Below are 72,089 nucleotides of genomic sequence, written 5' to 3'. Positions count from 1 at the left end.
ATGTACAAATCAAACGTTAAGTTTCAAAATGTAATTGACTAATTATTAACAAATTAACATAAACTATGAATATATAAGAGACATTTCAAAATCGCGTTAAAATCACTTTTATATATCCTATTCTAATCTAAATAATATTTAAAAGTGTAAAGGTAAATCCATAACTATATGATCTTGAATGATTATTAAATCTATGTTATTTAGAAATAAGTTTTGTATTAGAAAAAAGACGGTAGTAATCATTTTAAACCACTCTCGAAATCTTTTAATCAACTCTAAAATTTTTTATTTTATATCTAAATATTGTATATTTCAAAATGACTCCACCACATAATAACATTATTATTCTCATAATGACTAATAAGTAATTGGTTGATTAGATAAACTGACACTAATCACCATTTCAAATAACACAATTAAATATGGGTTTAATTATAGAAAAAATACCTCAAATTATTGATGAAGAGATTAAGAGAGGCATGATTATCTTTCTCAGTAGCCATACAACAATAATCAACATCATTAGAAACAAACCAATCTTCCAAACGGCGAACGAGGGCAGCCCCAATCCCACGGCGGCGATACGGCGGAGCCACTCTCAAACCAAGAATGTATCCCACTTTAACCACCAAACCGGGTGGCGGCGGTTTATGAGCAGCAAAAAAGACCGCTTTTATTGACCCTTGAATAACACCAACCACTTCCTTGTCACACTCAGCAACCTAAAAACAACAATTCAAGCAATTAAATTAATCCATAAACACACACACAATTAATTAAATTAAACAAGATTAAAATGAAATTACCAGCATTTTATACATAGGACTATTACGAATCCTACAAATGGGGTCACCCAAATGATCAGTGAAGAGAAACACACGTTTTGATTGCCCAATTTCACATCTTCTTTCAAGGTCTAAGACTTGAGCTTTATCAGAGAGTTGGCCTTCATCATTATCTTCGTAGCTTCGAATAATAAAGCCATTAAATTCCATTAATTAAGAGAAACTATATAATATAAGGTTTCAGGGGATATGATTAAAAAAAAAAAACAAATGGGAGGGGAAATAATTTAATATTTATATGAGAAGGAAAGGGGTTTAATTGTAAATATTGTAATGGATATATATATCAACATCAAAATGGTAGATAAATTTTTCTTTTTTCGAAAATTAATATGAGACAAAAAGTGATTAATGATAGAACGTGTTGTTTGTCTATGGTTTACCCTTGTTAACTTTTCTTTTACTTATTATAGGCAGACCATGTTAGGGTAACCTTATGGATCCATAAAGCTCTCTCTCTCTCTCTCTCTCTCTTCCCTTGTTTATTTAATTAGGTTTGGTTTAAATCGTGTTTTTAAATTGTGTTTGTTTTGATTCATGTACTATCAATTTGATTTGATTTAATCTTTCATCGAAGCCAATACGAGTTTAATTACCCCAACAGTACATTGGAACGACATTAATTCCATTCTAGTGGTATGGGAGCTTCAGAACACAGTTAGTGGTATTGATATAATCTCATTACCTAGACCAATGTAGGAGGTTCAATCTCCCACCTTACGGTTTTATTGTACTTAAAAACTTTTTTGAAAAAGAATGGGCTAAAATTTACAAATATGGAAACTAGATATTTGGACATTTGGAAGGTATAAGATAGAATTGAACATTTTGAATTAAAATAGGTTAAACCTGCAAATTTCTTCCCTAAGGTTAGTAGGAGAACCAATAACGAGACTAGAACCAATGAACTCGATGAAGCAACTTTTCCCGAGAGAAGAAAAATTACAACCAAAGTAACAAATTTCTTTATCTTTTTCTAAGTAGAACTTAGTTTCTTGTAATTTTAAAATTTTCTCATAACTATTTAGGAGACAACGGGTAAAGACTATTTATGAGATTTTATTAAACTATAAAAAAACAAATACTAACTTTTAAAACTACAACCACTAAATTCTAATCTCAATGATTAATTTTGTATTTTAACCATTAGAATACCATTTTAAATATTTTTATTTTGAGTTTCATCTCCTTTTAGTATATGTGAGGTGACACGAGAATTCTAATAGGTTCGACGAACATTTTGAAATCATAGAGAGCAAAGTAAAGTAAAGGAAATAAAAGAAAACAAAACAGATACTAAAGAACCTAATGAATCTGAGATAGAATGGAAATGGAAAAGGAAAAGAGACCAAGATTGAGTCGAGGGAGAGAATATATAAATGTTATATTACAAAGAAATAATGAGTACTTTATTTCGTTACAAGCTTTTCAAAAATGAGGAAAACTAGAAATTCTTACCTTAAAAAACTCCATATATAAAAATGGCAAAAAGACATTGATGACAACAAAGTTCCAATTTCATGGCAATCAATTTGTATTTTTATTTTATTTTTCAAAGCATTGATTGATTCACATTGCAATGGAAAAAGAAAGGGTTTAGTGGAAAATGAGTTTTAATTTATTTTGGGTTAATTTTGGGGTGGTCCATTCCATTGCCTTCTCTAATTTCTTAGCTTTTAAAAGACATTTATGTGATGTAAATTTACATATTCATATTGGCTAAGTGGGTGAAAGTGAAATGGCACTAAATGAAGTCCATATGTCTAATTGCATTTCTTATCACTACCTTTTGGTCTACTTTTATTAATTCTACTTCTTACTCTTTCACATTTTGTGAATTTAGTTCTCTTGCTTCTCTAATTTTGATTTTTCTTTTTTATTCCTCACAAAAAAGCCTAACAATTAAATTTTGAAATTTTGAAACTAAATTTTAACCAAACATAAGACTTACAAACTTAAACCTATAAAATCTTAAAATTTTGGATCAAATGAAAACTAAATCTTAAAATTAGGAATAAAAGATATATATATTTCATTTTTTTTCTACTGCTCTTTTTAGTATATACCAATTCAAAGTGTGTGCAATAGTCGGTCACAATTGATTTTCTAACTAAATTGTCATCGAACCATCTATGGTCAATTTAATAAGTGTTTAAATCGATCTAAAAAAGTTAAGGAATACTAATTATGGTCGATTACTCTTTGCAAATTTTTAAAAGATTGTCGGTTTGGATTTTTTTCCCTAACCAATGTCTATCTTACCCTTTGTTCCTCTTCTTCGACCAACCAACTTTAGTTAATTCGACTTTTATCGAACAACTTAATTATTTGGTCTACCATAGTAGATTTCACTGAGGAAGATTCATCTTGAACCCCTACACACACCAATAATCTACCTTTTATCCATTAGATGAGGAGCTATTTTTTGTAATGTAATGAATGGAAAAATGATGTTAAAAGGGGCCCTCCTCCTCCACACCATGTGTTTGGGGAAAACGTGTGGTTAGTGAATGATAAGAAAGGCAATATGTGCCCTATAAGAACTTTATGTCACTTTTGCATTTTTCCCCCCTCCTCTAGTACCATGGACGAATTTAATTTCAAGTGTCATTCAAGTATGGACTCTTGATTTGAATTATCATCCTTATCAATAAATTATTCAAGAGAGGAGGTCGGTGCAATATATACATCCATATATAGTTAAAAATGATTTTTAAGTATACTTTTATTTTCTTTTTCAAATTCAAAATTGGTTTAGTAATAATAATATGTATTTTTTTGTTTCAAGAAGACATTGAATACATTTTTTTTAAAAAAAAAAAAAAAGATAAAAATAAATCAAAATAGGGAAGTGTAGTAGGGCAATGTGGTAAGCTTCCCCTGGCCCCTTTTATTGGTGTGACCTTCCCATTCAAATTATTAATTATCTATGCCTATACTTATGTAAATAACATTTCCCTATACCTTTCCTAACCATTTTTAAGGCCTATACTTTTAAATGTAAAATTATCATACTCTTAATTATATTAAATACCCACTTTCGGTAGTAAAAATACATTTTAAAAAGAAAAAGTGAAACCTAATATTCTAGAATTAAAGCAACTTTTAACTTTTCAAAATAAAACATTTTAACCACATATTTAATCTCCACCATTCCTTAATCATTTAATTTTGGTTGTTTGTTTTTAAAATACATTTTTTTTTCATCTCAAATATTTTCCTTTGTTAACTAATTTTTTCCGATATTTTTGAAATTTAAAAACCTAAAAAAAAAAAAATAGTAGTTTTTCAAATTTAGCCAATCAACTTTTCTACATGAAATTAACGCTAATCATTGAAAATGAAAATAGAGTTATCTAACAAAAAGTTAAAAAAACTTCTTTTTAATACACACACATTTGAGCACTATTTGCATGGAGAGAAGGATTAATAGCATTTTTCTTTTTTTAATTCAAGGTTTGAAAATCAAAACATTGACCTTCAATATTATATCTAAAATCTTATTCACTAAACTACCCTGAAATACAAGTTTGAAGAGAGAGATTATGAATATATGATGAACTAAACTGTTGAGTAATGAACAATCTCAGAAAACAAAGGAACAAGAAAATGATTGATGTGGAGGTTGTAATAAGGTAGTTTTCATGAGAGGGTGAAAAATTGGCAGCCTGGCATTTTAAAGAAAAATAAAATGAAATGAAATGAAAAGAAGAAGAAGAAGAAGAAGAAGAAGAAGAAGAAGAAGAAGAAGAAGAAGAGAAAAAAATAAAATAAAAAATCCAAATGATTTATTTGGACCACTCCCTTTTCCCTCTCCCTATATGTTTTTAGAAATATTTACCTATAAGGAATCCAACCCTAATTTATTCTTCCATTTCTTATTATAACCCCCACCCTTTTTTTGCTCTCCATTCATATTTCATTATCATTATCATTATCATTATTATCTGTTTTTCTAAGTGAGGATAACCTTTTTTATTTTTTTTTTGTTATTTATTTTTATGTTCATTGGGCCCTATATATCTAACATAGAGAGAACAACTTTTTTCAAATATTTCTAAAATTATGATTGTTTTAGACCAAGTTAAATGTCTTTATAACACTATTTCATGATTATAGCCATTTTGTTTCATCACTCCATTTTTCAATATCTTTTACTTTTATTACTTTTTCTTAAAATGAATTTGTTTCTTTTTTTTTTTTTTTTTTTTTTTAATGCATTGGGAAAAAGTTTAAGTAGTTCATTCATTTCATTTCATTGTCAAATCATCTATATTTTATTTTGAAAAATATCGTTAAATATCCCATCCTAAGGACATATATCTTATCGATTTAAATATTGCTCATTTGAATGGGTAATGGGTAGAAATGTTCTTGTTATAAGCTAAAGCTTTCAATCAAACTACATAAAAAAAAAAAAAAAAAAAATCGTCTTTATGATGCTTTTTTAATGGTTTTTTTTTCTCTAAAAAGAAAATATCTGTTATATTTCATTTTTCTAAAAAGTTATTTGTAAATTATATTTGGTTAAGTTAAGTTATATATAGTTTAAATGTTTCTATTGTTTAAAAAATATTCGCAATCTTTGCAATATTAGTCATGCAATTTTCTAAGAGTATATATCTAAAAATCTTGACTGCAAATTGAGATATAGAATTATACAGTGGAGACCTAAATGGAGAATTTTGGATTATTCCCATTTTAGGTTATTGCTACCATTACACTATTTCAAATCTTCACTATCTTTTGGAACTTTAAAGGAATTTTATTTCCTATCTAGTTTTGAAACTTAATTTTGAAGCAAAGAACAAGTTTTTAGGGGTCTATTTTATGAGTGACATATTCAGTCCACCCTTTAGTTATAATTTGATTTTTACATTTTTAGATTTTGAAAACTAACCCTACAAACACTTCTACCTCTAAACTTCTTTTGCTTTCTTGATCTTTCCTTTTATTTGAATTAACAATGTTTTTAAAACCCAATTCGAAACTTAAAAAACTATATCTCATCTATTAACTTTTTTTATTTTTTTATTTTTTATTTTTTACATTTAAGTAAAATTTCTCTCATATTATTCTTACAATGGTATTCACCATCTTTAAATACAAGAATTGACATCTTAGCTAAATTCCAAAAACAAAAAACAACTTCTTAAAAGAACTCCTAAAAACAAAACTTGAAAACCCATTGTTCACACGAGATTTCCCAAGAAATTTGATTCGTGGAGTTGAACTTGTGTTAATGTTGTATTTATGTTGATTTGATGCGATGTGATCCGATATCTAGAATTTGATCCTCTGATTCTCTCTCGGTTAGATGGTTATGCTTGATTTGAGGAAGTAAAGCACGCGATATTCTTGGAGTTGGAGCCTTGGAAGAAAACTTGGATCTTCAAACGAGCTTCAATCTTTGAGGTTGTTTTTGAAGTTGGAGCCTTGGAAGAAAACTTGGATCTTCAAACGAGCTTCAATATTTAAGGGTGTTCTTGAAGTTGGAGAAAGAAGAGTTTTCTATTTTTGGGAGAATTCTCTGGACCTTTTGAAGACAAAAATTTTCCTTTATAGCTTTTGAAGTTCAAAATTCTCCTTTTCACAAATGGGGAGAACTCCTCTATTTATAGAGTTTCCTAGTGAGCTTTTATGGACTTGAGTCTGGTCAGGTCCATGGACCATACCCATGGGCTCAATTACATGGATTTAGGTCATATTTTATTTTGGGCTAAATTAAGCTTAATTTTTTATTCAATTGAATTTTAGCCAAGTAAATAATATTTAATTGAACCAAAATAATTAATTTATCAAATTATCATAGACACGTAACATCACTAGAATGGTCCAATTTTTCTTTAAATTTAATTGGGAACACATTCCAATTTTTAGTTAATCCCAAATACAATAAATTAGTTAATCCCAAATGCAATAAATGATGTGGCAATTTGTGATTGATTCCAAAATTTGTTATTAACACCCATGAATGAAAGTGAAATTTGTAGGTTTAATTTTAAAAAACAAATTACGAAACAAAGCGATAGTCTTTGGAATGTGTTAAGAATTCTACAAGAAAATATAAACTAGAAAATAAAAAAGGAAAACATTATAAAACAAAAGATAAGCATACGTTAACAACAACGCCCATGGGTTGGGCCCAATAAGAAAACGGGAAGAGGCACAACCCATGGACATCACCAAGAGCTTTATATCACATCAAATTCAAGCCGATGATCAGAAGGCTCAAGAGGCCCATGCTACATGTGGGCCAAGAGAGCCCAAAAAGGTGGGGCAAAGGCCCAAATAAAGAAATTGTCGTACGAGAAGAGAAGAGGACAGTTGGAATTGTACGACACCCTTTCTTTTTATCACAGACATTAAAGTTGTAACCGACCAACCGCTGTTTGTAATGACTGTTTGGAGGTCCCTTTCATCAACCACACTGACACAGCTTCAAATATTATTATTCCATCTTCCCTCTACCAATGTGAGTCTCTCTCCTACTCATTTTTACACCTCAATTTCAAATTTTAGGTTAATACCTTTCTAATTACTAACTATTCACTTCGTATACCTTTTACTATGGATCTAATTTTGTTGTTAATTATTGAAAATGAATTTAGAGACCAACGTGGCCACTAAAACCAAATGAATAATTGATAGCCACATAGAAATGACCTGATAGAGTAATAATTTCTCATTCACACACACTCTCTCTCTCCTTCTTCCTCCCATTGCCCTCTTCTTTTGTTATAATTTTGCTTTCATTTCACTCACGCTCTCACATCTTCCAACCAACACAACACTCCACCATTTTTCAAAATTAGAAAAAATAAAATAAAAATTTGTTTGGTGAGAAAAGGAGATGAAAAAGTGGAGTTCAAAAACCCGAATTAGGAGCGATGAATATGGAAGAAAAGGAGAAGACATAGATTGGGAGCTCCGACCAGGCGGAATGATTGTTCAGAAACGACGCAATGGGTCAGGTTTGAATCCGAATTCAGAGTGTTTCATTACGATCAACGTCTCTCATGGGTCTAACCGTCATCAAATCACCATTGATTCCCATTCCACATTTGGTACAATTTCAAATTGGGAGCATTTTTTGTTTTTTCTTTTTGAAATCTGAATTATTGTTAAAATTAATTTTGTTTTGTGAATTGAAGGGGATTTAAAGACGGTTTTACAACGACAGACAGGGTTGGAGCCGACGGCACAGAGGTTGTTGTTTAAAGGGAAAGAGAAAGAGAACGAGGAGTGGTTGCATATGGCTGGTGTGAACGACATGTCGAAACTTATACTTATGGAAGATCCTGCTACTAAAGAGAGGAAGATGGAAGAGATGAAGAAGAATAACTCTGTTGCCGCCGGTGAAGCGCTGGCCGAGATAGGAGTTGAGGTCGACAAACTCTCTGAAAAGGTTAGAATTTAACATTGTTGAAACGAAATGAATTGAGTGATAAATTTTTTTTTTTTTTATTATTATTATTATTATTTTTATAATAATTGGGTAATAGGTAAGTATATATACATAGGTTGCGGCGGTGGAAGGTGGCGTTAATGGAGGGAAGAGGGTGGAGGAGAAGGAACTAAATGTATTGATAGAGTTATTGATGATCCAACTGTTGAAGTTGGATGCAATTGAGATTCATGCTGATTCCAAAATTCATAGAAGAACTCAGGTATAATTATTCCTATTTTCCAAATATTACAATATTGTTTTTTAATTTTTATAAAATGTTTCAAAACTATCCAACTTATTCTTCATTCATTGAATTTATTTGAAAATGTGTATTTTTAATTAAAATCCAAACTATCAACTTACTTACTTTATTGATTTTACCAAATGTTTATGAGTAGGGATTACAATTTTTTTAACATCCATAATTAAAATTAACCTAAATCATATAAAAATCTAAATTCTAAATCATTAAGTTGAAACTTTTCAATTACGATAGGATTTGTTATCTATAAGAGAAATTTTAAAATATAGAGATTAAAATAAAAATAGATTAAATAAGATTTAAAGGTGTTAACAAGAAAGTTTTAAAGTTTTAATTTTTCAAATTGAGTTTTTATTTATAGTGAAAGAAAAAGAATAGGATAATGAATAAATACAGTGATGGGTTAGGTGGATATGGTGCTCCCCTAAGGTATCGAACTTTGAAATAATTAAAAATAATGAAAATCCCTTAAATTATAAGAAAATTTCAATGAATATAAAATGTGAAACGAGGAAATGATAAGGTGTATATGAGTATGAGTGATGAGTACAACAAAATTATTTCAATACACTTATGAGATCATTTATCAATTTATTTATTATTTGAATTTAATTAATGTTAGGTTTACAAATTTCTCTTTGAATAATTTTTGGAACAATTATTAATATATATAACAGGTTGTTAGGGTACAAAAATTAGTGGACAGACTTGACAATTTGAAGGCTACAATCTCAAATAATTGGATGAAAAGAGATTCAATAAGTGGAAGATCAGCCAAATGGGAAGAATTTGAATGTGGATTTGGGAGCCTCATTCCTCCAACTTCCAAACTCACCATCTCTTCTACAAAAATAACTCATGATTGGGAACTCTTTGACTAGTTCACTTCTTTCATATATATATATATATATTATTTTCTTTTATGCATATGTGATCTCCCCCTCCAACCCAATGGTATCCCATATATTGTTTTGACATTTTTGTACATATTCTTCCATTTCGCTTGTCCATTACATCTCCTAATAAGGTGTAGGTGTGTGTTTATAGTGTGATGTTTCTGTCTTTTTTATTTATCCTTTTTTTTTATTCACATTAACTTACATTTCTCGTTTCAATATTTACGTCGATTTTTTCAATTACTCGTTTCTTACTTTACCAACTCAACACAACTTTCTCTAATCAATCGTTCTTCTAAATTTTAAATTTAAAAGTATAGAAACTTAGATACATTTTTTTTAACTTTTTTTAGAGTGACACATCAGAAACAGTTAATCATTGTTTGTCTTTAATATTTTCATCTATATATAGGAAGTTGGTTCACAGATTACCTTTCTCAAACATCTTATTTATGGTAACTTCTTAGTTTTACCCCTCTTCCTCACTGTTTTTCTTTGCCTTTCCTTAAACCCATCTTCTAACTCTCAACATCATACTTATTCACTATTAAATTTTTAATTAAAGAACTAAATCGATCGCTTAAATTATATCTAATTAATAAGTTACTGTTTTCATTTTATTGATCTCTCGGTTCTAGAAGAAGAAAGACGTCAATAAATCTAACTGTATATTCGTTAAAGAAAACTATCGATTCAACGATTTATTATAAATAAAACAAGTACAAAATTAAACAAGGAATTAGATCGATACGATGATCAAGAAAATAATTAAGAATCTTTCTAAGGAATTAAATTTAGATATGTTTTAAGTATAAGAGTGGTCATGCTTTACATGGTATCAACTTTAATTCTCATGCAAATATTGCAACTCATGAGTGTACAAAGATAGATATAAAAAATCATATTAATCAATTTTTTCAAATTAGAAAACAAACTGTATTTCTTCAACTTTCATATAACCATAGTGGGTTTATAAAAAGGGCTAATTAGTCCCTACCCTTTTTCTTACTCAATTCATTCATTATTTCTTCCCTTTGGCTAAGGTGTCTACGTATATTTAACTATACAAAATGTTTTTGTTTTTCGAAAAAAAAGTTAAAAAACAATAACCTTGTTTCTTGGTGTTAGGTATCTTCTAATCAATCCCATGGAAGAAAGCTACAAAATGAGAATGAGTCAAGGCAGAGGAATTCCAAAGATGGCGGCGGCGCTGCCACCATTACCACCGTCTTGTTTAGGAAAACCAACAAGCAGCGGTGAGAAAAAGTTACCGTTCTTTCATTACAATACAAACTTAAACATATTCGGATCAAATGGCAAAAGTATCCTTTCTGAAGGAGAAGCCACCACGTCACTATCACCGAAGCAAGACAAATCACAACTTCCCGACTCCGACAAAGACCTCACTGTCGAAGCCAAACGACTAAGAAGGTTCTAATGGAGATATACATAACCATTTTCCAATCAAAAACTTGTTTGAAATTACTTTTTATTCATGCACGTACGTCCTCGTTCATATATACATATATTCATGGTTTTTTTTTTTTTTTTTGACCGATGAGTTAATTGTTTTTGTTTACTAGGGTGATGCAAAGTAGACAATACTCTCAAAAGTACCGACTCAAACAGCTTCATTATATTACACAACTTGAATCAGAACTCAAAGCCCTTCAAGTAATTAACTACAGAAATCAAATTAATTGATTAACCACTTCTTTCTTTCTTTCTTTCTTTCTTTCTTGTTTAAATGAATAAATTAAACAGGCAGAAGTAACAATTACCTCACCAAGGATAAAATTCATGGACCGGCAAAATTCACTGCTTCGAGCAGAAAATTACTCCATCAAAGAGAAATTATCTGCATACACAGGAGAACTGTTATTCAAAGAAGGTAAATTTAAATTACTTAAATCTCTTTTATATATATATATAAAAAAAAAACGGAATTTAATTTATGAATAATTTTGTGGAATGCAGCTCAATATGAAGAATTGAAAAGAGAAAGAAATATGCTGAAGGAAATTTACGAAGCATACCAAGTAAAATTGATGGAGACTTTGAAAAGCTGTAACAATAATAATATATCTGCTGCCAGTGGAAGCAATTTTCAATTGGTTGAAAATTACCCACAAATGGCTTCCAAGTCAAATCCATTTACCATGCTTGAAAATTAAAAAAAATCAAAATCTCTCTCACTTAATATTATATCTAATAATAAGACATTTTGATATTGATCAGTACCCTATAATGGATCGATGTAGGGTTTTGTGTGTTTTGAATTATGTTTTTCTATGTAATTTTGGAGGGAACTCTCCTTTTTGTTTTTGTAGTTTAATTTCTGTTTTTTTTCTTTCTATATTAAATTGTGTCGCATTTTAATGTTTAGGGCTGGCATGATGATGATGAAAGGCTATATCCTTCCATCAATATTTCTATAATGGAAAAATAATTATACCTAACAAATACTTATTTATTCATTTAAGCAATTTGTGATAGCATCTTTTTTTTGGTGTTGATCCACTACTAATTAAGCAACCAACCATCTCAATTGATCTTACGGAAAATATTGATTATAATTAACAATATCAAAAGAATTCTATGATCCAATCAAGAAGGTTATAAGCAATGCATTCCACTACACTCACAGTGTCAACTTGTTTGTAAAGCATCGTCCGTGTTTTTTCGTTTTTAGTTTTGATTTTGATTTATTATTGTATGTGTAATATCGTTAATTCATTTTGATTTATTTTCGGGAATAACGAGAGTAATTTGTATGATTTCTTTCAAAGATGTTTAAATTTTTATTTTAGTTTTTTTGTTTTTTGTAGAATAGGAAACTTATAATTAAGTGATGAAGTGTTAATTATGTGAATATTGTTATGTGAGTTATTTGTGTGTTTTCCTTGAAGCTTATTAGATGTGCATTAATTGTAGTCTTTACATGATCTGGTGCTTTTCTCGTTCAATTATAATAAGAGAATACAATTTCTTCCTTTCTAGTTAATGCCCCTCGGCCTCTCTTTCTTTCCATTTAGTTAATGGCGATCGGAGATGGTTTTCTTCCTCCTCTTCTCTTTCCCCTATCCCAACATACCATTTTTAATACTATTTTCCCACAAGTCACTGCCTCTCCTCCTATTTAAATCAATCTTCCCAAATCTCCCTCCATACTTTAAGCTCATAATTGTAAATTAAATTGTAATCAATTGTCATTGTTTTCTACCATATTTACCTCATTGTAATTGTATAAATAAGCAACATCTATCAATAAAAAAAAATCAAACAATTTAGTACAATTTATTGCACATTTCTTTCATGGTATCAGAGCTAGTCTCAAACTAAATTTTTTTTCATACCTCCTCTCAATGGCAACTTCCAGCTTCCAAAATGATCCAATCACCACTAAAATTCCCACCAATTTCATTCCCACAGAGTCATCACCACAAAATCAAACCGTTCCCACTTCCACCCTCTTCTTGCTATCCAATATTTGCAATCTCGTACCTCTTCGCCTGGACTCCACAAATTATGTTCTATGGAAATACCAAGTTTCTTCCATTCTCAAAGCTCATTCCCTTTTTGGCCACATTGACGATTCACTTCCATACCCTCCCAAATTCTACCTTCACCGACTACTGAAACTAATCCAGGATATCTTAAATGGCTCTCCTGTGACCAAGCGCTCATGATCACCCTCATCAACGCCATCTTATCACCCTCTACTTTTGCTCATGTCGTTGGATTAACATCTTCCAAATACTTATGGTTTTCTCTAGGAAAGAGATATTCTTCCAATACCCGAGCCAATATCTCGACCTCAGATCTGCCCTTTACACCATAAAAAAATTTGTCTGAAACGATTGAACAATATACCTCCAGAATCATAGCACTTGTTGACAAACTTGCCGCTACATTGTTTCTCTTGAAGAAGAAGAAGAAATCTTGGTTCATACCTTAAATGGTCTTCCTACTGCCTTTAATGTCTTCCATACATTATTCGAACTCGAAGCGGCACCATCTCTCCCTTGAAGAGCTTCACACCTTACTCATCTCAGAGAAATCAACCATAGAAAAATCTTTCGCAACCGAAGCTTCTCCCACCGCCTTTAATGTCGCCGCGCAGAATTTTCATGGAAGTCGTGGAAGAGGTCAAAAAAATAACCCTAATTTTTATTCCCCAAATAAACCTCAATTTCGTGGAAATCCAACTTATTCTTCTGGATCGCATGGAGCAAATTTCTCACAGCCCAAAAGCCCATTTTATCACTCTCAGCCCAATAATATCTTCAGCCCAAACAGCCGCCCAATCCATTTCTCTCCAGCCAACAATTTTTCTTCAGGCCACTCCCATCACAATGGGCTTATTGGGCCAGGTCCCACTTATAGGCCTATTTTCAATCATGAAAATAATTTTGGAGCAAGACACATTTTTTGTCAAATATGCCAAAAACAAGGACATGGAGCTCTTGATTGCTACAATCGCATGAATTTCTCACATCAAGGCCGACATCCACCCTCTCAACTAGTGGCAATGGCAGTAAATTCTATGAATTCTCAATCTTCTGAAAATACTAACAATTTCTGGCTATCTGAAAGTGGATGTAACGTTTATATGATGAATGAGTTGGCAAATCTCAACCTATCCAATAATTATAATGGTGAGGAATGGCCAATCTTTAAATATTTAAAATACCGGTTGTGGTAACCTCTCAACTCCTTCTTATACCTTTAATCTTTCCAAAATACTCCATGCTCCACAACTTGCTGCAAATCTCTTATTTGTTCATAAATTATGTCTTGATAATAATTGAATTTTTATTTTTTATGCTGACAGGTTCCTCATTCGGGATAAAGTCACTGGCCGAACTTTGCATACTGGTAAAAGCATCAATGGTTTCTACCCTATTCCCAGTATTTCTACTCTACCCACACCTACCATGCATTCAAAAATTTTAAATTTTCATGCAAAACAGGAGAATTCATCATTATGGCATTTTCGTTTGGGTCATCTTACTCCAAGGATTCTCAGTTCAATTTTTTCTCGCATTGGTTTATCTTTGTCTCATTCTCTTTCTACTTACAATTGCACTAGTTGTCTAAAAGCAAAAATAAAAAAAATTACCTTTTCCTATATCTTTATCTACTTCTTTTATACCACTTGCACTTGTTCAAAGTGATGTATGGGGACCATCTCCAATAATTTCTTCTAATGGAAATCGTTATTATGTCAGTTTCATCGACAATTTTAGCAAATTTACTTGGCTCTTTCCTATTGCTTATAAATCAAATGTTCCTTCTATTGTGTAAAAATTTGTTTCTTTTACTAAAACTCAACTATCTCAGAAAATGAAAGTTTTTCGATATGATGATGGTGGCGAATTTTGCGACAATTCTTTGCAATCCTTTTTTGAATCCAAAGGTATTTCTCACCAAAAATCATGTCCTTATACTCTCGAACAAAATGGCATTGCAGAACGTAAACATCGTCACATTGTTGAAACTGCAATTTCTTTAATTTTTCACTCATTTATTCCTCTTGAATTTTGGCCTTATGCCTTTTCTACTGCAGTTTTTCTTATTAATCGAATGCCCTCACCCTCTCTTCACACGTTGTCACCATTTGAAAACCTTTTTGGTAATACTCCTGATTTGCGTCATTTAAAAGTTTTTGAATGTGCATGTTATCCCCTTCAAAAACCCTACACCAAACACAAACTTGAACCCAAAATCACACAACACATATTTTTAGGCTATCCTCACAATTTTAAAGGTTATCTATGTTATAATCCATCAGTCAAACAAACCATTGTTTCACGACATGTTATCTTTCATGAAACAATTTTTCCCTTTGTCCAATCCTCTCCTTCTTCTCCATCTCACACTAAATCCATCTCTGATCCCAACCTACTACTCACCTTACTAAACCTTCCACAATCTTCAAACTCTACATCCTCACAATCTCCCACTTCTAACTCACCCACTGCTGACAATACTTGCTCACCTTTTATGGATACTAATGTCACTCATCAGTCTTTGAATGTTTCATCTATTGTTGATACAGGAAATGCGATTGATGTTTTCACCACCAATGCACCAACTCCTCGTAACACTCATGCCATGCAAACTCGGGAAAAATCAGGAATTTTTAAACCAAAGGCTTTCCATATCACAACTACAATTCCAACTCTCACATCCTACACTGAAACCTCCAAGTATCCTGAATGGCGAAACGCAATGTGTGAGGAATTTAATGCTCTTCAAGCACAAGGTACTTGGTCTTTAGTACCTCGACATCCATCCATGAATATTGTTGGCTATAAATGGGTTTTTCGTATCAAATATAATCCTGATGGCTCAGTTGCTCGTCACAAAGCCCGCCTAGTTGCAAAAGACTATCACCAAATACATAGTTTTGATTTTGATGAAACTTTTAGTCCTGTTGTCAAGAAGCCTACTATCCGAATTATTCTTTCTCTGGCTGCTCAATACAGTTGGTCCTTGACACAGTTAGATGTCAAAAATGCTTTTCTTCATAATATTCTTACGGAAACAGTATACATGTCTCAACCTACAGGTTTCCAAGAAAAAAATTGCCTAAACCACGTGTGTCTTCTCCACAAGGGTTTTTATGGTCTTAAACAAGCTCCTCATGCTTGGTTTAAACGCTTTACCTCTTATTTATTTACACTAGGATTTATTACCTCCAATGTTGATCCTTCTTTTTTTTCATTCGATCAGTTAGATCTTCTCTCACTTACTCTTGTATGTAGATGACATCATGGTCACTGGCTCCGACTCTTCCTATATCTCTCTCCTCAAAACTCAATTAGCACTTGAATTCCAAATATCTGATCTTGGTCCCTTAAAATACTTTCTTGGTCTCGAAATACATTCCCTCCATAATTGGCTACTTGTCAAGCAAGCCAAATATCTCAATGATCTTCTTCACACATCAGGAATGATCTCTGCAAAATCCTGTACCACACCAATGTCTCCTTCTCTTGACCTCTACACCACTGCACCACCTTTTAATGATTCATCTTTATATCGCAAACTAGTTGGTTCCTTACAATATCTTACATTTACTCCCCTCATATTGCCTTCTCCGTAAATCGTGTCAGCCAATTCATGCACAAACCGACTACCATTCACTTCTCGGCAGTCAAACGCATCCTCTGGTATTTATGTAGTACTCCAACTCTTGGAATAAATTTTTGCAAAGGTTCATTTTCTCTTCAAACCTTTTATGACTCTGATTGGGCAGGTGATACTTCTAACAGACGCTCTACCTCCGGATTCATTGCCTTCCTTGGCTCTAAACCAATCTCCTGGTCTTCTAAAAAGCAATCTACAATCTCTCGTTCTTCCACAGAAGCAGAATATCGTTTTTTCGCCACTACTACTGCTAATCTTTACTGGATACGACAACTTCTCTGTGATCTCCGTGTTCGAGAAAAACTTCACTAACACTATGGTGTGATAATGCTTCCGCTGTCTCTCTTGCTCATAATCTTGTTTTCCATGCAAGAACAAAACACATTGAGATTGATTATCACTTTGTTCGGAAAAAAGTTCTTCACAAAGATATCTCTGTTTGTCACATCTCCTCTGACATGCAACTTGCTGATATACTCACAAAGCCACTGTTGGCTCCAACCTTTCTTCATCTTCGCAACAAACTACTGACTCAACCTGAGTCATCCATTTGAGGGGGGATATTAGGAAATAAATCAATCTTCCCAAATCTCCCTCCATAATTTAAGCCCATAATTGTAAATTAAATTGTAATTAATTATCATTGTTTTCTACCATATATTTACCTCATTGTAATTGTATAAATAAGCAACATCTATCAATAAAAAAATCAAGCAATTCAGTGCAATTTGTTTCACATTTCTTTCACTCCTTAGACTCCCATATATATGGTTTATCGACATCAAAATATACTTTATACATACATATATATATACATGAAGGGATGAAAACCCTTTCCACAACGAAAGAATTAACAGAGACCATAACTCAATTTAATTGGAAAAAAAATACCAATACATTAGCAAATTAAATTACAAAATTCTATGGCTAAGCATGCTTTCAAGAAAAATACAAAGAAGAAGAACTTACGCTCGTTGACGACTCTGAATCTATCAATCACCAATTTGGGCACCATCACTTGGAAACCTTCTTATTCTCTAATTGAGATGGTTTGTGGGAACCAAAATTGGATTGAGGGAATTTTTCCATGAAGAACAATTCTTTTAGAGAGAATAGGAGGATCTCACAAATGGGAACGTGCGAAAACCACCCACGTTCTCTATATTAACTTAATAATTATTAAATTAATATATATTAAACTAATTAATTAATTAATTAATTAATTAAATCATATTTAATTAATATTTTCATTTAAATCATATTTAAATGAATATCTCTTGCATACCCTATAGTTTTAATTTAATTAATTTAATTAAATCAAATTAAACTAAACATTTAATTAATTCTCCAATTAATCAATTTCTAAATTAAATATCTTATATTTAATTTAATCCAAAATTTAAATCATATTCAAATATAAATTCTCTCATAACCTATAGTTTTAATATGTATCACATACAAATTAAATTTTAACCTATAGTTTTAATATGAATCTAATTCACATTAAATTAATATTTGAACTCATGCAAATATTTTATTCTATCATAATATAATTTTGAATCATATCCAAAATTAAATTTATATAATAAAGTCTAATTAAAATATAAACTTTATATTATAATGTATCAACATACATTATATTAATTCCTAAAGTAATTTGAACATTTCAAATTACAACCAATATAAATAAATCTTATTACTCTTTATGAGCTAAGAAGGGGACCTAATGGACCTACAGATCAGAAGCTACAACGATATGAGATTAATTGGCTAAACTCATTAACCACATTAATCAATATTCGTTAACTGTGTGTACACTCCACTAAATACTCACAGCTGAACTCTTCTCACTGCATATATGTTTCTGTATCCATGGATATAGACCAATACTAGTAAGTTAGTCATTCACAAGTGTTCGTAAAACCAACTGGGTCAAATTACCGTTTTACCCCTGGGTTACTTCTAGTCTTAAATATCAATGCTCCCCTAATGAACAACCTATTTATAGTCCAACCACTAAACAGAAACCTCTCTCGTGTCATAGAGAGGGTAGGGCCCTTTGTTCAAGTCTTGGAGACACCATTTAAGGGAACACTTATCTACTTACCCTAAAGGTGGGAAGGAGTGAATTCCATCTTATGTGATTATGTTCCCAGCTCCCCACTCGGTCTTGTCCCCAAAATGATAAGCATATTGAGTCAGAAACAGGAGTTCATAATACACTCAAGATTAAGACTAAGTTACCTAGGTCATCCTAATGAAATAGAAACTCAATTAGTTAACGGAGTTACATCTAGTGATTACTACTTTGTGGTCCGGTCTTATGAAAACTCATTGCATAGGATACCCTCACTTGCATGTTGCATACATGAATGCATTAGATCAATGTGTTTGTATCAAATACAAAGTGAGCCGTATCCATAATGTTAACAGGATAAGGTACACAACCTTAACCCTATACTATAGACTCTTTAAGCTGATCTTGAACTTTGATCCCTGTATGTCTCTACATACTGTTCAAGACTCATCAAACAACTTAGAATGTTAGTTTATTGGATTTAGGTTATTAAGACAACTAATAATATAACCAATAGCACTTATTGAAATTATAATAATAAAATACTTTATTAATAACGATCAATTGATTATATTTACTATCTACGGGTTTTAGGACGTAAAACCCAACAAAATATATATATATATATATATATATATATATATATATATATATATATATATATATATATATATATATATATATATAAAAGAGTTGTAGCATGGTTAAAAATTTTTTGTTAATGGCATAGACTTATGTCTCAAAGACTAGATAATAAATCTAATTCATTAGCAATTATTAGTAAAATGTTATTATTGTAATTTTTAATAAAGTATTATTAATTATTTTATTAGTTTTGTTTTGATAAACTAAATTTAATAAACTAACGTCGTAAACTACTTTATGAGACTTGAACTATATGTGAAGTCTAGAGACATACCTAAATCAACGTTCAAGATACAATTTAAAGGATATAGTATAGAGATAAGACTAGGTGTACCTTATGTTGGTAAAGCTAATGGATATGACGACCCACTTTGTTTTTATACAAACACAGGTAACATGTGAGTGAGAATATCCTATACAATGAGTTTGTATAAGACTGAACCACGAAATAGTAATCACCAGAGAATGAAGAATTAGGAAAGAAAAATAAACAAAAAGGAAAAATTGCACACGTCAACAATAGTATAGTAGTTATTTTTGTTTTGAAATCAAAACAATATTGACAATGTTTCCACCAACATTTGACCATGCAAAGCACAATGAGAAGGAAAGATTTAAAAAGCAAAACAAAAAGGAACCACTACAATTTCGTCATTGTCGACGCAGGAAAACGTGGGCCATTCTTATGAAAAACGTGGGCAAACTTCTACCAACGTTTTTTTGGTATGGACATGTTGCGTGGCCAAAACACCATCGTCTTTTCTTTTACCCATATTGTTGACGTTTTGTCGACTGAAATGCCCACACAAATTAAAATCGTGGGCAGAAAATATATTTCTAGTCGAAAAAAACGTCAGCAGAAAGGTATTTTTTCCCACGATTATCATCACGTCGGCAAAAATAGATTTTCTGGCCACGAAAAAATGTCGGCAAAAAGATATTTTTACCCACAATCATCACTATGTCGGTAAAAATAAACTTTCTAACCACGTTTGTTTCGTAGGTAGAAATTATTTCTTCCAATGAAAAGATTTTTGTCGGCAAAAAGAAAATTTCTCCCTACGCTAAATTTGTCGGCAGATACGTATTAAATACATTTTTTATATAGAAGTTTGATTGTTGGCCACAAATGATGCGTCGGTAGATAATAGTTGTATCTTTTTTGCCATGCACAAAACGTCGCCAGAAACAATTTTAATTTTTTTTTATATTTATTATTAATATGGTATGCTTCTAAATTAATTTTCAAATATAGAATGAATTTTCAGGCTATAACAAAATACATCGAACATCGTAACAACAAATTTAAAAATGAAAATATTTTCGACCTTTATTTTGGAGAGGAGATCGATGGCTAAAAAAACAGGAATCCCCTTCACACTAACTAGATACATACTAAAGACTAGAGGATCTTTCGTGAAAACTTATGATCGTACTTTAAAACAAATTTAGTAACAACTAACTATTAAATTCAAGGGTATAATAGTCATATATTTAAAATAGAGGGGCAAAATAGAAATTTTTGTTCTCATTTTGCTATTTTTATGTGTAGTAGTGATTTTTAAAAACTCAATCACTAGAAAAGTACATTTTAAAAATTTAAGGATCCAATAAATTTATTTTTATAAACTTGAGAGAAAAGGAAAATTTCTAAAAGACAAGAACCATTGGTATTTATTTATCAAAAACTTGGAGACCAAAAAGATTGTTTTCAAAAAAGAATTCAATATCAACCAACCATAAACATCGATTAGATTTATTGAAACGAAAATTAAAATGAAACAAGCCACACAATTTTTTTAAAAAAAGTAAAAATAAAAAATAAGAAAAAAAAAAGAGTATTTGGACCTTCAATTTTAACACACTTTCCCAATCAGAGAACCGTTGACACATCAGCAATCAAAACCAATTAATCGATGCTAATAAAGTAAAAATAACACCATACTAATTATAATGAATAATAATATTTAAATATACAACGATAGTAAAAAAGCTACAAATATAATCGACAAACTTTGATCGCTTATAAAGTAATACACCAATATTTACAATATGATTCATCAGTGATAGACTTCTATCATCATTAATAGACTTTTTGTTATATTTACCAAAAAAAGAATATTATTATATATATATATATATATATATATATATATATATATATATATATTTTTTTTGAATCTAATTTATATTCTTGTAACTATCCCTTATTTATTTATACATTCAAACAAAGTCAATCTTTTATTTTACTTACCAAAAATACTATACAACTATCCCAAAAAGAAAATTGTTACATGATAATTTTTAAATTTTTCTTTTATTATTTTTTTCATTTTTGAAAAATTATAAAGCCTACTGTGTAGATTGTACCTAATTAAAAGTGAAAAATTCTTGAAGACATTTTTTTCTTTGTCAACTACCCATTAATTTAAATTATTTTGGAGGGATGGTGGTCATATTTAGTTATTAACAAAACAAAGAGTAATTTCTTTATTATTGACTCCAAATTATGGTTTTTTTTTTCTCCATTTTACATTAAATCAAGGCATTAAATTTTTGTCAGCATCTCTTGTATTTCTATCAATATTTTACGCTACACCTAATCATAAATTTTACATTAGATGTAAGGTCAATGATACGAACTTATACCCATTAATTGAGTTATGTCTTTATGATAATTTTATTAATAATATCGACATAAAGTCATTAGACAAATCTATACTAATTGAACTATAATTATGTATTATGTACCATTTTTAAAAATTTCACTTCTCATAACTAGCATGCTTTCCAAAACTTCTTATATTAGTTAGCCAACATAAACCACCAAGATTTACTTTCAAAAATTAACTTTTTCATTTTATAAATTCTGTTGGGCTCTCCTTTGTGTAAATTAAGATTCTACCAACTTTTTCAAATATTATATTATTTAATCTTAACCAAATCATATCTTTACTTTTATATTTTATCATATTTTAGGTAATTGCAATGTGATTTTTAATTTCTTTTTTTTTTTTGGGAAAAAATCAAAATTTGCTAAAGAGAAAAATGAATATAAGTTTTGGAAAATAGCCGGATAGAATTTTGGTGTTAATCTCAGTAAGATTTCGATCATAATCAAGATTATACTCATAAACTCCAAGTATATAAAATATTGATCGACGTTAATTTTCTAGGACGAACATCAAGTTCCATGCTTGTAATGTTTTCAAATATTATACCATCTTTTGTATTTTATATTAACTATATTACCTCTTCTCAAAGTTTCTCGAAAAATAATTTTAAAATTTTGGGAAAAAAGATTGAGTAAGATTTAGAAAAAATGGGTGGATTATAATTCTCAACCTAGTCAAGATTCATGACAAAAAGTCTAAAATAATTGATAGTTTAGATGTAGAAGGAAAAATTAATTGAAAATAAGAAAAGAGTGTGTTTACCAACGAGATGACTATGTTATCTACAATATTACAACATTCCATACACAACAATTATTATTGAAAATATAAAGTAATAAACGAACGACAAGGCTAGTGATTACCAAGTTTAGTATAAACCACCTATGTTGGGACAATTTGCTTGTGGAAAGATATATATGTTCACTAATATCAATGATAAACAATCACAACGTAGTACTTATATGTATGATTACATAATTATAATAACTCTCGAACAACTTTATCACTCAATCAATCACCTTAGAGACTCCCTCTCATGGTAACCTTGGGTTCTCCCTAAATTGTAATGGTCGGTAAAAAAAATGTCTTAGAGGCTCTTTTAAGATAGAGTCCCTCTTGCTCAAAGACTCCTCCTATATTTCCTAGTAAAAACAAAATCCACTTTTGAGAATCTCTATTCAAAAATGAATTACAATGTAGAAGAAGTAGTGGGATGCAGAGCTCTGTCTTTTTACAAAATAGGAACAAAGCAATTCCTTTTAAAAACAAACTATATAAAACAACCACACTCCGAAAAAGGAAAGGTATGGATACAATAAGAAAGAGGTGATTGACATTTGATGAGTAGAATATTATTTTCTTGAGAAACCTAAAATCTAAAATTAACTCGATGTATCTAAAATGGAGCTCTGTCAAAATGAAAAGGGACGAAGCTTAGTGAAAGTAGAAAAATTAATACAAACTGTGGTTGCCCACTTCATTTAATACCCTCTTCTCTCTTCTCTCCTCTCTTCTCTCTTCTCTACTCTCAAATCTCAATCTTCACAAAACTCCTACCCCCCCCCCCCCCCCCCTCTCCTTTCTGTCTCCTCAACCGTTTTTTCCATTTCCATGGCCGCCGCCTGTCCCACCGACTTCACTCACGACTCCGCCTGTCGCGACGGACGCGCCGCCGCCCACCTCAAACTTATCTCCATCTTCCTCATCTTCATCACCAGCGTCATCGGCGTCTCCTCCCCTGTTCTCCTCACTCGCTTCTTCCACGGCAAACCTCTCTACGACAAAGCTATCCTCACCGTCAAATCCTTCGCCGCCGGCGTTATTCTCTCCACCTCCCTCGTCCACGTACTCCCCGACGCCTTCGACGCTCTCTCCGACTGCCGCGTCGCCTCCCAGCACCCCTGGCGCGACTTCCCCTTCTCCGGCCTCGTCACCATGATCGGCGCTCTCGTGGCGCTGTTCGTGGACGTCACGGCCACATCACACGTGGAACACGACCAGTATAATCCGGTGGAGGTGAAGGGTGGGGAGGATTCGGGAGGGGAGATTGGGCTTCTGGTGGCGGGGGAGAGGAAATCGGAGGAAACAGGGGAAGGAATTGGGGAAGAGGAATTGGTGAAGATGAAACAGAAATTGGTATCGAAAGTATTGGAGATAGGGATAATATTTCATTCGGTGATAATTGGAGTAACGATGGGAATGTCTCAGAATCAGTGTACGATTAAACCGCTTGTTGCTGCTCTTGCTTTTCATCAAATCTTTGAAGGAATGGGGCTTGGTGGATGTATTGCTCAGGTCATCATATTTCTTTCTTATTATCTTTTCTAGTCCATTAACTTTTCTAAAATGTTATTTGATCAAGAACCTTAAGGGGGTTTTGGGGAAGACTTGAAGTCCTTAAGTCAAGCTTAATTATTTACTCTCATGGGGTCCATGGTAGTGTTAATGACACAAGAAATTTATGGCCAAACACCAACACATTTGGAAAATTCAAACTAGTTGCTGGTTTGAATATAATTGATGATGTTAAACTTAGCTATTGATTGAGTTATTGGTGTGGGTGCAGGCAGGATTCAGCTTCACAACGACAGCGTATATGTGTTTGATGTTCTCAGTGACAACGCCAATGGGTATAATATTAGGTATGATTCTGTTTTCATTAACAGGTTACGACGATAGCAACCCCAAAGCTTTGATAATGGAAGGTTTATTAGGATCATTTTCATCTGGGATTCTCATATACATGGCTTTAGTAGATTTAATAGCCCTTGATTTTTTTCACAACAAGTTGATGACCTCAAATCAATGGCTCAAAAAGATTTGTTTTATTGCCTTGTTGCTTGGCTCTACTTCCATGTCCATCTTGGCTTTGTGGGCTTGAAAATCTTAAAATCCCCCCTCTTTACATAAATTTTTGTTGTAAAGGTAATATCAATATCAACATGCATGGAGATCATCTCCCTTTTCATTAATTGGGTTTGATTGTTTCAAAAGTAATGCATTATCTTAGGTTACTGGTTTTCCATGTCATAAATCCAATTGGGTTTCATTAGTAAAGAGAAATTGTATATATATATATATATAATATAGGGAAGAAATTTTGGTGGGTGTGAAATAAAAAGTTTGGTTATATAAACATTACATGAAAGTGGGATGGAAAGTGTATATGTTAATGCGTCTTTTGTCACTTACCTTTTAATCTATAATACCTTTTTATTATTATTATTATTATTATCATTTTGAACTTTTATTTTGATTGTGAGGTTTTACTTTACTCCCCAAATTCTCTAGTTCGTTTTTTTGTTTTGTTTTTTTTTTTTATCCAAAACTTTTAAAATGTTTATTTTAATCTTCTTTATAATTTAATTTTTATAAAACATAGTTTGCAGGCGTAGTATAGTACAAAAGAATTTACGGTTATAACAATATTTAGATACAGATAAATGAGTACGTTAGTGTTAAACCATATTATTGGTCGAAGACAAACCATATTATTGGTAGAAGTCTCCTCTACAAATTTGTAACTATGTATTTAATTATTATATTCCTCAAAATGCTATATGTACATTTTCAAAGCTAAATTAAGTCAGAGATGAGTATTATTCAACTTTGTTTTATATTTAAAAGACTACGAAAGATATGTTTGTTTAAAACAATTTAGAACTTTATTTTAATTAATATTTATAAAAGAATTTAAATAGAAAAATAGTTTAAATAAAAGGATGACTCTTTCTTCAATACTTATTATTTTTAAAATTTTAGAAAAGGTTTTTAGGTCTTTCAATAGGATGATCCAAATACTGATCATCAAATAGGTTGGTCCAATTTAAAAAGGATGGATATATTAAAATTAAAATATTGAAAGTAGTGTTTGGATCGAGTTAGTCGCCTTAAATTGGATTTGGACCATTCTTTGGACTTTGGACTTTGAACTCGACCCATAAGGTTGACCTCTCTTTTAATTTCTTTCTCCCCTTTCTTAATTAAGAATGAGTAAATGAAAACAAGGTGGATTCAAATTAGATGAAAGAAATGAAAAACTAATTAACTAAGGTTGATACGGTGTTGTTGGTGTGTGTGTGTGTGTGAGGCTATGAAATTATTGCATACAATATTTTTCAATTGGACATTCCATCATGAAATCAAGTGAGTCAACAGTCAACAGTCAACTACGGCTTTTAATTTGTTTGAAAAGTTATAACCCAACAATACAATACAGTCGTAGAAGACTAAACTTTTCTCCTTACACCTCTTTACTATTTTGAATTATTCTTTTTTTGGAGCAAAAACCCAATGTTTCTGTACACCGAACCTCTTTATCTTTTCCCTTCACCATTTTTATCTCAACTCAATTAATTTTAAGCATTAATTAATAATACTTAATCCTTTTTCTAATTTGTATAATTCACGAAAGTATGAAAATACCCTCGCAATTCTCAAATATATATTTTACTGCCCTCTTGTCGACCAACTCCAATGGCCACCACCGATGACAACAATCCTTCGGCAGCCATTTTCGACAACTACCACTAGCTCACTCTATGTGGCCAACTCCAGACACTTTCGACTACAATTAACTATTAATTCTTCTAGCCAACCACTACTACTACGACCGACGGCAGTGTGATTTCTTAGAGGGCCTTTGTTTTTGAGAAACTAGCTCCTCTAAATTCTGTACACACGCTTGAAATTGTAGCTAGACGCCTGAAAATATAGATGCTAACATCATCTTCAGATACACAATTTCTTTTCAAGATAATTTGTAAAGATGTCTGGAAATATTTATTTAGGTAACCATGTTCGCAAGTTTCACTACATTTATGTACAGAGATGTGGAAATGGGTTATAATTAGAAAGCCATGAACTTGTTGAGGAACATTTGTGAGATGATGAAGAACAAAAAATAATATACAGATGAATATCAATTTCCTCTTAGTCTCTCATTCCAAAATAGCAGCTCCACCATTATTATTAATAACTATATCTGCAATTCATTTTCATTCAATTCCAAGTTGTTGCCAATTCCATTTCTCAAACTCTGATGAGTACGAACCACCGGAGCTCTACAAATCGGACAATTAGAATGAGAACTCAGCCACATATCGATGCACTCGACGTGAAATACATGCTTACACTTAGGCAAGCTCCTCCCGATCTCATTCTCTTCAAACAAGCTCAAGCAAATGACACACTCTAATCCAATCTTGCATTGGTTTTCCGACACGTAAATAAAAAGAGGGATTGCAGAAATCGCGGATGCATCGAGTCCTTTGGTGGGAGAACGGGCAGGAGGGGTGGTGTGATCAAACGATATGGAATGGAAATGGTGCAGACGAGGCTGGCCGAGCACTTGAGAGACGGCGATAGAGCTGCGACGCTGGTGACGGGCTTGGGTGAGGAACCATTTGGCATAGATGTGGAGGAGGAGAACAAAGACGGTGACAAGAAGCAAAGATATTAAGGCAGCTAGCATTAGTACACTTCCATTGTAAGAGATGATGCTCTTAAAGACATGACCAAATAATGGATCAAAAGATGGAAAATTCGGTGAAGATAGTGAGGAGTTGAACATAGTTTGAAGTAATGAGATGGGTTTGTTTGATTCAGAATGGATCTATCATATATAGCAACGAAAACAAAAGTGGTGACGCAAGTTGCACTCATCTTCTTCTTCATGCATCAATTTCGGTGATAGGTTTTTCAAATAGAAAAAATAAATAAATAAATAAAAAGGTTAAAATATCTTGTTAATTTAGTCCTCCACAATTGATTTTTACTAAAATTATATACGAATTTATTTTAAAGATTCAGGTAGAAATGTTACAAATATATGACAAAATAAACTAGCTAACAACAAATTTAAGATTTATTAAAAGTATATGAATTGAGTGGTGAGACTAAAAGGGGAAAGAAACACTGTTGCTGTGATTGATGTAATATACAATGAAAGAAGCGTATGGTAAGAGAGATGAGTTTTGTTGGGGGAAAGAAGCTGGGAAGAGGAGAGTAGACATTGATATTGCTGAATCACATGAGGAAAAGAAAACGTGAACGTGAAGAAAATTAGAATATGAAAAGAAGGAGGAGGGATTGGGATATGTGTGTGTAGAAGAAGAGAAAGAGAGAGAGAGCATAGTCATAATCCCAAGAAACGTAGAAATGGAGGCCTCGTGAAGCCGACGGAACCAAACTCAATCCACCGAATAAGCTCCATTAAATAACATTTTTATTTATTTATTTATTTATTTATTTATTTATTTATTTTCTACTGTCTTTTTTCTTTTACTCTAAAAACAAAACATGTTTGTTTTACTTCTTAAGGTTTAGGGTTTCTTTTTTTAAAAAAAAAAAAAGTTCTATAATTTCTATGTTTAATTTAAATGTTGATTTGATTCTTATATTTTTCTTTTAAACTATTCATTTTGATCTATTATTTTTTAATATTTAAATATTTATTTAAATTCTATACTTTTAATTATTATTTTTTTTACGTTTGAACTCTCAAAATGTGACCATGTTGATCTTTTAAAAATGAAGTAAAAATATCTAAATTTTTATAGAAATAATAATTTAGTTATTTAATTTATTTTCAATAGTGTAACAACTAAGTTCAGATTTAGAGAAACTCAAGTAAAATTTTAATAAGATTTATTACCTAAATAAATCAACAAAAGATTAGACAATAGAGTCTACACTACAAATCACAAAACCAAATTACCAAATTTATTAAATTGTTATGAATTTAAAAGTTCAATGCATTCTAAAATTTGAGGAAAAAATTAATACAAAATTAAAATGAAAAGTATAAGAACTATATAGTTAGTTTAAGGACTAAATTATTTCCTTTTAAGGACCAATCAAGTAATCATCCAAACATTAACTAAAACGTACATTTAACCAATTCATTGTAAATGAAGTCATATGACTTATAAAATTAACTTTCAAGCAGTGAGAGAGAGAGGGTCTAAGCATCGTCACACGACTATGTTGAATTTAAATTTACATTTTAAAATTACAAATTTAGTCTCTAAGTTTTAAAATTTTTAATATTTATATATCTACTAAACATAATTAAAAGACATAAAATTCAAGTTTATATCTAATATATCTAATAGAGCAATTAATTTAAAAAAGATCTTGAATTTGTATAGACAAAATTGAAAGTTTATGGAATCTATTAAACGGAAAAGTTGAAAGCTATGATACCTATAGGAGGACATCTTTTAAAAGTTCAATAAACTAAACTTGTAGTTTGACAATAATTTTAGTAGATTTTAAGTCAAATAAGAAAAGTTACCTCACCTTTTTAAGGAGTCAACAGAGAAGAAATGGTCCACAAGTCAAATTCTTTTGGTTCCAATAACCAAATTATGGAGGTGAATAGCCTTACTAGTCTTCTACAATGTCCCACCACATTCATCCACCTGATGAAGTTCATACAAATTAAAAACAAATCTCAAAGCCTATCAGAAGATTCCACCTGATGCAGAAAAATGCTTAGCGAAGTACCTGAAATACAAATGCATAAATTGAAAAAGAACATACCAAATTTGATTCTATCTCTAGGAGTGTGTTTCCTTCATGAAAATACTTTAATAGCCCCCATCTTGAATGGCATCATCATCAGAACAGTATGATAAAACAATATATAATTCTGCTACCACCTGTTAAATATTCATAATTAATCTTAATATCCAAAACTTTCTTGATTTCAATTAACTGAACACAGATGGAACTTTGAACTCCTCTGTGTCTTGTTTCAGATGGAAGAGGATTTTGTTTAACCATATTCCACCTTTCTCCCTGAGTATTAATTACATACATAGACATCACTGTTACATAAACGAATTCGAGTTCTCATCATTCACATTTGCGGAAGAGGTTAATGATAAGAGTGGCGCAATTTATGACACCAGCATCTTAGTAATGAATGGGAATTAAAAGAATGCAAAAGTAACTTCTCAAAGCACATGAGAGTAATAGATAGTGTCTGTTAATCCATAAGTTTGTATCTTTTTTCTTGCACACCCGTGACTCCCATTTGTATCTCAATGATTGTATGAAGAGGGACCTGCCAAAATAAACCAAAGCATTTTAAACCAATTCTAGTTGAGACCACTAGCATTCTCTCGCTCCTAAATGTTGGAACTGAAAATACAGAAACTGATCGTTAGTTAACTATCTACACAATTACCTCGATGTGAGGAATTTCTTTTAAAGGTCGATCAGCAAAATAAGCATATAGGGCTCTCAAGACCGCCTGCAAGACAAGAACAAGCTTTAGGAAAATTACCATATCTAAAAAATAGATGATGGAATGGTTAAAAAATAAGTCTACCTGATGAGAAATAACAACAACAGGCGCCCTTTGTCTTTCAAGCTCGATAATTACTGGTTCAAGCCTGTGTCATTACAATTAATGGCCTCAGAAGGTCGATAAAAGAATAGTATTAGTCATTAGTTGCTGAAAAGGACTGAAACTTTGGATTGGTTTAATTTTTTTGGATTGAAGTTTCTTCCTTGGAGTCTCGTGAGATTCCTTCTGTAGTATTGTTTTTTATATGCCCTTCTACGTTTTTTTCATTTTTCTTTCTGAAAATTTGGTCTTTAAAGAAAAAAAGAAGATTGCTTTTGGATAAAAATTAAAATATTGCATACCTTTGGATAACATCCAAATACGATTCTCCACGAGGATATCTATATCTCAATTTGTCCTTCTTACGTGCCCTGGCAATGAAAAATCCAAGGAATCTCAAATGAGAACAAAATGTAACATTTAATTGAGAAACAACTTCCACAACTAGCATGGAAGTTCACTGGATTATCAAGACCTATAGCTGATGAAAATAAAGAAGATTAGAGTTGCACATACTCGTATTCCTCTGGCATGTTTTTCTTTATCTCTTCATATGTCATTCCATCACAAACTCCAGCATATATCTCATCAAGTGCACGCCATTGAATCTGATACAAGGAAATAATCATAGAGCCTTTTATAATCGCCTACAAGTGAGGGTTGCAGCCAAGCATTAATTTTCAGGATAAAAAGCTAACCTTAGGGAATCCACCAATAGGACTTGCGGTCAAAATGGTTCGCTGAAGTGTGCTGGTCCAAATCTAGACCACAACAAAGTCATAAAAAGTTGTCATCGGCATTTTAAATAACCAGATTACATTAGATCCCATAGAAATTCTGGGCTTACAGAGGCAGCACGTTCGGACTTCAATCGCTTTTCAACAAAGTTAGCAAGCTTCTTAGAGTAAACTTCTCCAGCCTCACTGCCAATATAAGTAAATAAATCCCAGTTTAAATTTCTAATAAGAGCCCAGTCTTCAACTTGGGAAGAAAAAAAATAAGATTAAAATTGTGTTACAATATCCAAGAGAAAATACACAGGTTATAGCATCATCTAAAGAGGCCGATCTCCCTCCTACAAAAATAATCCCCAAAATTCCCACTCCCAAACCCCGATTCACGTTATTAATAACCATCCAACCCGACCAACTTCTCAGGTAATTACAGTTTTTCTAAACAATTCTCGTTATTTCACAATTAATGCTTCCAACTTATTCATAAGGCTGGTTTTCTATAATATATTATATTGAGTAAGAGGTACAAGCACTGTATTACCCTAGTTCATAAAGACCAACTTAGTAGCAGCAAGAATGGTCAAATATATGAAAAAAGTGGGAAAATTATTCAGGGCAAGAATTTAATCATCTTGTTTTACGCTGTCAACTTAGAAAATGAGATTTTGAAGTTAATTTCTTTAACTCTAAATATTAAATTCAGGTTTTCAATTCTCTGCACATTTGATTAATTATTTGTTTACAGTTCTATATAAAATTTATACATTGAGAACTTTTACAAAGTTTTCTAATAATTCATCCCCCCAATCACCTCTTGAAAGATTAAATTTGAGAAAGTTAACAATACATCGGTATGTCTATAGTTTAATTATGAGATATAGCAAACATGTTAGAACAAACAGAAAAGTAGTTAAAAGGGTTTAGCAAGAACCTATAGGACTGTTTCAGAAACATACAAACCCTTCTAAAGAAATGACGTACTGAATGATGTATTACGTAGCAAAGATTTTTAAATATTTTTCGTACAGACCAATAAAAGTTTCTTTGTATACGCTGCTTTAATTCAATTGGTCTTTTTGCCTTCATTAACACTGATATTATGTGCCAGTTAAGTGTAGAAAGATAATGGCAGATTCAACAGCCAAATCTCTCCTTGCATAGCTACATACACTAGATGCAATAAGTTACCTTCGAAATTTTGAATATAAGGACTTATATCTATGTTATTATGCATACCTTAATTCGGTGTCACCTCCAATCCTGCCTCTAACGTTATCCATACTCTCTCCATGCCTAGTAAGCAGTATCGGCCGTGGCGTGAGATGGGTATTCACCTGTACCAAGATAAATAAACTATTTGACGAGAGCACCAAGAAGTTTGTTAAGTACATAATAATAAAAATAAAAAATGAACTTTTCCTAGAACATGAAAATACAGAGAAAATCCTAAAACTTGTATGAAAGCAACAGTCATCAATCTCAACAGGCTCCACATATGGGAATTCTAGCAAATCACACACTCAAGATTCAAATTTTCAGATTTCACAATTCATAAAGTGACATCACCTTGAGCCCTCATTAAAATATAACAATTCATCAGGAGCATCACCTTGAGCCCTATTAGATCAAGTGGTTATAGAATTCCCTCTCCTTTATTTGTTATATAATATTTTAAAAGGAATATTGATTGCCCATTTTGTAAATATGCTAACACTCATTGGCAATTCAAAAGGCTTAGCTTTATCCCAATATAGAAGTCATGTAGGCGTGAGGGGTTTGGATTTATAACAAGAATAAATCCATTAAATTCAAGCTAGCATTTATGGAGCAGAAGTATGGAGAATGTCTACATTTTTTGTACAATAAATAAAAAAATATTGATCAAAGGAGATCATACCAAGAAAAAGACAATTCGCCCGGGGAGATAACCACTGATGTTATTGACCTGGATAAGAAAACATATACTTTCAGAATCCCATGATCAGGTGAAATAAATATTAACTGGGCTTCATCTAAAAAGAATAAAAAATGATAGTTTCGGAATTAGGACCACCCTGAAACATCAGAGGGGTTTTGTTTTTTATTTAGAAAAATATAGAAACAGCCTTACAAGGGCATACAAAAACCCCCACCAAAGTAAGGGGGCTCTAACTAAGTACAATGTTGCCAATAGAACAGTACAAAAAAATTGAAATCAAGCTCCTAAAAGATCAGAAATAGGAAAGGAAATAACAAATAAACTTTAGCAACCAACGAATTGAAAAATAACCACAGGAGCTAAACTTACTTGGATCTGTCCTCCATGGCCACTAACCATGTCAATCATTTTAATGTAAGACCCCTCTTCAACAGGTTCATAAACCTGGCATTAGGAACAAATTGAGATGTTTCAACGTTTAAACAAAATAGTATTATATCCATACATAATTATACCAGGAAAATACTAATATTTTAGAGAACTACCTTTTCATAGTTGTCTAGTCGAGCTTTGAAGTCTCGATATCCAGCCTCAAAATCTGGCCTGAAAGAAGGACAGGAAAAACCACTCACTATATGTCCTAAGGAAAAAGAAACACACACACCAGAATGAAATACGCTGCTTGGGAACATACTCTTCTGCATAATCGGGGCTTTGTTGTATTTTAAGACGTATATTCCTTTCAATGATGCGTTGATCATTGCATAGAGTTTCCAGAAAAATTATCTGCAGTTGAAAGATGAAGAATGAAATAACTAAATATTTCTGAAACTCTTTCTGCTATTTTCAATTATGATCCTTGTACCCGGCATTTTCCTTCAGCCAATTTCATCAACATATTTCTCCTTTTCCTGGTACTGTTTGTGGCATCAAATATTCCAACCTAAATTAATTTAGCATTAGCAAATAAAACAGTTAGTTTACGTAATAGATGCAACAGTTGAAGACCTTACCTGGCCACCTTCTTGCATCCAAGATATCATATCCTCCATAGCTAAAGCTGCTACCTAGTAGCAGGTGATATATTAAAACTATGTACACAGAGAAAAAATTAACATGGTGTTAACATTACCAATAATCCATGTTAGCCAGGTAAACTTAAAATTGCATTTATTCTCCTTATTGCAGCAGGAAAAGGAAGAGTTACTTAATCTCTTAAACTAATTGGCAACTTCCCTTTTGCTTTTTCTTTTTTTTTTTTTTTTGGGGGGGGGGGGGGGGGGGGGGGGGGGGGGGGGGTGGTTCGGGGGGTCCAAGGAGCCCCCAAATTAAATGTCAACTTGTAACATGTCATCAGTTTCTAGGACTCACCTCATTACGTGCTTCCATGCCTTCTGGATTGTCAGCTCGAAAAAAGTCAGCAGACTGCGTACACATTTTTTTTGGCATAACAGTATGTCAATAATAGCATACAACATCCTAGTGAGGACACCATAATCACCAAAAGACGAGTTAATAAAGCCATGAAATCCCTTGTTTCCTATAAAAGAAAATACTTAAGAAAACAAAACAAAACAAACTATGAAAGTGCCTCCATAAGTAACCTAGAGAGCCTAATGGCAGTCTTTGAAGAGAGCAATCCTAAAAATGTAGCCCTACCACAACAGTTTTTTGGGGGTGGCTCCTAAGAACCTTTTGATTCCTGTCATAGTCATAATTGATTGTGTTCCCACCCAAACATTATCAATTTTATATGGCATAAATTATAAAATACAAATTTTCAAATTTATGATAAATTACTATCACATTGAAGAATTGACAATACATCAAAATTGTACATCATATTTGAAAACATACCTGATTAGCTCCATGTTTAAGGCGGCGATACTGTTACAAAAAAGAAAACATATTTATATTGAAAACTGAAGTTCGTTCATCATAAAATGCAAGGCAGAAGAATGATAAGAAATCAAACCTTGCCAACATTGAAATGCTTTGTCTCATGACCTAACCAACGAAGATATCTCGTAAGCTTAGCAGCAGTAAAAGTTTTGCCTCGAGCTGGCAAACCAACCTAAACATATTAAAAATTCATGAGAGCACTTTCATTCTTGAAACCAGACTACTAATGGAAAAGTGAAATTCTGTCACCAAGAACTACTACAGGCTACAACTCTCTTAGTTTTTTTTTTATATCCGTGAGTGTCTGAGCCAGCTTACGGATACCTTGACTAATCTCAAAGACAACCCTTGACCCTACAACATTTGGGTGTCAAAGAAACTAGTAGGAAATTAATTCCTATGGGGGTGAATGTCTGTGTTCTTGGAAGAGAAGCACGAGACTGGATAGGTGGAAAAAGTTTCTTTTCTATTTTTTATTCATCTCTTTATTTAAAATGATAAGAATGGGTATTTATGTTAATACCCAAAAGTCAACAGTCAACAGACAGCTAATTTTACAGCTGTAAATGACTTTAATTACAGAAACAGAAGCATTAAAATATCAGTAGGCAAAAGGGCAGCAACTAATTAATAATATCAGCTAGCTATTTACATCACTATGTAGGTGGCCACCATGAATTGAAATATGAGTCTACAAACTCTTAGTTAGTTATTGAGACTATGTCTCTCTTTTTACCACTAGGCCAACCCAGAATGGTTAGCCAATTAGAATGAGCAAAGTCTACCTAACCTAACCATATCAACAAATCAATAATTAACGATATTTATTGTAGACCATTCAAAGAAAAGTACCAAGACAATTGCCAAATGCCTATCCTCCTTTGGTCCAAGCATTTGATCGGCAACAGCTGCAGCCGCAACAGCTCCAGCTGCTGCTGGCATTGAATTCTACATATTAACAAACAAGAAACACAAAATATAAATAATGTGACTTGTGATATTGAAAGATGAAAAAGGCAAAAAGAAACCTTGGACTCCGTATCCAATTTCAGATCCGAAAAGAAAGTGCTAGTACTAGCTGATTTAACAAGCCTAGGGGATCCAACACCGCGATCCACAAAAAGTCCCCTATGACTGTCTTGCTTTTGCAAATGTGAAAACGTCCCAACCGACTTTGATTCAACCATTCCAGAACCCATATACATCTTGGATGGATCAGGAACAATCACTGTCATATCCTAAATAAGCAACAACAAAATGTAAATTAAATTGAAGATGCCACCAAACGGAAGAAGAGTAAAAGTTTGATGAATGAAGAACAAAAATCAATATAGTTTCTATTAAGGATTAGGATATTGATTTTGTATTTCTAATAGGACAACAAGGATGGACAAAAAAAAAACTAGAAAAGCATAGCAATATTTTTCTAAGATTGAACTAAAAATTGCTTTCCATTGTTTTTCATTTTTAAGACCGTTTGAGAAGATGCTTTCGTATTCTTGTATTTCCATTTATTTCATCTCCGTATTGATTTTTCTGTCTCACACTCTGAGCCTATAAGAGAATTCAAATTTAATATTTACAAGCAAGAAAACACCTTTACAGTGGTTGGTCGATCCCCAGTAGTACCAATCTCCTTAGATGATGATGTGTTTCCCGATCCATCAGCATTTAGCTGAACCCCAAAACCAGTCAATGATCTAGGAGTCTCTGTCAAGTTAGCTGCATAAACTAGGCCTGAGTTTGAAGAAGGAGCTGGAACCACATAGTGTTCAAGATCGAGCTCCAAGCTAGCTGATGAGCTATTCTGAAAAGGCAATATAAAAGACAGAAGAAGAGGGCATGAAGAAAATAAAAATTACTAAAATTCTACTTCTGATACACCTGGAGAAATGCCATTTTCATTACTCATTTCCAATTGTATTTGAAATATAAATATCATAAACTAATGCAAAAATCTGAACTATCCAATTAGAATTTTAAATAAATGTATCTAGCATCTGTATGTTCAAGCTTTAAGACAATGACATGTTAGTCATGTTAGTTTCATATATTGTTTGTGCTATGTGTCATGTTCCTGCACTTTAGACAAAAGCATGGGATAAGCAATTCCTTTTGGAATTCCTAAAGTAACTTTACATTGTTACACATTACTGTACTAAACTAATCAAATACTAAACCAATGAAGTACAGAGTAGTACTGAACGAAGAACACAAATCAAAGTGCAAAAGTTTGCACAACTAATCAATTCTGATCTCCAAGGTTGATAGCGAGCAGAACATTACAGTAATACTATTCAATGGGATAGTTAAGGGCAAAGAAAAGATACCTCGGGACCCTCCGACACTGAATTTATGCTCACATCAGGAATTCCACGAACAGCTGAAGGACGAAGATTTTCTTGATATGCCCTCCAACTTGCGGCGAGATCAAAGGGTGAAACCCGGTCTGCTTTAATGAACACCCTGTACTCCAAAACTTCATCAGCACTCAACCTGAAAAGAGCCATCCTGGTATCCCCTTGCAACATTCCTCCAGAGAGTAGACGATTGGGACCCTCCTCAACTATACAAGGTGAATTGCTATACCTCGGCTTCAACAGGAACTTGAAATCCAGTGACTCTGAATTCAACAGTGTAACGACGAAATCAAAATGAAAACCTTTGCAATCCCATTCCCATTATAGAGGTCCACCAGAAAGGTTTTGCTTTTGTTGTTGTACAACCAAATCAAGTTCAAAAAACTACGTAGTAGTAAAGAGATTGAAAATCCTCATTTCTACACCCTAGTTCATTAAGAAAACGGACTAAACAAAATCTTCAGAATAGGAATCTCATCTCTATACTTTTTAATCATCAAAGTAACTCCCACCGTCCACCCCAATTCAACAATAGGAAATAGAATCATAGTTACCATGATTAGGAGGAACAACAAAGCTCAATTCCCACATTGAAGCTGATTCACGTTCCAAAGAGAGCTGTGACACCAACCCAATTAAATCAACACTAAAGATTGGCATAAACTAACCCAACCATAAAAAAGAACAACACAAAGAGAGTGATTACAGCTTTAGATGAATCCCAGGAACCAACAAGCGGGACAGAACCATAAATATGAGGAATGAGCTCGCCTTTGAGTTTAAAATTCTCCATCTTCAAGGAAATATAGAGCTGCCCACCAGCTTGGTCTAGGTTTTCCTCTCGCTCTTCATTCCCTTGAGACCCACCATCCGAATTCTTGGAAGCACCAGTACCCATTATCGTTCTTCACCTGTTTACAACGAATAGCTACGGCCGGAGAAGTTTGCAGTAGAGAAAAGTGAGAATTTTGGGGGAGAGAGAGAGAGAGAGATACTATCGCCAATCTAGGAAACGAGTTGAAGCCATGATGATTAAAAAGAGGGATAGGGTTCGATTTGGGTGTGTTGTGGAATCGGATAAAAGTGTGAGAGGGACGAGAGATGGAGAATAAAAGTGATGAAATGGTGAGTTTGGCGGATTAGTTGCGATCAGTTTTTCTTTTTTTTCTTTGGTATTTTTTTGTTATCGATAAGAACAGAATCAAAGAGAGAAAGACAGAGAAAGAAGTCGACGATGATGAAAGTTGAAATGGAAAATGGAAATACCCTTTCGCTGTTTTTGGTTGTGTGTTCGTTAAAAACGAAGGCCCAGTGCTGCCGCGACTGCCAATTTCTTGGTCTCTACTCCACTACACACCCCTGCATGTGTGGATACTAACATTGTAGCAATCGCACAACTATTTTATCTATAGAGATAAAAGTTATATTAATATCATGCATATCAAACTTTTTTTTCGTGGTGTCATTATAATGTAATTGTGATGCACAAATGAGGTTTATTTTTCCTCAACTTCTTAAAAATTTAATCTTTTACCTCTTACGATCACAAGGTAAAATTTACCAAATTAAAGGTGGTCTCCCTTGAGAATCTTTCCAGTCTCACAAAAAAAGCTTGAGAATCTTTCACTCATTCAACTTGTTTCCTTTATCTCACATCTCATTCTCCTTACCTTCTTCACAAAAAAAAAAAGTACTCCTTGATTCCTCTCTAAATTCTAGAAAATGAAGTTTGGGACTTATATGGAAAATTTTCCTTTTATATGGTAGTATGAAAAATTCTCAATACCATCCACTTATTATTTGTCGTGTAGATATGTTGTTAAGAATATGATAGGATCCATGGATAGTGATGTGGAGTTCACGTTCACAAATATTTATTAAAACAAATTTATAGTGTGAATAAAAGAGAGCACAACAATACAATATCACTAAAAGGAAATTTTGTTTGAGATTGTTGTTGGAAGAACCTAAAATGTTGTGTATTAAAAAAAGTTGAAAGGAAAATGGGAAGTTCAAAGCTTCAAGAATTTGCATATTAAATCGAGAGAAAGCATAAAGTAGAAATTAGAGGAAGTAATAAGAATGGAGAGGTGGAAGAGCATCACACATCCCACACATTCGATTTAATAACGATGTAAGCAAAAGACAAAAGACAAAAAGAAAAAAAAGACAAACGTTTAAGCATAAAAGATAGATGAGATAGTTACCAATATAGCAATTAGATTCAAGATAATTAAGTATATAACAACATTTTGAAAAAATTACAAATTTAGCAAAATTTGTCAAAATATATCAATGCTAAGAGTCTATCATTGATAAATCATGTAGTAAATATTGGTCTATCACTAATAAATCGTAAGAGTCTATCAACCATAAAATTTTATCACTGATAGACTTTTCTATATTTACAATTTCTTTAAAAAAAAATTACTACATACTTAATAAATAGGGGCGACAAGAAGAATAGCAAAATATAAAGTTTACTTTGGATAAATAGCAATTTTATTTTTGAATTGGCAAAATAGCAAAACAGTTAATTTTTAAATAATAAATGGGACAACTATGCCTTAAATGCCCCTACCTAATTGACAAATTAGATTTCTAAATACAATGGTAACAAAAACCACAAATACCTGTAATTAATACAAACTATGCACACTCTTAAATATTCTAATTTTCACCAGAAAAAAATAAATTATCTACTGCATGCGACCACTTCACTTCTCCAAGAAAACCTTAGAATTTTTTTAAAGCCTCTCTTTTCCTTTGAAAAATAAGATCGCTTTCTCCCTTCCTTTTTGAAACGCTTTCCACCGTCACTTAAGATATGCGCAGTCATCTCTGTTCTCTCATGTTGCGGTGACTTTTAGGATTCTTTTCACCGACCCTTTTAAGATCGCTCCACCCTTTCCTTTTAAGATCTCTTTCCACTGGCCTTCATTCGTTTATATCCTTCTATTCGTTTTCTGCAGGTAAATTGTCAACTATCGGTGAGTTGTTTCGTTTTCACACTCCTGTTCGTTCTTCAACCTTTGGATTTGTCCTCTATTCTCACATCTTCTGCAGGTAGATAAAAAATACCTGGTCCTCAAATTTTTAAACTGCTTTCCGCCATCTGTTTTCGATTTTGTTCTTGACTAGTGTTCTTCTATTTTAAAAATATAGTAATAACTTTTTTTTTTCCACTTAAATGTAAAATTTATAGATAGTTATATTTATATTTTATTTGTTTAATTTAATCTTCCTAAAATAAAGTGCATAAAATGTGATCATATATATCCTTTATTTTAGGAAGATTAATTGGGATTTGTTGTGTAGTTATAAATATATATTGTCCTTAACAATTTTTATAAATGGTAGAGATTATAAAGATGAAAAAGGGGAAGGGGAGGTCAAAACAAGAATAAGTGATCGGTTAAGAGCCGGCGATCACTGGTTCTAAGAAACGATTGTCAACTGGAATTCAAAGTTTGTCGAATTGTTGCAATCGGTCCAGTAAATGGTCAACCTAGAGATAGAAAGTTCTGAATTTGGAAAAAGTCTACGTTGGATGCAATTTACAAATTCTTGAAACAACGATGAAACTGAAACATATACATCAAGGATGCGAGTTAATATATTAGGAAGACTCAATCCATCTATCATCATATACAGTCTTCACTCGTTGTAAAGCCATCGAAAAAATGGGAACACGTTTATTGAGTAGTCCAAAAACTGGTAGATTCTGTATAAGAGGGATGTATATTAAATTAAATTATTGTTTCATATATTATACGAATTTCATGGGTTAAATAATGGGTATTTGTTTTTCTTTTTTACGTAGCCCTCACATTTTAGTTTGATGTAGTGGTCGGATATTAAGAAGATATGGTAGACTAGAACGAAGGAAGAAGATGTATATGGCATAATCTTATGAATCTAATCTTAGGAAGGCAAAATTAATAATTTTTCATAAATAATTTAGAAAATAAAAATGTCAAAGTTAAGAGAATGTAAACTTAATTTATTATGTGTGTTTTTTTGGTAAATAATTTAGAAAGCAAGAAATGATGTTGGTTCTTTCCTCAAATTTTCGTTTATGCAACCATCTGCGTTCTTTCCTTCATTCTGGTTGATTGTGAATATCGTTTTGCACACGTTGCTTCCCATCGAATCTTTTAATTTAGTTTCCTTTAATTCCATCATTTTTATCCTAGATAATTAATATTTGCATTGTATTTGCCATGATTTTAGGAAAGGATTTGTATCTAGGTGCGTAAAACTTTTGAATCTATTTTTCATTAATTTTTTAATGTTTATCCCAATAATTAATTATTGCATTATCTTTATCATGATTTTAGTAAGGAATTCAAAATATTCCAAAAAGGAAAAGATTGAATGTTTGAAATTCTTTTTCATTAATTTCTTAATTTTTATTCTAATAATTAATTATTGCATTGTATAATTTTGAATCTATAATTCGAAAAATAAAAAATTGAATATTTGAAGTTATTTTTCATTAATTTGTTGATTTTTATCGAGATAATTAGGGGATATTGAAACCAATTGAATATGTCTAGGGATCACTGAAATAATATAATAATTTTTTGATTTAGTTAATAATTATCATAAGTGTGTGTTTACAAATATATTGTATTTGTGATATATGATATTTTGTTTGATTTTTTGATCTCAACAAATACACGGTATTTGTATATGGACAATTTACATCTGTGGAGGGGTAATTTGGATCCAAAGAAGTTAAAAATATTTATGACATTTAGTTTTATCATAAATCATAAAAAAAACTATTTTTCTATTTTCTATTATCATATCTGCTATTTCTACGAATTCCTCTCATAAATATTCGAGGAATTGCTAGCCAGATAGGGGCATTGATATCGTTTTCGTTTGGACCTAAGCCCAATTCTTTGGACCGCCCGATCCCCACTTCAATGGGCTGAGATTGCTCCCAAATTCAATAATTTAGGGTTCTTTGACAAACCGATCACCATCAGCCCACTACCACCTATTATTTTACTCTAATTTTCCATATCAAAATTGGGACGGTTTATTTTATTTTATAGTTTTAGAAAAAATTGGAGAAACTATCCACAATGTTACACTGTTTATTTCCTTTTTTATTTTAGTTTTTTAAGAAAAAATCAAGAAGCATATCCTCAACTTTAATCACTAATAATTTATTCATCCAAACTTTCAAATAATAACAATTTAAATCTTGTTCCATAAGTATTTCGGTTTTATGTTTTTGTTAATTATACTTATTGTCTTATTTAGTAAGTATTTCGTTTTTTTTATTTTTTTCTTGAAGATTATGCTTATTTCTTTCTCACGTCTTACAATGATTTACAGTTTTCTTAAATACAATGGTTGAATTTTTAACCAAATTTCAAAAACAAAAAAAACATTTTAAAGTTACTTTTTTTTCCTTTCAAATTTTGACTTGATATTTTAAACTATCGATAATAAATAGATAACAAAGAAAGAAGTAGTATTTATAGGTTCAATTTTCAAAAACAAAATGGTTACCAAATAGGTTTTAATATTGAACTTTCTTAAAGAGCAATGATTAGGTTACACATATCCCCATATAATCTATCCGTTGTGGTAAAAAAATAATTAGTTAACTTTAAAGAATTAAAAACAAATTTGCTCACATGACATGTTTTAAGAGAGAATTTATTAAAATATGGTTGTTTTAAAACTTATTACGAAAACAATGTTGTTCTAAAACAATTTATTAAAATACTCCTATTCTTTTTTTTTTTAATCCCTTCTAGTAGGGCGAGTTCTCAAAACTCACCTAAGTTAATTAAAAAAAAACACACATATACACAAAACGAGATTTTAGTAGGATTTATTTTCATCATATCACAATTAATATATGAATTTCCTAACATCCAGTAGACAGTTGAAATTATCTTTACTTCGTGGCCTTATTTTCTCTCTCAACCATATTAATATTAATAGTAATTCTAAAACGTTTTTAAAAGAATTATTTAAAAACACATAATTAACATAAGGATAGAATGAAAAATATTTAAATAAAGTTTTTTTTAAATGATAGAAAATAGAAATATTTAAATATTTTTAAATGATAGAAAAGAAAAAAGGTTGTGAAGAGGGCGAGTCACCCATCTCTTCACCGTTTTGTGGGTGTGTGTGAGTTTTGAGAATTCGCCCTAGTGGAAGGGACTAAAAAAAGGAAAGAAAAAAAAAAGGAATAATAAATTGTTTTAGAACAACATTATTTTCATAATAAATTTTAAAAACAACCATATTTTAATAAATACATTGTTTTAAGTAGGTAACTAGTGAGCTACATGGAGATAGCCCAAGTATCTTTTTTTTCTTTAGTTTTTAACAATTTAGCCAATTTACATTACAATTTATCATATCCAATTTTAATCCTATTGTGAAAAATATTATTATTATTATTAGTTTTGTCAATATAAATTATCGAAATTTAAACCCATTAGATACATCTTAGTTATTAACGCATCTTTATGTCAGTTGAGTTATGTTTGTTTTTGTTACATATACTAAAAGAGTGTTTGGGGGTAATAGTGAGTAATTATAGTCCTAGATTATTTTAATTTGGATTTATAATAGTATGTGTTTGTAGTGTGTAGATTATTTTAGTTTGAGAAGAAAATATGAATAAAAAATGATGAATGTTAAATATTAGAAACTACAATAAAATAGTGAATATTATAGTAATTTGGAGGTTTTGAAATAGTGTCTGTTGTAACTAATTAAATATTTTTAAGTAGTAAATACGCAAGAGGTGATTATTATAGTTTTGCATAATCCACTGTAACGACTCAATTCCTTATACTAAGCCGAAGTCATTACTAATTTAAAAGATAAATAAATTCCATAAATTTAAAAATATAGAAAATAAAACAAAACCTCAAACACTCATTAAAATCATAAATAAATGTCTGTAAAGATAAAATTAAATAAAAAATCATAACTCGGGCCCTATATAGTTTTAAAGAAAAATAAATAAAATAAAATAAATTAGAAAATGCATCAGATCAAATGACATAAAGCGGAAGCAAAAAAATATCCCTATGGCCCGCCACAGTCACTTCTTGTCATTCGCCAACTTGCCTCTGCCCTTACCTCTACCTCTGCTTGAAAATTTAAACAACAAAGAGTGAGTATAAAAATATACTCAGTAAGGGACTCATTACTAGTCCCGGTAGGTGACTGTTAACTTTCTATTAGAGTCCTGTAAAGTGGTACCCCTAAACTAGCACGTTCCCAAAAACATGCAATCTGCGATTCCGTAAGAACATATCTGGTCTTCAGTGAACCCAAAGGAACACCTAGGACAACTGGTCTTTAGTGTACACGAAGGAAACACTAAGACGATCGGGCTATGAGTGACCCGTCGAATCACTCATAAACATGTCTATGTCTATATCATACTGGACTGGTGATCCCGTCGGACTATACAGTCATACAAGGTGGTGATCCCGAAGGACAACCATGTGGGTACGACTCTAATAGCTAAAGTTAACAGCATAACCTAACTATAACATGTAACATAACATACAATATCATAAGCATGACATAAATATCGATCATGTCATTTTTAATCAAATATTGTCATCAAAGACATAACATAGTCGTCATCCTCAAAATACTACCAATGACAAACATATTAACAACCATCGTCATCAATCACGCAGCATCATGACAGTCGTTATCAATAGCATCGAGTTATGCATTTTAGCTATCAATAATACATAACCATAAATACATGTGATCTCTTAAATTCAGTTTCGAGGGTCTAGTAGTAGAATCTCTTACCTGGAGATTAGCTCAACCCAAAATTATCCTAACACTCACGGTCAACCTTTGCAACAGTCAAGTCCTAAACAAAAAGGGCAATTTACTAAGTTCGATAACTTAACTCGCATTTGATTAAGGCTCCAGAAATTCAGTTAATTTAACTTACCTAAAGACGAGGTTGAAACCGACTTATCCTTGATTGGAAAATTCCACAGCACAACTCCCAACTAATCTAAAATAATTCAATCAAATCCGTAATTAAATTATTTAGGGTTTAACTGATTCTTTCTTGGGCATTAACCAAAACCCAACTCAACTTACCAAAAAAAATGAGTGAAAAGGACAAAAAATAGACTAAGTGGCTCAAATGGCTTGGTCAAAAGAAAAATGGCTAGGTGGCTCACTGAAGGAAGGAGTTGGCTTGGGTAGGGGGCGGAAACGGCTAGGCGCTGAAGGCGGCTCGAACCTGAGGCTGGAAACGGCTCAGGCGGCGCAGACCTGAAGGTAGCTTACGTGCGGCTACTCGGCTAAGCTTGACGACTTGCGCAAGTGTGCGCGGTTCAGTTACGCAACGATCTTCAACCGTTGATGGCTCGCCGATGGTACTGCTGCACGGCGGATGACGCGGCGAAAATCGACCAGCTGCGGCGCTCATGTTGGTTAGCAAATGATGGAGCAGAGACGAGACGAATCTGTCTTGATGACAACATGGAGACAGACGGCTTGAACGGCTCAACAGTGAAGTGGCTCAGTTGACGAATCGACACGATAGTGACGACGGGCGGCTAGGGCGGACACGATTGATCGACTACGAACGATGATGGCGGCGGCGGTTTGCGGTGGAGGAAGGTGACAGCTAAGGTTTGTGAAAAAGTTTAGGATTTTGTGAGGGAGATGATGAATAGTGGATTCTCATTGTTTTCAAGCGGCACTTTTAAAGAAAATTAATAATAGTATCAAATTATCATTAATTTTCTTTTCTTTTTCTTTATTCTTTTACAAATAAAAACTCATACCCTCTCTCTTTATTTAAACCCATAAAATCTCCTCTTTTTACTCAAATTTCCCTCTCTCTCCAATCTAATCATCTTTATCTTTCAAAAATAAATATCCTAACCTAATTATACTATCCCAAAGTATAATAACCCGAAATAATCACATTATCTTTATAATATAATTATTTTGTCCTCAAATCACTTAATTATAGCCTTAAATAATTATATTACCCTTATAAGGATAATATAATTATTTTAACTTCATAATCAATTAATTATAACATCAATGTACAATTAAACAAATTTCAACAAATACAACAATTAAATAACACCAAAAATTCAAAGATTAAACTTAGGATAAATACAAATAAATTATCTTAAATTTTGGGGCATTATATCAACGCTCTAAATCGTTCTCAAGTTGTAACTTGATAAAAGGAAAATTTTTATGATATAGGACTAATTAAAATTCAAATATTGACTACTTAAAAGGTGATCAATCTAAGAGAGATGAGAATATGTCTTCTTAGGGATGGAGGAGCTGATAAATTAGAATAATCAGTAAGGGTGTGTTTGGGCCTCGGTTTTAGAGGGAAAAGGAAATTGATTTTGGGCCAAACCTTGTTTGGCCCAAGTTTTTTGTTGAAAGGGGATTAGGGTTATCCTAATCCCCCTTTTAACCTACCTTCTCTACTTCGTTACCCGTCGTACGCGTCTCCTAACCCTACCATTTTCCGATCTGCTGCCGTACTTCTTCTCGCGATTTTCCTGACGTTTTCCCTTCATTATCTTCCCTTTTTTTCTCTGATTACTTCCCTTTTACCTCTCTTCTCTTTCCGTCTTCAAAATAATTTACATCTCCTTCGTTGAATTCGAAGGAGATGTCCGTGTTCTTCGTCCTCCATTTTTTGCCCTACTCTTCCCGAAACCCTTCTTAATCTCTCTGTTTCGTTGATCGGTTGCCACCAACGTGCGTGACCTCCGAAACATTTCTCATCCTCTCTTCATATTTCCATACGGTTTGTATGCCGAACAAACCCTTGCCGCTCCCCACTCTTGCCAGTCGTAGAACGAGTTTACTACACTTTTTTCATACCGAACAACCATTTATGGTAGATGCTACACTAAATCGGTGAAAGGAATTCGAGTACGGGCATGGCGGAGCACGGCAGGGGTCTTCGGTGTGCACCAAAGGTATGGTCAGCCGATGATGAGCATTGCGGTGGTTAATCTGATTACATTATGCAATTTCTTTCTTATTATCAGTCTAATATTTATTCCTGTTCGTGATCATGAGTTTAATTGAGGCCTTATGTTGAAATTTTGTTTACTGCCTTGTCTGTGAATTTCATTAATCATCCGTGCTCTCTGTTTTTCACATGTATTCCGAATTTCTTCTATCATCCGCACTCTCTGTTATTCATATGTATTTCATATGTTGTAATTCATATGTTCTTCTGCCTCCTAATGAGCTAAATTTTGTTGTAATATCCATGCTGTTGAACATGTTTTTATTTGTTTTGCCTACTGTTAAAAAAAATGTCATGGATACTGTGTGCTTCTGTTTAAAAAAAATACAGTACGTCCTTGAAGTTTGACTGAATTTGTGAAATCCCCTTTTTTATGGGATTCTTGTTGGGTCCCCTTTTTTATGGGATTCTTGTTGGGTTTCTTTACTGCTGGTTTATACTCCCTCTATATAATGGACCCTTCCTCCTTCCATTCCATATTCAACTAATTTTCCTTCTTGGTATACTTGCATTTGTCTTTGGTATGTTATTCAAATTCCATTGCTATACTTGCATTCGATTCTTTGTTATATGGTATGTTTATCATGTTTCGAACGACAATTAATATTTTTTCAACTATGCTAATTTTTTTTTTCAATTCAGCCCCTGCCCTGTGTTTCCCCTTCTTTGCCTTCTGCCCTGTGTTTCCCCTTCTTTGCCTTTGTCTGTATTTTACATAAGAGTGCTTTTGTAAATTTGTTTCCTTCTGCACTGTGACAAGTAATGCTTTGTTCCCTTCTGCACTGTCACAAGTAATGCTTGCTGTATTTTATGTCTCTATTTGGTTGCTTCTGTTTTACATATGATGATATGAACTCCACCGCAAAAAATGGTACCGTAACTGCGTTCTTCTTGAACGTCTTTGCGGTAATCAAATTAACTCTGAGGCTATGTTCTTTTACATACATTATGTACTCACACCTTGTTTGATTTTTTGACCCGTTCCATCGATTTGTGAAGTTTCGTTTCGGTTAAGGTATGTTTCATTTTCGTTTTGTCATTCATTTTTTTACAATACGTTATCCTTACCGGCACGCATATGTAATAACAAACTCATTTTTTGTCTATATCTTCAGGTTGTAAAGGTTGAAGCATTCGTAAACGAGGTACTACGGTTATAAAACTCCTTCTTTGACGAAGTCGATCTATATATTCCTGTACTTAGTTGTTTTATTACATTTTTGTTTCAGTTATAAATCCTCAGACGTTTACATTTGTTTATATTAATATGTAATAGCTTCAAATTTTTTCTTATATTTTTAAAATTTATATTTTGAGTATTGACATAATAGAGATGTACGAGTTCATAGGATGGGGTTGAAGATGAGTTTTCATTCCTATCCATCCCTTAATTTTATTAGGAATCAAGTTTCACACCAAGTGTTATTTCTCGTTTAACATTTTTTTAAAAAAGATAATTGAATTATGTTTTAAGAAAATTTCCGAAATTGAAACTTTCTTGTTTGGTAAATAAATTCTTAAAACCCTTGAATGAAACAAAATAAAATATCACATTTAATGAACCATATAAAATATATATGATGGTATTAATAATAATGGAATATCTACTTTTGCTTGTGAATTATATATATATATATATACACTTTCAACCACTGCATGTTTGTAAGTTTAAAATCATTTCTCATGTCTTAAAAATCACTACTTTTTAAATTTGTACTACAAATAAAATACATTTTAAATACTATAAATAAAATTGTTTTTAACTAATTAAAAAGCATTGCTCGAGTCTTTTTAAAAATTTTTTAAATCACAATCAACGTGCCCCTTCTTCATAAAGGATGAAGCAACCGGTAATAATTTCATTTTATTTAGGGTATGTTTCGACCAATAACAATTATTCTAAAAAAAATAAGAAACCAACCACATAAGTATTTTCCATTTCTTTGTAATATGTTTGTTTTTTTCCAACCTAAACTTGAAATTTTATTATTTTCGAAATAAAATATTAGTTTACTTTTGGAAAGAAAAAACTATTATTTGTACTAGTTGTAGTCACATATAATTTTGAGGTAGATTAAAATTTGCCTAATTTGACTAGTTTTCAATTTTGTGAATTTGTATAAAAAAAAATGTTATTTAATTACGTTTGTAATTTTGAATTATTTATTAAAGAATATAGAAACGTTCCAACAATGAGACGCTATAAAATACAAATTCAGTGGTCAAATTGGAGACATATGAGTGGATGATGCATAATAACGAGAATAAGGGAAAGTATAAAAAGAAAAAAGAATTGATTTCTTGAATCCTACTAATTTTAGAAGCCAGTTTCCTACAAGCAATATAATTTATATTAGGTGGAATTTTTTTTATATAAATGTCACGTAAGAAAAATTATATGGATGATACTATTTAGCAATATGTTTTATTTCGCAAACTAATTATCACGATAGATTTCAATTGATAATTAGCAATATGTTTTATTTCGCAAATTAAAATACGTATACTTCCATATATTCATAAATCAAAACATAAACATAAATGAAGTTTGCACAAAAACGTATTTTCAAAAAAGTAGTAGAAGTCAATTACTTAATTTGTAAACATATTAACTTAGTTTACCTTTGAAGATATTTCCAACATTTCAAAACCAACATTGGTATTATGTCATTAGGTTAACAACATTTGAAATTAACGCGTTGTTAGGATTATTTTCCAACAGGGTGTCAATCTATAATTTAGAATGGACGAACACGAGTTGGCGTCTATTGTAAATGCGTTCATAGCATCCCAACGACAGTTGTTACTAATGTTGGAGCTCTTGAAGAACGATACGAAGAGGATAACGCACATCCCGTATGAAACTAGGCATAGGATTAGACAGTTAGCTTACTTTCGCATGATTCATGGGTCAGACCTTGTCTGTCGCCAAAGTACGAGAATGGACCGAAGATGTTTCGCCATTCTGTGTCACCTACTGAGGACCATTGCTGGACTAACGTCGACGGAAGTCGTCGATGTTGAGGAGATGGTAGCAATGTTCCTCCACATTCTTGCGCAGGATGTGAAAAATCGTGTCATTCAACGAGAGTTCATGCGGTCGGGTGAGACAATTTCCCGCCATTTCAACATGGTCTTGTTGGCTGTCATTCGACTTCATGAGGAGCTATTGAAAAAACCACAACCAGTGCCTAATGAATGCACAGATCAAAGATGGAGGTGGTTTGAGGTACACATTTGTCTCGAACTACGTACTTCCAACACAACGACGTTAGTTCTTCTCAATAAATTTTAGTTATGCGATGCAGAATTGCCTAGGTGCATTAGATGGCACGTACATAAAAGTCAACGTTCCAGCAAGTGACCGGGCTAGGTATAGAACACGCAAGGGGGAGGTGGCCACAAATGTACTTGGCGTGTGTGACACGAAAGGAGATTTTGTTTACGTACTTGCCGGTTGGGAAGGATCAGCTGCGGACTCACGCATCCTCCGTGATGCCCTTTCAAGACCTAATAGGCTTAAGGTGCCCAAGGGTAAGTAACAAGGGCATTGTACCTATGAATGGAATTTTAGAAGTAACAACTGCGACATTTTAATCGTGCATTGTGATTACAGGCTATTACTACTTGGTTGATGCCGGGTACCCAAATGCGGAGGGTTTCCTGGCACCATACAGAGGCCAACGCTATCACTTACAAGAATGGCGTGGCCCTGAAAATGCACCTTCAACGTCGAAAGAGTTCTTCAATATGAAACATTCTTCTGCTCGTAATGTAATCGAAAGAGCATTCGGTGTCTTGAAGGGTCGATGGGCGATACTACGGGGAAAGTCATACTATCCTGTAGAAGTTCAATGTCGCACAATACTCGCATGTTGTCTCCTCCACAACCTTATCAATAGGGAGATGACGAACTTTGATATAGAAGACAACATAGATGAGGTTGATTCCACCCACGCGACTACTGCCGCGGATGACATACATTACATAGAGACGTCGAATGAGTGGAGTCAATGGAGGGACAACCTTGCAGAAGAAATGTTTACTGAATGGGAGTTGCGTAACCAATAGAAAAATTAAATGTTCCCCGTTCATTTTCATACTTAAGTAGTTCTGCCAATAAGTCTTATTTTGTCATAGTTTTTGTAACATGATTATTTTGAATGTATTGGTTAACCAATTAACTTACTGCCAAACTGTTTTTCAGCAGGAGTTCATTGTACTATGAAATTAATCGTATGTATGTTATCTAATCATACGGAACTTAATGAAACTAATATGTTTTGCGTTTTACGTCTAGCATGACAAGTTCATCGAGACTACCTAAACATACTTGGACTAAAGAGGAAGAGGCAGGCCTCGTGGAGTGCCTCTGGAGTTGGTCAATGCTGGTGGGTGGAGGTCCGACAATGGGACCTTTCGTCCCGGGTACTTAAATCAGCTGGCGAGAATGATGGCGTTCAAGATCCCAGGTTCTAATATCCATGCTTCAACCATCGATAGTCGAATCAAATTGATGAAGAGAATGTTTCACGCACTTGCGGAGATGCGTGGCCCAAACTGTAGTGGTTTTGGGTGGAATGATGAAAAAAAATGCATCGTCGCTGAGAAAGAAGTCTTTGACGATTGGGTAAAGGTGCGTTACTAGATATTTGAACACTTGTTTGATTATTTGAATACATGGACTAATAATTTATTATTGCACTTATACAGAGTCATCCGGCGGCGAAAGGCCTCCTTAATAAGTCGTTTGTCCACTATGACGAACTGTCGGTGTTTGGCAAAGATCGTGCAACAGGAGGTCGGGCTGAGAGTTTTGCGGACATTGGGTCAAACGATCCTCCTGGGTATGACGCAGAAGCTGCTGATGCTATGCCAGATACGGACTTTCCGCCAATGTACAGTCCGGGATTGAACATGTCGCCTGATGATTTGATGGAAACAAGAACCGCTAGGGTCAGTGAACGTAGAAATGTTTCAAGCGGGTCTAAGCGGAAACGTCCAGGACATGCCACAGATAGTGGGGACATAGTTCGTACTGCCATTGAGTATGGAAATGAACAACTTCATCGCATTGCTGAATGGCCTATCCTACAACGTCAAGATGCTACCCAAACACGTCAAGAGATTGTTCGACATTTGGAGGCCATCCCTGAGCTCACATTGATGGATAGGTGTCGCTTAATGCGTATACTTATGCGTAACGTCGATGACATGAAAGCTTTCCTTGAAGTTCCCGACCATATGAAGTACCCGTACTGCAGCCTCATTCTTCAAGAAAACCAATGACTAGTTAGTTTGTTTTATTTGTATTAATGAAACTTTTCTTACTTGGACTATATGTTATTATTCTAACTTGTTATGTCTTATTATATAACGAACTTTAAATTCTGTTGAAGTTAATTAGTTTGTAGTTTCGTTTCGCTTTAAAATGTAATGGTATGAATTGTTGTATTATCCTATTAATGTAGTGTTTTCGTTCAAGTTTTTTTTTTACAATATTTATAAGTTGGTAATACGTGGAAATAATTTGGTTTAAATACGCTAATGAATTTACGGATTTACGAATTAATTTTGGACGACATAACGTAAGAGAATTATATTTTCAAAACCTAGTTACAGAATTATGTTTAGATTATTCTAATTACATAATTGAATATTGATCATGAAAAAAAAAATTATATATTTTTTATTCTTATATTAACATTCCTTATTTAAAAAAAATAACATAAATCTAATTAACGTAATCTTTGCCCCAAACAAGTTTTATAATAATACTACAATCATAACTCTTCCTCCAAACACATTTTATAATAATACTATAATAATAATCTTTCCCCCAAACACATATTATAATAATACTACTATAATAATTCTTTCCCCAAACACATATTATTATAACACTACTATAATAATCCCTTTCCCAAACACATACTATTATAACACTACCAATAATAATTCTTCCCCCAAACACATATTATAATAACACTACCAATAATAATTCTTCCCCCAAACACATATTATCATAATACTAGGATTATCATAATCCTAGGATTATAATAATCCTTTTCCCCCATAACTCTTTCCCTCCCCCAAACACACCCTAAAAGATGTAAACACAGTCTCTCTTTTTTTGTTGTGAAAGAAAAATATAATATTATTTTATTATCAATTGCATTCTCACATTGATTAAATCTGAGTAAGGAAGTCCCTTTTTATGCTCATTGTTTGATTAATGGGTTTGCATTGGTGTGGCAAGGAAAGATAAAATAATATATATATATATATTCCTTTTACTACAATTTTCTTATGACTTTTCAAAACGTTTATTAACGTTTTACAATATTATTACTGTTTGACTTCCACAATTTTCTCCCCACGTCCACCCCTCATCTATCACTATATATATCCATAATATATATATATAAAAACATTCCTCTCATCTACCACTATGTATATATATCCATAATATAAAAAAAATTATTCCTCTCATCTGTGATATATTATCTGTGTTAAGCAAAAGTTCTCGAGTAGTGTCTTTTTATTACCAGTTGATTTCTGTACAAAATCAATTGAAGACGAGAGGATGTCTTATCTTAGAGACGATGAGACTATTATCTGTTTGCACAATTGAGAGCAGAGTTACGAAACGTTTTCAAGAGAGCGTGTTTCGCGACTCAGCAGTCTATTGACCTCATTTATGTTTTGCAGCTTCTGTTCTAGTACTAATTTGCTTTGCTGTTGCTGTTCTAATTCCTACATAACAGTTTGTCGAACTGACCAAGTCGTGAGTTGAAAACCGAAGTGCAACAACAAGTGCATATCTAAAGAAAATATTTGTTTTTCTCAGGTTTGGAGGTCTTCCGATTCTTTGACTCACAACTTAGCAACAAAGGCAAAAAAGAGTATTTGTGAGATTCTTCTTTCTTCTTATATTTGGTGCTGCTCTTTACAGTTTCTTTTGTCATCTTATCTAAAAAGAGAGCCATTATGATAAAAGATTTGTTACTAATTAACCCTCCACTAACCCTATATAACTAGAGATTGCATCATTCATTTCTACAAAATCATATAATCAACTTGAACATGGGAATCGTTTTCATTCCCCTTGTTTTTCCTCTATCATATCTTCAATCATATGATCTTTATTTTGCCATTTTTTCGATTGGTACGGTATGTTTAATTTTGAAATAAAATAGACTTCTTTTGTTCCTAGGTTTTAGGTCTAGTTTCAAATTCGACTATTCAATCTTAAAGTTTATAACGATTACTAACTTTATTCTTAAATTTTGAGTTTAAATTAAATTTCAACATTTTTTTTAGTATACCAACTCCCTTGCTGGATTCTCCATTCATTTGATCTTTTGGTTCAACAATTTTTATACAATTACTTTGAGTTTTCGTTAAGATCAATCACTTATAATTTTTTGTTGCTAATAAAATCATTATATTAAGGACACGTTTTAAATAATTTGCATATAGGGATGACAAAGTAGTGAAAAATAAAGATTTAATTCTTCAAAATTATTAATATGCATTAGCAACCCCGAAGATCGATAGTGAGTATCTAGTGAAAATCATAGATAAAAGTGTAAAAGTTGAAATTTAGAAAAACCAAAATTTTATCAAGTGAGTATTTAGTAAAAATCATGCATCGTAAAGTATCATGTTATTTAGAAAGAATTTTTTTTTTACATATATGAGTTTTTATATTGTTGTTTAATTGTCTTAGGGTAGAAGGTTCAAGGACGATGGCGAAGAAGATGGAAGTTACTAGTGCACTATCCAATCTACCAATACAAAATTGAAATATATTCTAAGATATATATGTTGAAAAGATAGTGGTTGATTGGTCTAGTCTTTTCTTTCAACTACCTCTTTAGTTCTTTTTGGTTTTAAGCCGAAAGAGTTATGTCTTGTGAGAAGATGCAATCGACTTTTGCAACATGCAAAAAGTGAAAACTTTATCAATGGCGACTTATGCAATTGATTTATTGTAGGCACTTACTCTCACTCTATATAATGATTTGAAGAAGGTTTTAAAGTACGTTTTGTAGATTCATCTCTTATATCCGTGGGCCATAGTACTCAAGAGATTAGAGCTCAAAACTTTTGTAGTAGATTAATGACTTCCAAACAAGATGAATTGATTATTGCTCCATATAATCAAGGACAGGTACAATTTTACTCAATTCAAACTTGCATTAGTAGCAAAATATTAATTATTTTCATATTTTATTTAGTGATTGCTGGTCATTAGTTGTGATTATTGCAGATGTTGATATGGTATACCATCTTGACTCATTGAGAATAAGTTCACTAGAAGATATCAAATACATAACGAATATATAAGTTAGCTAACTGTGTTTGTGTTTTTTTTTTAGTGCTAAAAAGCTTCCTCTGAATTATACTATAATTTTAGAAATGTAGAGTCTTAACGATTTTTCAACCTCAAAAGAATTTGAAAAAGACTAGAAAAACCACATTCTGAAAAGCAGTAAAGCGAAGTATATTTATAAGATATTTAAAATTTAATACAATGATGTAGAATTTAGTTTATAGTATAATATGCATTATTTGTTTTGTACTATAGTGCTTTTACAAGTGGAAACTATCAAATGTGGGTATTATGTAATGAGATACATGCGAGAAATCGTGACTCACAAGATAACCGATGCAGTAAAACGACTAATTTTTACTTTTAACTCACTACAACAAATTAACCTTTCAATAACATTTTTTAATAACATATTTATAAAATGTTATTAAAGAAAAGAAAATAGGCGTGCATGGGAATTAGAAAAAAGAAAAGAAAAGTGGGCGTAGGACTAAAACGTAATTTAAAGAAAAGAAAAGAAAAGTGGAACGCGTGACCTAATTGGGCAGAGGACCTCATCTTCTCCTTTGGATGATTCTTCTTCTCCTTCGACCTCCATCTTCGATCTCTCATCTTCTCTGATCACGCATCTTCTCCTTCTTTTGACTTTCATTCGTGAAACTTGGACCTCATCTTCTTTCATTTCCCTCTCAAATTTCAGAAACCCTCATTTCATTCCACTCCCCTCTCAAATTTCAAAAATCCGTTGTCATCTCTTTCAATCTCTCTATCGCTCTCTTCTGCTCACCATCTCTCTCTTTCGTCATCTATCACGCCACGATCGATAGACTGCATACTCGCACATTGATGGGGAACCTTTGTTATTGATACCCTTAGAATGCTATTGTCTAGCCACCTCCTTGCGTTGTTCAACTTGCCAAACGTCGATAGCACGCCACGCCACCAAGTCGAACCTAACGTCTATGGCGAAACTGAGCGTTTACTGCCGAAAGTTGAACACCAATGTCGAATCCCTCTCATGTTGAGATTTATCGTTGGTGAAGCTCGATATACGCCATTAAAGCTATTGTGGGTATGTTTTGGTGAGTATTTATGATTTTTTTGGAATTTTTTATACCAATAGGCTTTTAACTCAAATTAGTTGATAACTTTTCTCATTTCATTCTTCCCATTTCCGGTTAATCAAGAAATTTTCTCATTTCATTTTTTGTTTTGAATGGTGGCATTGTTTTTTTTTTTTTTTTTTGACAAAATTATATGTTAAAATCTTAATTGCTGAGATTCTATCAAGGAAAATCAATCAAAGAGTTCTTGATCCCAATCCATGTTTTTTCTGTTTCACCTATGGTCATACTAGCATTCGATGAGTATGTTACAACTACTATGTGAGAGAAGTATTGAATACAATCGACCACGTGGTTTTCCTTTAGTGTGCACAATGATAGCAAGCTTTGTTCCCTGCAATCGTATTGATTCTCTCTCTTGGATAGGAATATGAAGATAAAATGAAGGAGAAGGGTGAGGTCCCAATTATGTTCAGGTGTAAAAGACTCCTACTTATTATTGGTGTTATTGTTCTTCATGTAGTTAAATTATTTTTTCCATTCAGGAATATACCATAGTTTATAATTTATATTCAAGCACTTCTAATAAACACTATAAAAAGTAGGAAAAAAAGCAGAAAAGGAAAAACGTAAAAGCAAGATAAGATTATTTAAGTTTTGGTGGGATATTTGGATTTGATAAATCTGATAGGTATTTTGATTTTGACTTTAGTTCATGTAGGAGTTATTTCAATAACCATGATGGTTGATCTTGCTATAAAATGTTTTTCCATGTTCTTTTGATGCATGAAGTGGCTATTTAATATTATAAATGATTTGCCAATAGTATTTGAAGTGGTCACCAATATTGCAAAGAGACAAGTTAAGGAAAAATCATCAACCGCAAATGGTAGCAAATCCAAGTCAAGTTTTAAATCGGTATGTGTATCGTGATCTTCATTTTTTTAGTTGGTTAATTGATTTTACTTGTGGTACTCTATTTCTGAATGTAACATTTTTTTTTTATTTGATACCATTTGAGCTATCCTTTGTTTGGTGTCCTCTGTCGGATAGTCTCCAATTTTTTAGTTGGTTAACGATGTCTTTTTTCTTTTTATCTATTTTGCTAGAAATGGATTTATTTTTACTTCATGCCTGTTCCTGGGGCTTAACTAATTTCCCTCCCACCTATTTAATGAAGAAACTAAGCAAGGATAAGATAATACCCATTGCCGGTTACTTACTAAAGGCACTTGTTGATATGATGTAATTTACTGTGTTGATTACTCGGATTGATTACATATTCTATCTTTCAAGAATATTCAGAGTAAAGCTGAAATGCAAGGAATGTGCGCAAGGCAGTTGCAGGCAAGGGAAGAGGTAGAGACGTATGAAGAAAATGAAGACGAGCACGGTGACACCTTATGTAGGGCATGCCGTGAGAACTATGCTTCAGATGAATTTTGGATTTGTTGTGATATCTATGATAAATGGTTCCATGGGAAATTTGTTGTAGGAAGAAATGCTTTACTTTATCAGTTTTCTTGTGATGTATTGAGCTTTCTAAAACATGGTAGTAGTTTTTTGTTTAGGTTTGTTCTCAAAGGATTTTTTTTCCTTTATAAAGAAAATTGTAGTGCATAGAAGATAACATATATTATTCAATGAGATATTATATGTATAGTTCTATGATAATTCTTCTATTAATAATGTGATTATGAAATGTTAATGAGGCAAAATGGTTTTAAAACATACCTACCTTTTATATTGTTATTAATAGCTCTACAAAAACTGTTATAAAAAGTCAATGACTTTTTGCTATGACAACATTTATAAAACGCTATAAAAAAATTTTTATAGCGTTTATCCAATGTTATTGAAAATGCTATTGAAACATTTTATATCAATTTTCCAACACAATAAAAAACGTTATCAAAATGTTTCGATAGTGTTTTTTCTCACTTTATAAAAAGCATTTATAGCATCATATTTGTGCTATCGCTAGGGACATATTATAGCGTTTTGCATAATGACGAAAGAACGCTATGAAAAGTCATGGACTTTCAATAACATCGACTACGACAACATTTCGAAAACGCTACCGAAAGTCAACGATAGCGTTTTTTTGATGCTATTGTAACTGATATTTCTTGTAGTGACTTGAATTGAATGAAGTATGAGTAGAATGAACTGAATTTTTAGCTCGGTATATCTGATTGACACTTAGAATATTGTTCTTGTTATTTTTGTAAATGGCTAACATGGGAATGACCATAACCTTTTTTGTGTAAATGTTTTGTTCTTAATCATTAATGGAAATATTGTTGGTTGGAGAGTTTCTTTTTTTTTTAAAGGATTGGAGAGTTTATTTTGTTGATGAATCTGTCTTATTGAAATGAATGTAATGCAAGAAATGAGAAATGAAAATTCAATATATTTAAAATAATGTTAATAAAAGTTATAGTAATGATGCTAAAAACATGTCAAGAGTTAAATAATGTGTCCATTCTTTTGTGTCAAACAGGGGCATATTTATTAAGGGACCAATGGAGGTACGTGTCTTCCCTCCCATTATCAATTTTTGTATTTTAATATTAATTTTGAAGTTTCAGATTTCAGTATATACTAAATAATGCTTTATTTTAAATAAAATGTGACTATAGTGTAGTCGTTGTGCCCCCACTTTTACAACCAATAAGTTGTGTGTTTAAATTCTACATTTGCAAATTTTAATATTTGAATTTTTTTACGTGTGTTTATTATACATAGCCATATAACTAATATACATAAAATGCCAAGAGTAAGCAAATATGATCGGAGTCAATGTCAAAATTAAAATTCACCAATTTGACATGTAAAAAAAGTCAAGTACTATACTACACATTGAAATGTAAAAAGAGTCAAGCATCCTATTTTACTTTACACGAAAAATATATCAAAAAATATATAACTTGACGTTTTTTTTATGTCAAACGTTAAATATACGATTATTGACATGTGAAATAACCTGGTTTTTATAACAGTAAAATGAAAACAAATTTCAAAAATAAAAAATAAAAAATAATAAAATTTTAAAATTTTAAGTACGAAATGAAAAATAAATTATAAATTAAAGTATAAATAAGCATCATTTTCAAACTTCGAAATGTAATCAAAACATGAATTATAAAAGGAATATTTTTTTCCAGTTGTTGAAATGACAATTTAGATTGAAGGCAGAAACATATTTATTATTCTTGATAGTTGAATTTAGTTTCTATTTATTTTCTTTAGATACATTAGTTAATTTTTACATATATTATTTTATTGTATATTTGAGTAACCAGATATTGACATCCAATGAGTAAGACAAATTGAAATTTTCCTCTTAAATCAAACTAAGTTTGTGTTGAAATTTCTTACATGGTACCCTTCCTATTAAAGTCATTCAAAACTAATTTATCATTTCCGATTAAGGTACTGATTATTAGATAAGATTTACCATATTTCACTGGACATACACCACTTACAACTGAACATTAATTCTCCATTTTTAGATAAGATTCATTATTTTTCATTAGAAATGCACGTATGCAACCGATATCTCAAGATCATCAATAAATTTCAACGATAGAAAAAATAAATTAGCTTGAAAGATCTTCTCTCAAAATGACAACCAATTATTTAATGTCATCCAACCGTGTCTTTGCTTCAAAAAGAAATCTATGAGAAAAATCCTTTCATCAAATTGATTATTGCCAAACTTTGGAAAATGTTACCTTATACGATGACTCTCATGTTTGAATTTTCCAGCTATCAACTTATCTGTCTCAACCATACAGGGAAAGTGATGGAAAAGAAAATGTAAACAATTAGAATAGAAATAAAGTGACTAAAACTAAAAAGATGACATCCTTGGGAGGGGAAAGTCAAAACACAGCACCAGCAAAAATAAGTAGAATTAATACACGACCCATGAATGCTACTTAACTCACCAAAATGTCTACTTTTTCCCTTTCATGCAAGAACCAGAAAAGAAAATTATAATTCCTTTTAAAAGATATTTCTTTATTTGTTGCTTTTTTTAGTTGTTTTTGCTATCTACTTAAATTCTCTCTCTTTTCTTTCCCATTTTGTGGGGTTTAATATTTTAAATTATAATTTTTTCTAAAAAAAAATATTTATAAATATTGCAAAAATAGAATATTGCTTTAAATCTATTTGAAAAATGAAACTTATTATCTTATTTCAATCTTACATAAGAACTGAATTATTGCTCACATCTTTTCCTCATTGACAAAATCAGCTTGACAAAATCAGCTTAACGTGAACTATGAAATTTTTTTTTGCCAAATTTAGATTGAAATTGTTAGAAATTATAAATTATTAGCATTTTTTAAATATCAATTTTAAGCTCACACAAAATTCTAGCTATCTTAAAGGAAAGGGTTGAATCTGCCCAAAAAAAATCAAATCTAAAACAACCGGCCTTTAGCCAATAAATAAATAAAGAAATATATATATATATATATATATATATATATATATATATTTTAAATATTAAAAATTTGGATTCTATTAATAATAATCATTAATGAACTTCTATTATTGTTTTTAATACAACTGATTGAAGCATATCAGTATATATTAATGTATATCATTGATAGAATCTAGAATCTAAAATTTTGATATACGTTGTAAATATTTTGCCAAATTCGTCTTTTTTGACCATTTTCATTTATATATATATATATATATGATTAGAGATTAATTAGAACTTTTTTTTCCCTCAAATTTAGATTGAATAAGTTAGGCCCGCTTGGTTCGGGATTCATTTTCATTTTTACACTTTCAAAAACAAAAAATCCAAAAAAAATTAAATGTGTCTCATATACTTATTTTAAAAAATGATTTTAAAAGACAACCGAAATAGTCAATTTTCGAAAACAATAAAATGTCATCTTTTAAAAATCTTGTTTTAAAAAATCGTAAACATAAAATGTATTTTTAAATATAATAAAAAAGAAGAATGTGATTTTTTGTTTTTCAAAATAAAATAATTTTTGGAAATAAAATAATTTTCTAGAATACTAATTTGAAGCTCATACAAAATTCCAACTACATAAAAGAGATAAAAATAAAAAAATCCATTGAGGAAAAGTAAACCATATTGTAAAAAAATTGCCAAAACAAACCTAAAACCTAAAATCTTATAATAAATGGTGGGGTCTCCTTTGTTACAATGTAAGTCATCGGTGTAATTTTTCATCACATGCATCCCAATAAACTCAATAAAATGATTTGAATGTTGAGGTAATATGGTGGAGGTGAAGAAGGAGACATGCTATTATTTTTTGCAAAAAGACACAAATAACACAAACTTTCGTCTTTTACATACTCTCCATTATTCAATAAACTCAAAAAAATAAAGCCCTACTTTTACAAATACTTTTCAAATTTTTTACATAAAAAGACCTTTTAAGAAAACAAATTATGACAATCATATTATATTTTATTTTACGTACATATTTCATATTTATCCTTTGATTTTTATACTTTTAATTAGGGAAAGCCACATTTAAACACGTTTTTTTATTCCGAAAAACAAGTATGAATTTTGATGTAAATCTACTAACTTGAGAAAATGTACAAAGAAAGAAAAGTCTATCATTATCTAGTTAAGCTTAATCATAATTCATCCATTTTTCATTTAAAGATTAGGGGTCAGCATGGTAAATCGAAAAATAGAACCGACCAAATAAATCGAAGTCGATCTATAGATGTCGGTTTGAGAAAGTTTTAAATCGAGAAATTAAAAAAAAAAGATATTTAAAGAATTAAATCGACCGACCTGACCAGCCAACAAATCATTGACTGATTGACCGACATTTACTCACTACAAGGAGGAGAGGGTATGTCGGCGCAACTCTGCGTCGGCAAAATCCCAAAATGCGCCGGTAGAGGCTATGTCGACGTTGAAACCGATGTCAGCAAGGACGTTGTGAGAAAAGCGTCAGTGTTGTCTCTTCTAATGTGAGAACAGGACGGCGTCAACAAAGGTTACTGCTGACGCACTCTTCGTCAACATGGTCAATACGTAGGCAGTGCAAAACTACCAACGCATGTTAACAACGTCGCAAATACCTCACTACTGATGTCGCCGTGTGCATTGGCATCATCTAGTACACAACATCTGCAATCAGATTTAATTTTTTTTATTAATTAACATAAAACTAATAAAAAATTAATTTGCTTCTAACTTTTATTAATTAATGTAAACTTAATAAAATAATATTAAAATTCTAAATTTAATTAGAATTAACATAAAATTGAAAAAAATTACAAAAATACCAAATCGAATTTATTATTAAGTAAAATATTTAAAAAGTACACATTCTAGGTAGTTCAAATATGATCATAGGAACATGGACAGGATATGCAAAGAGGAAAATCAAACATTATTAGGAGTTATGTCGAGAGAAACACGAGGTTGCTTCAAACGGAAAGAACCCTTACTGTAACGCCCCAAATTTAAGGTAATTTATTTTTAATTATCTTAAGTTTAATCTTTGAATTTTTGGGTGTTATTTAATTGTTGAAATTTATTGGAACTTATTATATATTTTGGAAAAATATCCAATTGTTGTATTATTTGATTAATTTTACATTGACTGTATAATTAAGTGATTGTGAAGTTAAAATAATTATATTATAAGGATAGTATAAATATTTAAGGGTATCATTAAGTGATTTGATGATAAAATAATTATATTATAAAGATAATGTAATTAATTAGGGTTATTATATTTTGAGAAAATAAAGTGATGGGATTGGAAAGAGAGAGAATATTTGATTTAAAAAAGGGGATTTAATGGGTTTTAAATGAAGTGAGACAAGATTTGGTTGGTTATTTGGGGAAAGAAGAAAAAGAAAAAGGTTAAGTTAAAAAATAAAATAATAATAATAATAATATTTTGTTTAAATGTGTATGGGGAGTTATGTCATCTCCTTCATTGGAAAAAAAAGGAGGAAAACCCTAACCCTAAAAAAAAAGTCCTTGTGCCGCCTGTCGCTGCTTTTCTTTCGTAAGCCAGCCATCGTCGACTGAAACCGGAGCCGTCTCCGCCCCTGTCCGTCTTCGCCTCTATCTGTCTCCGCCTCTGTCTGTCTCCGTCGTCGTCGTTCAGTCTGTCCATCAGTCATCGAACGACAGTCGAATCACGCAAGCCGTCGCATCTGTCGATTGTCGTCTCTTTCCGTCACGATCCGTCTCAAACCCGGGCCGTCTTCGTCGGCCGTCGGTAGCCACTGTCTACCCGAACGTCTCCAACCGCTGAGCCACGCGTGTGCCAGCTCCAAGCCGTGCCAGCCACCCGCGTGAATTCGAGTCGCGCCCCAGCTGTCCGAGCTGTTTTCCCTACTGAGTTGAGTCGCCTGTTCTCCTTCAGCCGAGCCATTTTCCATACCGAGTCGAGCCGCCTGTTTTCCTTCAGCTGAGCCACCTTGCCAGTTTTTCCCCTAGCCAAGCCATATTAAGCCACCAAGCTTATTTTTGGCTTTTTACCTATTTTTGGTAAGTTTGAGTTAGGTTTTGGTTAGTGCCCAACAAATATTGATTTTTGGACTCTAATTAATAAAATTTTGAATGTTTGATAAAATTGGTTAGAGTTAACTGGAAACCGAGCTGGAAATTTATTGAACTAAGTGTAAATCGATTTCGACATCGATTTTGGGTAAGTTAAATCAACTGGATTTTTGGATCCTTAATCAACTGCAAGTTAAATTATTAAACTTAGTGATTTACCCTTATTGTTAAGGATTTTCCCTTGGGAACCTTGACCTTGCTGTTAGGATTACCTTCGGTTTTAACTAATCTCCAGGTAAAAGATTCTACTACTAAACCTTCGAACTGAATTTAAGAGACCGATTGTATTTATGGTTATGCATTAACAATAGCTAAAATGCATAAACTGATACTATTAATAATGACTGTCATTATACGGGTGATTGATGATGGTGGCTGATATTATATTTATAACTGGTAGTATATTGATGACGACTGTGTTATGTCTAGATGACATTTTGATTAAAAACATGTTTATGATGATGTATGTTATGTTATGGTTAGGTTGTGTTGTTAGCTTTAGCTATTAGAGTCGTATCCACATGGGTGTTCATCGGGATCACCACCTTTTATGACTGTGTAGTCCGACGGGATTACCGGTCTAGTATGACATAGACATAGACATGATTATGAGTGATTTGACGGGGTCACTCACAACCCAATTGTCTTAGTGTTTCCTTCGGATACATTAAAAACCAGTTTGTCCTAGGTGTTCCTTTGGATTCACCGAAGACCAAACATGATCCTACGAGATTACAGATTGCACGTGTTCGAGAACGTGCCAGTTTAGGGGTACCATTTTACAAGACTTTAATAGGAAGTTAACATGCACCTAGCGGGACTAGTAGTGGGTCCCTTACTGAGTATATTTTTATACTCACTCTGTCTTGTTTAATTTTACAGGTAAAGTAGAGGTAAGGGCAGAGGGAAGCTGAAGAATGACAATAAGTGACCTAGCGAGCCATCAGACCATTTTTGCTTCCACCTTATGTCATTTGATCTGATGCACTTTTTATTTTATTTTATTTATTTTCCTTGAAACTAAATAGGGCCCGAGTTAGGATTTTATTTAATTTTATCTTTACATACATTTGTTCATGATTTTTAATGAGTATTTGAGGTTTTGTTTTATTTTCTATTTTTAATTTAAGAAATTTTATTTATCTTTTAATTTGTAATGACTTCGACTTAGTATAAGGAGTTGGGTCGTTACACTTATTTTGGTGGTTCCAGAAAATTGAGTCGGAAGAGAGAAACAGAAAATGACAAGATCGAGAACTGAGTAGGTAAGTCATAGAAAGTTCCTTACGTGCATATTAGGCAATATGCCAGTGAGAAACTTTCTATGTGGCTTACCTGTTCGGTTCTCGATCTTGTCATTTTCTGTTTCTCTTCCTAATCAGTTTTTTGAACCACCAGAGTTATGGTTCTTTCTATTTCAAGCAAGCTTGTATTTCTCCGGACGTGACTCGTAATAATGTCCAACTACCCTCTTTACACATGTTGCCCATGTCTCTATGATCAAACTAGCTAAAATAATGTTCAACTTCCCTTCCTCTGTTTGAGTTCCTCCATTTCACATAATGCTGAAATATACAAGTTCGATATCAAAAATAGATACAATATACATACAATAGAACATACATTTGTAGGAAATAACAGAACAACCATTAATATACATTCAAAAGCATCAATATAAATACAACAGAACAACCATCAATGTACATTCAAAAGCATCAATCTACATTCAACAACATCAACATACATACAACAGAACCAAATGTCCAGATTTGCAATGTCCTTAACGTTCATATTTGAAATGTCCATACAACAGCATCTCATTGTCTTCCTTCTTTTTCTTTTCAGTTGAATGAATGACTAATGCCTATTTGTGACCTAATGAAACATAGTGTATTTACAACCTGTGCAAAATAAACGACTTATGGTTATATCCCTCGTTCTCTATTGAATATAAGTTGTAGATTTATCATTAGTTTGAAACTAAAATCTAAATGATTTGAAATTTACTGAAAATGGAAGAATGGCGGCGAAGGAGACGACGACAAGGGCAAGGCACGACGGGCGCAACAGACATCTTCTCCTCTCTTCTAAAACGTTGAAGCACGACGGATGGACGAGACCCACTGAAGACCGATCAAGACATGGATCTTTGACGACGATTGTGTGTAACGAAGACGACGAAACATGTGATACGGATCGTGAACAGAGAAAAACGGTTCGGATGGTTGTGCGATGCGCGAAGGTAGGCAACGTCGGCTAGATCGTTCACGAGGCTTGCTGGTCGGACAGAGTGAGATGAAGACAGTCTCTTCGAAATTTCAGTTGTCTTTTAAAGAACTAAAACGAAATATATAGGGTAACTCTCGACATCATTATCTATTCATCGAGAATAGTTAGATAAAGTCCCGACGAATCACTAATGTCGTTGGGAGTAAGTGAACTATTCCCGATACTCTATGCATGACGTCGGGGATCTTGCTCTGGCACATAATTAATGTTCGAGTTTATCCTGACGTCTCATGCAACCCGTTAGGAACTATATTCCTATTTTATGTCATGCATGGAGCGTCGGGGATCTTTCTTTCACACATAATAAATGTTCGAGTTTATTCCCACATCCCGTGTAACCCGTCGAAAATTGTATTCCTATTTCCGACGTCGTTTGATAAGTGTCAGGACTGGCTTATTTTTTCCCGATGTTCTTCATGACAAGTCGGACAAGGATGATATTAAAATAATGTTTTCGCTGTATTCTGACGTATGAATCACAACATCGGGAATAGCCGTTTGTCCCGACGTTCCGTTATCCAACGTCGTTTTTTGCACTGGGAAAACTTCGATTTCTTGTAGTGATTAAAACTACCATAATCAGTTCAATAGCAATTTTAAATAATTAATCATCCCTAAAAGATAATATTAAAAATTTCACTAAAAATGTCCCATTTTAATTTTCTTTTTCTTAAAAAATAAAAAAGAAAATAGATCGTAATTCTTCTAAAGAAGAAAGAAATGTTGTTTCATTTAAGAAAAAAATATGTAATCACACCCATCTAAATGATATTTTTGAATTAGTAAAAATAAAGGGTTGTTTTCAAATATAATAAAATATCATCATTTATTTGTAGTTGACTATGATAGATACAGAAATAGTAGTTTATCTCAAACTATGATACATAAACTTTGACATTTTACTATATTTGTAAACATGTTTGATAGTTTGACCATTTAAAATAATTTTTTGAAAACAAAATTGCATTTCATATATTTTCATATATGTATTTTAGTTTAAAATGTATTTGATAGTATAGTCGTAAGCTATAAAACTAATGATACTTATTCACTGCATTTAGTTTAATTATAAAGTGTTATTAATTATTTTCTTTAACATATTTTATTTTACAAAATTGATTGTATAATTATTATAAAGTTTGATATAATTAATAAATACATTACATGATAACATTTTAATTTCAAAGAAAAATAATTGAGCCTACAACCTGAAATATTAAATTTATTAAAGCTTTATTTTTGTCTTTATTAATCTAATTATACATTTTATATTTTCAAATTCAAAATGTAAATAAAGTAAAATATAAAGATGGTTTTTTTTAATAAAAATCGTAAATCAATCTTTCAAAACAATTTTAAAAAACAGAATCTGAAATATCTGCTATAATATTAATATATATTTGTTTATGTATTCAACTTCAACAATCCACAATCTTGAAAGTATAAAATAGAATCAAATTATGTACTAAACATATACTAAAATATTTATAGATGGATTTAACAAATATTTTGTTTTTTAAACAATAAAAAGTTTCATAATTTGTATTTAACAATACGAGATTACATCTCAAAACCAATTGACAACGAGAAGTAGTCAATCTATCTTATAAAGAATTTGAATCTTCTTTTAGTTCACTAATCTTGATAAGATTTTAATTTTATTTATTGGACAGGATATTCTTTAAGTCTTTATGAGCTCTAATACCATGTTCTATAGTATGAAATTTCATCTCAAAATCGATTCACCACCTATCTTATAAAAAGTTGGAGTTTTTTTATTATTTTTTTTTTAAAGGAGAAAATAACAAATTGTACGAAAAGTTAGTAAGTAAGCCACATGTGTTTTAAGAGAAATTATAATAATAATGCAAAAGAAATTTACATATTTACCCTGTAGGTATTTTTATTTTATTGAATGGAAATGGTCACGTTTTAATAAGGATTTATATTAGTGGCTATGAAGTATCAATTCAAGTGGACCTTTTGGATATTCGATCTCAATAATTCATATTTATTGTCCGTTCTCTATATTATTTTATTTTAGTACAATGATCACATGATGAGGATTAAACTTTTAGGTATGAAAGTTATTGAGCCTATGTTTATGTATGTATGGGTGCGTGCATTCAAAATTTGTTTGTAATTTATTGTAATTTGAAATATTTTGAATATGATATTTGACCGTTCGAACAAAAGGCAGATCTTAAGCTTTAGAAAAGTGTTTTATATAAACTTTTTAACACTATAGAAGTGTTTTTTATTTTTATTCTCTCCAACTAATAAATAAAGTATTTTCTTTCCACTCTTATACGTAACTAACACATTTGTTAGTATTCAATTAAAGCAATCACCTCAGTAAAATATTACGAGGTGCATTTGTTTTTTATGAGATGTAAATATTTTTTCAAATATTTTATTTTTTGACAATTTCTCCCTATATTCTTTCATTCAATTCGCACTTTTATGTACTTTATATGGTGCTTAGAATAATTTTTGGGAACTTTTATTTTTAAATAGTCTTTTTCTTTTAATTAGACAATATAGTTTTTTTCTCTTAAAATCAATCATAAAAAAGTAAAAATTTTAGGTTTTTATATTAAAAAAATATACTTTTTTTTTTAAAAAAAAATTTAAAAAATTGACAAATTATTTACGCTCCGTAGAATAAAACTATTAAAAGATAAAATTTATTACACTTGAATTTTCTATGGTGTAAATATTTGTTAAGTGTTCTAATTTTTGACAACTCCTTTATAGAAAAAGGGATTTTTTTTCGAGAATAATAAAAAGAATACAAACTATTTACACTAAAAAATCACTAAATAACAAAAAATCATTACACTTATTTGATCTATTTTGGTATTTTTGACATTTATCCTATAAATATTAAATATTATTAAATAATTTTTTAATAAAAAAGGTTAAATAGTTTTAAAATTAAAAAAGAAGAAGAATGAAGAATGTTTTTTTTTAAGGAAACAAAGGAAGAAGGTTATTGGGTGTTAGCCGTCAGAAAAATTGGTGGCGAACCACCATTCGTAGTGTCTTATCCAAACCCCCCTTTAGTTTTATTCTTATCTATTTTTGTATCCAAATTCTTTCTTTTTCATTTTATTTTTTCTTTCATTTTCTCTAAATAGAAAAAAAAAAGAGAGACAAAATAAAAGCAAGTTTTTTAAAATCAACGAAAACTTTCCTAAATATAAAAAGCACGTCTTAGACATTTTCTAAATATTCTAAGTTCGCCATTCTATCTTTTTCCTCTACTCGATCTTTTTATCGTCTTTCTCATGTACTTTTTTAGCTGCGATTTCTTTCATTTTTTTTTTGTTTTTAAATTTGGATAATCAAATCTATTTCTTTCTATCATATTTCTTGTTTTTCTATCTCTGTATAGGTGTTTGAATGTCTTTTTTCTTTTTTCTTTTTTCATTTACTGTATGTATTTTATCGTCTTCTTTTTTTACGTTGTTTAGATTAGGTAACCAGGATGGTACATAAAGAATCTTGAAAAAATTGGTTAGACATTTAAATTAGAGTAGTCAAATCTAAACGATCGCGTGGCCAAATCTAAAGGATCGTGTAACCAAATCTAAACGATCGTGTACCAAATCTAAACGATCGTATAACCCAATTAATTAAACGATCGTGTAACCAAATTAAACAATAGAATTGAAAAAAACAAATCTAAATGATCGTGTGCCAAATCGCGTTACCAAATATTTTACAGGCATTGTTGATGAGACATTTTTTGTATTTTACACGGTAGGTCTTTAGGTTTTTTCCATTTTCGAAATTGTTGTAAATACTTTGTCCTTTTTTTATATTTTTGAAAAAAACCCCTAAAATCAATGTAGCCTCGAGTACCTCAGTTTGTACGACTATAATATCCATTTCTTGTTACAATAAATTTTATTTATAGTCCCAAATTAACCATGAACAATACCTATTTCAAAATTCTTGCTGCCATCGTTTTTACTATTTTACATTCATTAAATTTTTATTATTTATTATAATATTTATTATTTTCTTTTCAAACTAAAATAGTTTACCTCTCAAATAATACTATTATAACTCAAATTAAAATAATTTAGGATTCAAACACAAATTATTATAATTTAATTATACAAATCTAAGATTACAATAATCTAACTCTATTTGCACCGAACGCCTTTTGAAATAATAACTAAATGATACTAAAAGTTATGTAAAGTAAATTAGATAAAAAAAAAGATTGTCGGTTGGTAAAATATTGAATGAATTTATGGATTGGTAAGAATGTTGAATGGCTTAAATATCGTTTCAGAATTGTTCAATGTTTCAGGTGTCGGTCGATGTATGTACTGGAGGTCATCCCATTATGAAATAAATGTGGCTGTTAGTAACTTTGGACTTACTAGAATTATTTGGATATCAAATTTCAATTATATTCGGTTTCTGAATCTTATTTTCATCTATATACTACTTCAACTTCAACTTCAAATGTTTGTTTTAAAAAGAGTTTACTTTAGTCATTATTATTTCTAACTAAGATTTCGTGGCCCTTTCGTATTTACATAAATTAGGTTCTAGAATTATCATATTAATTAAAATGACTCATTGTAACAACATTTGTATGCTATTTTGCAGATATGGAAAATTAGCAAAAGTAACATATTGTTTGTTTTACATTTTAAAAGTAATTTTAAAAGTAGCACACTTTTAAAAAAAAATTGCAAACATTTTACTTAGTCATTTTCGGCCAACCTCAACACCGAATTCTTCTCAAATTTTTAAAAATCGTTACAGCATCATTTCTCGGTCCATCTCGGCCGAAATTGGCACCTAGATTTTGGTTTTGTTTTAAACCCGATGCTCATTTCGGTCAAGAAAAAACATGTTTGCTCCCAAAATTAAAGAGTTTTGATTGATTTTTGTGAGATCAAATTTTAACACTACAAGAAATCGGGGTTCTCCCGACGCAGAGAAAGATGTCGGCAGAAGTTGTCGGGAATAGCTCGCTCTTCTGACGCTAAGATTAAGACGTCGAGAGCAAAAGCTTTTTTCGACGCATTATGCTAGGCGTCGGGAATAAGAAGCATTCACGACGCTATTATGGTGCGTCGGCAAAACCCCATCGTAAATTAGGGCAAATTAATTCTGGCGAGTATGTATCCCTGACGCTATGCTTTATGCATTGAGGACGGCGTCGGAAATAAGGACAATTCCCGACGCTATGGTACAGCATCGAAAAAGCCCGTTCGTAATTTATCGGGAATAAGTACCATTCCCGACACCGTTATGGTGCATTAGGAAAGGTTGCAAATTCCTGATGCCGCAAGTGGGATTTCCCGACGTTTTCGTGATGCGTCTGGAGATCCACTATAAATTCATTTCAGTTCTGTGAATAGCAGAACCAAAACGAACGAAAGAATAAGAAAGGGACGAACCACCTGTGTCGTTGCCCTCGCCGCCGTGCATTAAGGTAAGTTT

The 72,089-nt window shown here is 31.9% G+C and overlaps 4 protein-coding genes across 4 annotated transcripts in view; 2 read left to right on the top strand and 2 right to left on the bottom strand.

The window, feature by feature from the left end:
• LOC103502932 (probable N-acetyltransferase HLS1-like) overlaps positions 1-1,042 on the bottom strand; it is a 2,123-nt gene extending 1,081 nt beyond the window's left edge. The window contains exons 1-2 of the mRNA XM_008467054.3: positions 807-1,042; positions 448-722 (exon numbers count right to left, since the gene is read on the bottom strand). Coding sequence (XP_008465276.1) covers positions 448-722; positions 807-995 — 464 coding nt within the window. The 5' untranslated portion in view covers positions 996-1,042. The remainder of the gene's footprint in view (positions 1-447; positions 723-806) is intronic.
• A 6,496-nt stretch (positions 1,043-7,538) lies between these two features.
• LOC103502922 (BAG family molecular chaperone regulator 4-like) lies at positions 7,539-9,540 on the top strand. Its single transcript, XM_051091694.1, has 4 exons — positions 7,539-7,912; positions 8,000-8,253; positions 8,369-8,515; positions 9,235-9,540. The coding sequence occupies exons 1-4, from the start codon at positions 7,699-7,701 to the stop codon at positions 9,436-9,438; spliced, it is 819 nt and encodes a 272-aa protein (XP_050947651.1). The 5' UTR covers positions 7,539-7,698; the 3' UTR covers positions 9,439-9,540.
• A 13,634-nt stretch (positions 9,541-23,174) lies between these two features.
• Positions 23,175-24,977, top strand: LOC103502921 (zinc transporter 6, chloroplastic). The gene is made up of 2 exons (XM_017047870.2): positions 23,175-24,300; positions 24,572-24,977. Exons 1-2 carry the CDS (start codon positions 23,617-23,619, stop codon positions 24,884-24,886), a joined length of 999 nt encoding a protein of 332 aa, XP_016903359.1. The 5' UTR covers positions 23,175-23,616; the 3' UTR covers positions 24,887-24,977.
• A 4,709-nt stretch (positions 24,978-29,686) lies between these two features.
• LOC103502919 (6-phosphofructo-2-kinase/fructose-2,6-bisphosphatase) lies at positions 29,687-38,654 on the bottom strand. The gene is made up of 23 exons (XM_008467041.3): positions 37,982-38,654; positions 37,830-37,893; positions 37,246-37,538; positions 36,513-36,722; positions 35,944-36,153; positions 35,768-35,863; positions 34,989-35,087; positions 34,871-34,900; positions 34,385-34,438; positions 34,027-34,080; positions 33,879-33,956; positions 33,708-33,799; positions 33,559-33,616; positions 33,383-33,457; positions 32,993-33,040; positions 32,332-32,429; positions 31,209-31,284; positions 31,060-31,122; positions 30,878-30,969; positions 30,664-30,732; positions 30,344-30,407; positions 30,200-30,265; positions 29,687-30,076 (listed from the first exon to the last, which is right to left on the bottom strand). Exons 1-23 carry the CDS (start codon positions 38,171-38,173, stop codon positions 29,999-30,001), a joined length of 2,259 nt encoding a protein of 752 aa, XP_008465263.1. The 5' UTR covers positions 38,174-38,654; the 3' UTR covers positions 29,687-29,998.
• Between the last annotated feature and the right edge of the window lie 33,435 nt (positions 38,655-72,089).

Source organism: Cucumis melo, chromosome 11 (genome assembly GCF_025177605.1).
Source record: "Cucumis melo cultivar AY chromosome 11, USDA_Cmelo_AY_1.0, whole genome shotgun sequence".
NCBI classification, from domain to species: Eukaryota; Viridiplantae; Streptophyta; class Magnoliopsida; order Cucurbitales; family Cucurbitaceae; genus Cucumis; species Cucumis melo.
Note: the sequence above shows the minus strand (reverse complement) of the source record. Positions and strands in the feature narration are given on the sequence as shown.

Excerpts from the sequence above, each read along its gene's own strand:
- LOC103502922 (XM_051091694.1), top strand. The coding sequence starts at position 7,699 with ATGAAAAAGTGGAGTTCAAAAACCCGAATTAGGAGCGATGAATATGGA. Across the intron at positions 8,254-8,368 it reads TCGACAAACTCTCTGAAAAG|GTTGCGGCGGTGGAAGGTGG; the intron begins GTTAGAATTTAA and ends ATATATACATAG. Across the intron at positions 8,516-9,234 it reads AAATTCATAGAAGAACTCAG|GTTGTTAGGGTACAAAAATT; the intron begins GTATAATTATTC and ends TATATATAACAG.
- LOC103502921 (XM_017047870.2), top strand. The coding sequence starts at position 23,617 with ATGGCCGCCGCCTGTCCCACCGACTTCACTCACGACTCCGCCTGTCGC. Across the intron at positions 24,301-24,571 it reads TTGGTGGATGTATTGCTCAG|GCAGGATTCAGCTTCACAAC; the intron begins GTCATCATATTT and ends GTGTGGGTGCAG.
- LOC103502919 (XM_008467041.3), bottom strand. The coding sequence starts at position 38,173 with ATGGGTACTGGTGCTTCCAAGAATTCGGATGGTGGGTCTCAAGGGAAT. Across the intron at positions 34,901-34,988 it reads AGCATTTCAATGTTGGCAAG|TATCGCCGCCTTAAACATGG; the intron begins GTTTGATTTCTT and ends TTTTTGTAACAG. Across the intron at positions 31,285-32,331 it reads GGAGGTGACACCGAATTAAG|TGAGGCTGGAGAAGTTTACT; the intron begins GTATGCATAATA and ends TTATATTGGCAG.